Source organism: Macaca nemestrina, chromosome 9 (genome assembly GCF_043159975.1).
Source record: "Macaca nemestrina isolate mMacNem1 chromosome 9, mMacNem.hap1, whole genome shotgun sequence".
NCBI lineage: Eukaryota > Metazoa > Chordata > Mammalia > Primates > Cercopithecidae > Macaca > Macaca nemestrina.
This window is the reverse complement of record NC_092133.1, coordinates 113351524-113423067: the sequence shown is the minus strand read 5'-3', so window position 1 is coordinate 113423067 and position 71544 is coordinate 113351524. Positions and strand designations below refer to the sequence as shown.

General features: G+C 43.9%; 1 protein-coding gene and 2 long non-coding RNA genes across 7 annotated transcripts; 2 read left to right on the top strand and 1 right to left on the bottom strand.

The window, feature by feature from the left end:
• Positions 1-36539: 36539 nt before the first annotated feature.
• On the bottom strand, positions 36540-56843 carry LOC105479951 (lysozyme-like protein 1). 4 transcript variants are annotated; one of them, XR_011608163.1, is made up of 6 exons: positions 56732-56843; positions 53860-54023; positions 53191-53349; positions 39537-39629; positions 39119-39197; positions 36760-36779 (listed from the first exon to the last, which is right to left on the bottom strand). XR_011608163.1 is itself a non-coding variant. In XM_011738318.2 (5 exons), the coding sequence occupies exons 2-5, from the start codon at positions 53996-53998 to the stop codon at positions 36710-36712; spliced, it is 447 nt and encodes a 148-aa protein (XP_011736620.1). In that variant the 5' UTR covers positions 53999-54023; positions 56732-56842; the 3' UTR covers positions 36540-36709. The 4 variants fall into 4 exon arrangements, 3 of the variants coding, with proteins under 3 accessions (XP_011736620.1, XP_011736621.1, XP_070926385.1); XM_011738318.2 differs by lacking the exon at positions 39537-39629 and having other exon boundaries at positions 36540-36779; positions 56732-56842; XM_011738319.3 differs by lacking the exon at positions 39537-39629 and having other exon boundaries at positions 36540-36779; positions 56653-56805.
• Positions 50547-53282, top strand: LOC105479950 (uncharacterized). Its single transcript, XR_986186.2, has 3 exons — positions 50547-50624; positions 50714-50771; positions 53162-53282. It is a non-coding gene; the product is annotated as an uncharacterized lncRNA (long non-coding RNA).
• On the top strand, positions 53304-68777 carry LOC105479952 (uncharacterized). 2 transcript variants are annotated; one of them, XR_986188.2, is made up of 3 exons: positions 53304-53415; positions 54391-54526; positions 68257-68777. It is a non-coding gene; the product is annotated as an uncharacterized lncRNA (long non-coding RNA). The 2 variants fall into 2 exon arrangements; XR_986187.2 differs by lacking the exon at positions 68257-68777 and adding an exon at positions 63063-63424.
• The last annotated feature ends 2767 nt before the right edge of the window (positions 68778-71544 follow it).

The following is a 71544-nucleotide window of genomic DNA, read 5'->3' as shown; positions in this document are numbered from 1 at the left end:
TCCCTCCCATGAGCTCCCCTGATCTCCCCTGAGCTCTCCAGCACCAGGTTCATGACTTATGGGACAGAACCTCCTCTACCCTGTGGTTACAGGTATTGTTTGTTCTAGCCCCACCATAAGATGGTCATTTCTTAAAAAACAAAAAAACAAACAAACAAACAAAAAAAGACTATTTTTATTATAGCAACACGCACACATAAATAGTCAAGTAGCATTAAAAGACTGAGTCCTCTGGACTTATTTTCTACTATCTACTTACTGAGTCATACCTTTTAGACAATATGCCAATATGCATTGTTTTGACTTCCTATCATAATAATTGATCATTTAGTTTTTTCTACTTCATTTTATCCCCAGTATTTTTTTTTTTTTTTCCCCCAGAGAAATAGGGTCTTGCTATGTTCCCCAGGCTGGTTTTAAACTTCTGGCCTTAAGTGATCCTTCCACCTCAACCTCCCAAAGTGCTGGGATTATAGGCATGAGCCAACATGCCCAGCCCCCACTGTATTGTTATAGCACAATTTTTGTTTAATATCAATGTGCTGATGTCTTCATTAAAGTTTTTGAAAACTTAATAAGTAAATGCTGATCACTGCTAAGCTAAATAGTAATGTCCTCTGATGATACCTGGTTCAACTACTTGACATGGTCAGTATCCATCTATTTTGACATATGAAGATGGCAATTTCACATAGGTCAGCCTAAACTTTGGTGTAAGTTTTGTTTCTTGGGGTTAATAACTGATTTTTTTTTTTTTTTTTTTTTTTTTTTTTTTTGGCGTGTGTTTCTCTGAGGCTGAAAGATTTTATATCTTTTAAAGACCTTTTCTTAGTTCCTGGGAGCCCATTCTAATATGATAGTTGGAAGCCTGGAAAAAGTTCCCAGGCAGACTGTGGAGGAAGGCCCAGAAAGCTGAGCGTGCCAGTTGGATCTGCTCTACACAACCTGATTCTTGGCAGGATCTGGAGGAGACTCATGTACCAAGACACCAAAGAGTGAGTTTTCAGGAGCACCAGCACTGCTGAGAAGCTCAGAGCGGGTCGGGGGAGGCTGTTCCCTAGAGAGAGGACACTGTTACAGAACTGGGGCCTCTAACAGCAACAGGGATGAAAGGGTCCTTGAAGAGGAGAGGCCACCTGCAGTGCTGAACCATCAGAACCAAGTGACCTTAATAAACAGAAAGGTTGAAAAGGTATCCAGGGAGCGTTGAACTGCAAAGATCTATGGGGAACAGCAAAAGAAAATGATGTTAGTAGGAGCAAGAGAGATGGGTAGCCAACAAAAGTTGGAATAAATATATTATAATGTGTGTTATGTTGATCTTAAAGAAGGTCAAGTATGGATGAGCAGAAGGATGAGGTCAGCTACCCCAAATGGAAAGTCATGATCCTTTGCTTGCTTTCCAGACCTAAGCCAGTTCTTACACCTGAACGCAGCAATTGAAGGAAAGGCTGGGTCCCTGTGGGGAAACACCTGCCATCCTGTGGCAGATGTAGAAAGAGGTAATTTCCCCAGGCCTTCCCCAAAGATGTCTATAGCCATGTGCTCAGATCACCACACAGTGGGGAAAGAGGAATGCCCAGATTTCTCTAATGCTGTTAGAATATTAAGGTTGACACTCAAAGCAATATAGGTCTTTCTGTTCAGTTAAGGATATATGTGAACTATATTAGTCAGGGGTCTCTAGAGGGACAGAACTAATAGGATATACACATATATATATACATATAAAGGGGAGTTTATTAAATATTAACTTACATAATCACAAGGTCCCACAATAGGCTGTCTGAAAGCTGAGGAGCAAGGAGAACAAGTCCGAGTTCCAAAACTGAAGAACTTGGAGTCTGATGCTTGAGGGCAGGAAGCATCCAGCATGGGAGAAAGATGGAGGCTGGGAGGCTAGGCCAGTCTCTCTTTTTCTCGTTTTTCTGCCTGCTTTTTATTTGTTGGCAGCTGACTAGATTGCACCCACTTGATTAAGGGTGGATCTGCTTTCCCCAGCCCACTGACTCAAATGTTAATCTCTTTTGGCAACACCCTCACAGACAACCCGGGATCAATACTTTGCATCCTTCAATCCAATCAAGTTGACCCTCAGTATTAACCGTCACAGGAACTTGTGATAAATGAAGTCCTGGCTCAGATCCACAGATCCACCTGGGGGTCAGTTTGCCAGTTCCTGAATGTGTAACTGGAACGGACATACTTACCAGTTAGTGGAGCTGTCGCATTGGTCTCTTGATCTGTAAAGCAAGATAATAATGTTATAATAGGAAAGGCCCAGTGGGTGACACTGAAACCACCTTCTCACTTAAGCCAAGACATTAAGTCGAAACCAATATCACACTATATTGACAACATCACATTTGTCAGACCGATGAGCAAGAAGTAGCAAGAATAAGGTGCTCTGGCCAGGTGCAGTGTCTCACCACTGTAGCCACAGCTACTTGGGAGGCTGAGGCAGGAGGATCGCTTGAACCCAGGAGTTCAAGGCTGCAATGAGCTATGATCACACCACTGCCCTCCAACCTGGGTGACAGAGTGAGACCCTGTCTGTAAAAAATAAAATAAAAAGAAGATGCACTCTGATGTACCACTCCTCCAGCTGTGCAGAGGTGGCCTGTCACCAAGGAGGAAGGGAAGCTGGGATTAGAAGATGACCAGCAATCGTCGTCACACTGCATCAGTTCTGATTTATGTTGGTAACCCCTTATAACTTGAACATAATTCTAGCACTTGGCTGTTGAATTCAATTCCACAAACAGTTACAGAGAGGCCACCGCGTGCTCAGCACAGTGCTAGGCACTATGGCTGTCTGCGAGCTGTTTGAAACACTTAGCTCATGTGCTTAGAAGGATGGGTGTCTGCTTCTGAGTGCTGGGATGCAGCCTCTTTTCCCTATAAGAGGGGCTTAGGTGGTAGAGAAATAAATAAGTCAGCAAAAGAATGGGCTGTGTTTTAATTTTTTTTCTCTTTTTAGATTTTCAATTTCTTGTTTCTTAATGCCTTCACCTTCCATATTGACCTGGACACCCGCCTGGTGTCCACCTAATCACTGACTTTATGCCTTTGCTCCTCCCTTGTCCTCTCCTCACCCCTCTTGCTAGCAATTGTAGGGTCAATGACCTCGTTGGCTTGGACAGACTCAGCAATAAGTGATGAGGGATGGTTTTTTGTTTTTGTTTTTTGATAGAGACAGGGTCTCACTCCGTCACCTAGGCTAGAGTGCAGCGGTGTGATCATAGCTCACTGCAATTTCAAACTCCTGGGCTCAAGGCATTCTCTTGCCTCAGCCTCCTGAGTAGCTGGGATTGCAGCAGTGAGCCACCACGCCTGGCCTGTCATTTTTTTTTTTCCAATGTTGACTTTCCAATTTTTCAACACCTATTAAAATGATCACCCAAAAGTGTTAGAGGTTAAGATGTCACTACACTATGAGGGCACATGAACCTTTGGCTGGCCTTCAGGACACGGATGACAAACTGTGAACAAAAATACATCAGTGGAGGAGGGGAAGAGACAGTGCCCTGAGTCCCTGAAATGGGGCCTTAGGTTTGCTGATGTGTCTGTCTGTCTGCATACATGTGTAAATATGTGTGTATCTGTGTGTGTATTCATATATACGTAACTCCTTTTATAACAAGTATCCTTTGATTAAAAGTAATAAATCTCCCTTGGCTGAAGTGACAGGTATCTGGGATTATTATTTTGCTTTTGGCAACCCATAAAAGAAAAACCGAATCCACAAGATCTGCAGGGGAGGAACAGGTTAAATACTAAGTACTGGGTCTAATCCTTCAGCAGCCAGGCAGGATTAGGGGCTGAGGCTCGCACTGCTGACGACAGACAGAAGGAGGCTGCATGGTAAGTGTCACGTGTCCTAATGAGTTGAAAGCAGCATGAAGGAGCCTTTTTTATCCTCTGGATCTAAGAAGTTGTTTTATCTTCTTAAGCATCAACTTGTTAATATTTGAGGAGAAAACCAGAAACGTTTTACTGATTCCTGGTTTCTCCTGTGCTTTCTTTTTAGGACAAAGATGTCGCTTGTTTAGAAGGGCTTGGCCTGGGTGGGCATCCCTAAGAGCTGGAGGGGTCCAGGCTGCAGAGGATCCCATGAGGGTTCTGTGGCTGGAAGTGGGTTTTTGGAGCAACTTGAACCCAAAGTTGAGTTCATTCACTATCCCAGGAAAGGGCCATCAGTTGGAAAGGTAACTCATACTTCCAAGACCAGCCCGCTTTCAAGGTGTCAACTGATCATGTAGACAATTGTCTTATGAGGAAAAGCAAAGACCTCTGTGAGCAACGATAAGCAAGGGCGGGAGTGCGGGTCTTGGGCACCGGGGCCAGGCTGCCCAGCAGCTCATACCTCCGCAGCCTCGAGAAAGTGACCTAGTGCCTCTGTGCCTAAGTCTCGATCTCTAAAATGAGGATCATAATAATATATGCCCGTATGGTTATTGTGAGGATAAGATGAAGTAACAAAGCCAGGTGCAGTGTCTCATGCCCATAATCCCAGCTCTAAGAGATTGAGATGGAAGGATCACTTGAGATCAGGGGTTCAAGACCAGCCTGGGCAACATAGCAAGACCTCAAATCTAAAAAAGAAAAGAAAATTAGCAGGGCGTGGTGGCATGCATCTGTAGTCCCAACTTCTGGGGAGGCTGAGGCAGGAGGATCACTTTGAGCCCATGAGTTCATGGTTACAGTGAGCTAGGATCCTGCCACTGTGCTCCAGCCTGGGTGACAGAGTGACACCCTGTCTCCGGAAGAAAAGGAAAAAAAAATGAGGTAACAAGTATATGCACCTAGAACAGTGCCTGGCATGTGGTATTAGCTATTATCATAACTCACCTCATGGGACTTTACTTACATTGGAAACAGATAAGGTAATCAAATCCTAACCAGGATGATTTCAGAATTGCAAGGATATGTTTCGCATCTTTTCCTGCAAATAAAAATTTGAAAAGAATGGATAATAAACAATAATATATATTGTGTAAGCACACATTTTATAAATAAATTCATGTGAGAGTTGCCTTTTTTAGGGCAAGGGGATTGAACTTGGATGGAGAACAATAAATGGAACTTCATTATAATCTGTAGTGTTCTTTCACTTTGCTTTTAAATAAAAAAGAAAGATTTAAAAAAAAAAACTATCAGCAATTAAAGAGCAGTCAGGGCTAGGCACTGCAGCTCACGCCTATACTCTCAGCACTTTGGGAGGTTGAGGCGGGCAGATCACGAGGTGAGGAGATCGAGACGGATCGAGCCCGGGAGGCAGAGATTGCAGTTGAGTTGAGATCGCACCACTGCCCTCCAGCCTGGAAACAGAGAAAGACTCCATCTTTAAAAAACAAAAAGAATAGTCAGTTATGGGTGGTAATCACAGAGGTGTTTGTTGTAAGATTCTTTCAACTTTTCTGGCATTTTCTACATTTCTCAAAATTACAAATGTAAAGTGTTTAAAAGAAAATCTGACCGGGCACAGTGGCTCACACCTGTAATCCCAGCACTTTGGGAGGCTGAGGAGGGTGGATCACCTGAGGTCAGGAGTTTGCGACCAGCCTGGCCAACACGGTGAAACCCTGTCTCTACTGAAAACACACAAAAAATTAGCTGGGCCTGGTGGCACATGCCTGTAATTCCAGCTACTTGGGAGGCTGAGGCAGGAGAATTGCTTTATTCCAGTTACTTGGGAGGCTGAGGCAGGAGAATTGCTTGAATCTGGGAGACAGAGGTTGCAGTGAGCCAAGATTGCCCCACTACACTCCAGCCTGGGCGACAGAGCGAGACAATGTCAAAAAAAAAAAAGAGAAAGAAAGAGAGAAAGAAAGAAAGAAGAGAAAGAAAGAAGAGAGAGAAAGAGAGAGAAAGAAAGAAAGAAAGAAAGAAAGAAAGAAAGAAAGAAAGAAAGAAAGAAAGAAAGAAAAAAGAGAGAAAGGAAGGAAGGAAGGAAGGAAAGAAGGAAGGAAGGAAGGAAGGAAGGAAGGAAGGAAGGAAGGAAGGAAGGAAGGAAGGAAGGAAGGAAGGAAGGAAGGAAGGAAAGAAGGAAAGAAAAGAAACAAAATCAACCGTGGCATTAACTCCAAAAAGCAAGGGATTGATTTGTGATCAATATGAAAATATGAACAATGAAGACAAGCAGGAAAGTCCCCATGAGGATGATTTTTCCACCCACTCCTTCATGCCAATTGTACCACAACCAAAGAAAAGAGCAGAGAGGAACATCCCCGGGCTCCTGAGAGGAGAGACGGAGGCGTTTCTCTGCTACAGATCGTGTTTGTCTCCCCGGCTTTTCCAGAGAGAAATTCATCTGCGAAGCTTTTTACTCCTTCACAACTGGCTTCATTAGCATTTCAGAAAAGATTCTTTCTGTTCATGAGTTTTACCTTTCTTGTATTTGTTCTTTATTTTCAGGAAATTATCAAAAGGAGTAGGGTGATCCAGATTAAGTGTATGGATGGAACGGGACTAAAAAGTGATATTAACAGGTTTTTCTTATCCCCTCAAAAATATTTTTCTTTGTGATATAGGAATCACCTCACATTTTTCAGGGATGGTGCAAGTGAGCTCAAGTGATGGGTCAGTGCGGCGGGACACTGGCCATGGTGCCAGCAGCGTGGGGTCACGTCCTGGCTCTGGTGTGTGACCTTGGACAAGTCACGTAACCTCTGGGTTGAGTGTCCTCATATGTAAATCGGGAGATGGCATACACTGGAGACAGCGGCTTTGCACCACAGAATTGCTGTGAGAAATAGTATAAAGCAAGATGATAGTTGGGAATGTCCTTTGGAAATAAGTTACCCACATGCCAATTGGTTTTATTCCATGCTGCCCTGTTTCAGCTTGCTTGGGCAGCAAGATTCAATCACCTGGAGTGCCAGGGGAAGAGGCCTCTGTTTAATTTGTTTTTCTGCTATTTTCAGAGGTTTAATGAAAAGTTCTTACTGATGCAACCCTTCTTATAATTTTTCTAAGCCCCACCTGGCCTTTTGCTCACTTTATCACCTTATCAAGCCAAAAAAATCTTTCTTTTGTGTAAAGGTAGTGTTTGTTAACTTTCTTCCAAATAAAGTTACTATTTTTTTCCCTTATAATTTAAAGTAGGCCTGGCTTGGCAGCTCACGCCTGTAACCTGTTTACTTTGGGAGGCTGAGACAGGAGGATTCACTTGAGCCCAGGACGTCGAGGCTGCTGTGAGCCATATTTTCACCACTGCATTCCAGCCTGGGCAACAGAGAGAGACCCTGTCTCAAAAAAATAAAAAATAAAAAAAATAAAAAGTAACTTGTGGAGTGATACTTTGAGACTAAGTATCTTGCTCCTATCAAATCTTCACTCACCAGGTTTAGCATTTTTGTTTTGTTTTGTTTTGAGACAGAGTCTTGCTCTGTCACCAGGCTGGAGTTCAGTGGCACGATCTCGGCTCACTGCAACCTCCACCTCCTGGGTTCAAGTGATTCTCCTGCCTCAGCCTCCCACGTAGCTGGGACTACAGGCGCCCGCCACCACACCCAGTTAATTTTTGTATTTTTAGTAGAGACGGGGTTTCACCATGTTGGCCAGGATAGTCTCGATCTCTTGACCTCGTGATCTGCCCGTCTCAGCCTCTCAAAGTGCTGGGATTGCAGACATGAGTCACCACACCTAGTCCAGCATTTTTTATTAATGCATTTCTAATTCCCTCATTCTTTCCATATTTATCAGCTTGAATACTGCTATAAGGAAGGGTTTCCCTCTCCCTAATCAATTTATTATTTATTTTTCATTTATTCGTTTATATCCATATGAATTCATGGATTCTTGTTCTATGCAATGGGTTACAATCCACCACTTTGTTTGATTTTTACATTATCCCCACGTTGGCCAGTAGGGGGCCCCAGCTAGCTTCCACATCCTCCTGCCTTAGCCCTTCACTCTGTTTTCCTGACTTTCCAGCACAAGTGGTTTGCTTTTCTTTGCTGAATCTAATGATCCATGTCATCCGTCCTATGAGCTTGGAATTCTACATAGAAGTCAACAGACAGGAGAGGAATTTTGCTCAAAGATTAAAAAAAAAAAAAAAGACACAGTTTCTGAGTGAAATGATAGCCCAAGTCATCTTTCTAGACCTCCGATGAATTGATGAAGAAATATGAAAAACAGAAAAGACTCCATGACAGTGCAGGAAATTAGGGAAGAGCTCCCCCCTGCATATTAAAAATTCAATTTCCCTTCTCAAGAAACAGCAGCAACAAGGGCTGAGACCACTTACAAGTGGGAGCTAAATAATGTGTGCAGGGCTGGGCACCATGGCTACACCTGTCATCCCAGGATTTTGGGAGGCCAAGAAAGGAGGATCACTTGAGCTCAGGAGTTCAAGACCAGCCTGGGCAACATGGCAAGACCCCATCTCTATGGGGTATGGTGGTGCATACCTGTGGTCCCAGCTACTCAGAAGGCTGAGGCAGGAGGATTGATTGAGCCTGGGAAGTTAAAGCTTCAGTGAGCTGTGATCACACCACTGTGCTCCAGCCTGGGCAACAGAGAAAGACCTTGTCTCAATAATAATAATAATAATAATAAAATAATGGATACACATGGACATAGAGTGTGAAATGATAGAGATTGGAGACTTAGAGGAAGGGGATGATGAGAAATTACTTAATAGGTACAGTGTACATTCGGGCGATGGATACACTAAAAGCCCTGACTTTACCACTATGCAATATATCCCTGTAATAAGTTACACTTGTACCCTATACATTTGTACAAATAAAAAACCTTTTAAAGAAGAAAATAATTGTTTCAGGGCCTCATGGCATTTCATGCCACTCGGGCAAGACAGCGTGCGTTCTTATCGGGCACTGGCACTTTGGACTTCTGGCGAGTGACTGACTTTTGGAAGGTCCTCATCATCTGTCCTAGTTGAAATATCTTTTAATGATCAGGTTACCCAATGAAAGTATGATTCGTATGGATCAGAAAAACCCTTTGTTTCCCGCAATTAATTAAGTACACTAGCTTTGCAAAAGCATCTTCAACCTCTATCAGGCTATAGAGATTCCACCTTTCTCCCACCACCTCCAAGCTTGGCACTGCTCCCACAGCCCATCTGGGGGCTGCTGCTCCCTCCTCTCTGTGCCGTCGGCTTCCATGCTGCTAATCTCTTTCTTTTATCATTTTTAAAATTTATTCTTCTTATTTACTTTTTGTCCTTCTTTTTTGTTTTTGTTTTTGTTTTTTTGAGACCCAGTTTCACTCTGTCACCCAGGCTGGAGTGCAGTAGTGCAATGTTGGCTCACTGCAACCTCCATCTCCCGGGTTCAAGAAATTTTCATGCCTCAGTCTCCCAAGTAGCTGAGATTACAGGGGCAAACCACCATGCCCAGCTAGTTTTTGTATTATTAGTAGAGATGGGGTTTTACCATGTTGGTAAATCATGGCTGGTCTCAAACTCCTGGCCTCAGGTGATCTGCCTGCCTCAGCCTCCCAAAGTACTGGGATTACAGGCATGACCCAGCACACCCGGCCATTATTTACTTTTTGTCCTTCTAATCCTTGGAACCTGTGAACTGGTTTTCCTTATTTATTTATTTAATTATGTGTTTATTGTTATGCTGCTAATCTCAAAGGATGCTTTCCTCTAGATAGCAGAAACAATTGATTCTTCAAATGTGTGGTTTCCCACTGACACCTAAGGAAAAATGAAACTGGGAGACAGTTTACACCATATTCATCCAGGCTGTTCTCACCAATGGACTTTCCACGAAAGCTCTGCAAGTTTTCCTTTCAGTTTCACTGTGCGTTGGCCGGTACTGGTTGCTTGACTAAGCCCTGTTAGCATGGGTTACTGCTCACCCTGACTGGTCTCTGTGAAACACAAAACAACACAAACATTCTTCTAATTTCCCCTCGGTTCTTCCTCTTGGAGCTGTTCCCAGCCCTGGTTGCCCTTCTGAAGTCCAGTGGGAAGCTCAGAAGGTACCTCTGGATTTGTTCACTGGTGTCAGGAATGGAAACTGCTGGGGCACCTGTGCTGTCTTGCTGGTTTCTTAAACTCTGTCTGAATCCCACACACCCTTGCTTTTCGGGGAGCTGTGCCTGGCTGCGACAGGAGCAAGGAGTCTCTCCTTTGAGTCAAAGGAGGCACAGTAGCCAGAAGGAGGGCTTGGACATGAGAATGTTGCAGTCCAAGAAGCTAGAAAGACCATCTGGAGAGTGACCAAAATGAAAAGTGCAGTGGCAGTCGTGCAGCTGTGGTCTGCAGCAAGGTGTCCAGGGTCTTGGGCAATGGAAGACATAGAGGAGGCCAGAGATGATTGCTTCCAATGGTACCTGTAGCTCACACTTGCTTTTGTGGCCAGTGATGTGCGTGGATGGGTTTACCAGGCTATAAGCTTTTGGGGGCTGTGAGCAAAGACTTCCATTGAGATGATCTTGTCTCCTCAGGCACGTCTGGGTGTTGGTCCTGACAGCTGGAGTATTGGGGTTTGAGTTTTGCCTGAAGGACTCACTGGTGAGGCTGAACCAAGTGTGTTTCTTTAGCCCTCAGAAGGACCCAGGCAGGATGTCACACTCAGCAGTACAGCAAGAACTGGTCCAATGCTTCAGATCTGTGATTCTCAATGGGCAGAGGGCAATTAGTAATGTCTGAATACTTTTTTTTTTTAAATTAATTAGAGACAGGGACTTGGCTCACTGCAGCCTCCAACTCCTGGGCTCAAGTGATTCTCCTGCCTCAGCCTCTCAAGTAGCAAGTAGCTAGGACTCCAGAGGTGTCCCACCATGCCAGCCTTGAAGACTTTAAAAATTTATATGTTTTATTGCAATTTTTTTTGAGTTGTGGTCTCACTCTGGCACCCAGGCTGGTGTGCAGTGGCGTGATCAAGGCTCACTTCAACCTCCACCTCTCCAGGTTCAAGCAATCCTCTTGCCTCAGCCTCCTGAGCAGCTGGGATTACAGGCATGAGCCACCACACCTGGCTGATTTTTGCATTTTTGGTAGAGACAGGGTTTTGCCATGTTGACCAGGCTGGTCTTAAATTTCTGAGCTCCAGCAATCCACCCATCTACGCCTCCTAGAGTGCTGGGACTACAGGTGTGAGCCACCCCAGCTCAGCCTAAGTTTATTTTTTATTCCTGGGTATTTGAGAGGCACAAGTGCAGCTTTCTTACATGTGTATGTTGCATAGTGATCAAGTCTTAGCTTTTAGTGTACCTATCTCCTGAATAGTGAACATTGTACCCAATAGGAAATTTTTCAACACTTGCCCCCTCCCACCCTTCCATCTTTTGTAGTCTCCAATATCTATGATTCTATTTTGTGTATCCATGTGTGCCCACTGTTCAGCTCCCACTTATAAATGACAGCATTCTATATTTGACTGTTTCTGACTGATTTCACTTAGGATAATAGCCTCTAGTTCTATCCATGTTGCTGCAAAAGACATGACTTCATTCTTTTTTATGGCTGAATAGTATTTCATGATGTGTGTGTATATATTATGTATATATGCACATAATATATTATATAAATAATATATTATATTATATACATGATAATTACATATTATATATTATTGTATTACTATAATATATACATATATAATATATTATATATTATTATGTATACACTGCTTATACTATATTATATTAATATAGTATATATACAATAGTTATATATTTTATATATAATTATATATAATAATATGTGATATATATCTCATTATACTATATAATAATATATAATTATTATTATATGTTATATATTATTATATATTATATATTATATATTATATATATTATAATAATTATTGTATATATAGTATAACGAGATATATATCACATTTTCTTTGTCCAGTTCTCCATTGCTAGACACTTAGGTTGATTCCATATCTTTGCTATTGTGAATAGAGCTGTGATAAACATATTAGTGCAGATGTTTTGAAGACATTTTTGAATGTCACTGAGTGGGGATGCTACCAGCATCTAATGGGTAGAGGTCAGGGATGTTGCTAGACATTCTAAAAGACACAGAATTATCAGTGCCCTGTGAGAAAGAATTATTCAGCACTAAGGTTGAGACACCTGCCTAGATTCTAGGAAATGCAATGTCATAAGTTAGCCACTGGGAGGGTGCTAAACCCCTCCAGGGACTAGTACAAGATTGAAGAGACCCTAGCTGTTGAAAGCAGAGGGCATGTACTCCATGTCACACATTTTGTGCAAGCCTCACAAAGTTTTTGACTTCAAGAAAATCTGGAATTAAAAGATCCTTATTTATTTCCACAGCCCCTGGGTTCCACCTTCAAGGTATCAAGATTTGCTGATAACCGATTATAGCCTCATAGACAGAGTTTTCTTTGTGATCATCTGCTTATAACTTTTTTGGAGATTCAAGAGTTGCATAGGAAGTTTAGGGGCTGGTTGCCTTGCCCACTGGGACTGTAATCTAGAATCCCCTTTGTCTTTTTTCTTTTTTTTTTTTTTTTCATCTATAATCAACAGAAATTTATTGGCTTATGGTTTTGTTGGCTGAGAAATCCAAGACTGAGGGATCAGCACCTGGTGAGGGCTTTCTTGCTGTGTCAGCCACAGGTCAGGAACCCTGTACAGGGACTGTGTAGACAAGGTGTGAGGCCAGTTTTCCCAAGGAGCTTGTTTTGGCTCTATAAGTCAAGTTTGATTCCTTAAAGGAAAGTGCACCATTCCAGTCGAAGCCTTGGTAAAATAACCGGTATCTCCAATTGTGACTCTTTTGCTGGCATGTCAGTGAAGCGGCTATATTGTCTGTAGTAAATACCCGGGTTCATCATCTTGTGCCAAGAAAATTTAGGACACAGACATACACAAGGAGTTTAGGAGCAGAGATTTAACAGGCAAAAGACAGAGAAAGAAAAAGGAAAACGGCTCTCTCTCTAGTGAGAGAGGGGGCTTCCATGAAGAAAACACCACCCTTTGTCTTATTCATACAGCAGCCTAGAAAGAATACTGTTCTGGGACTCAAGAGGAAGTCACTTGGTTTTTCTGGCCTCGGTTTGCTCACCTATAAGATGGGCTGGTTCAGCGGATGATCCCTAAGATCCTGCCATAGTGCTCTGATTCTGAGACTAGCATTATCGGGGAATCCATGCAGCCTCCTACAGCCATTCTCTTGGGATCACAAAGGTTGTATGTCTCCCCGTTTCACTTTAAAATTAGAAGATCTTGGAGATCATCAGTATAAAAATCATATCATTGTTTTCCTGACCCTAAATATAATGCTCCTTACTCAAGAGAAGGGGGGACAGAGGATAACCTGAGGACACCATTTTGTTCTGAGAATGAAGAGAGCAACGATTCCCACAGGGCAGCTCTTGCCTCTTAGCCGAAGTTTGAGGCAGGTGACTTCCAGATCTCTTTTCCTGCTGGCCTCTTACCTCTCAACTCCAGAGAGGCAAGGGGAGGAGGGGTGTCAGAGAAAATACAGGATGCTGGTTAAATTTGAGTTTCAGATTGACAGCAATTTTGTGTGTGTGTGTGTGTGTGTGTGTGTGTGGTATTAGATATCCTAAACATTGCATGGCTCAGTAGAAGCATGTCTCAAATATTGCAGATGAGCAAATGAGGAAGTGGGATCCCAGCTGGGACTGCCCCAGAGCACAGGGTTTTGGCCTTGGATCCCCCAGCAATCTTCCCGTCTCAGCGACAGGCAGCAAGGAGGAAGAACATTGGCTTCTCTTAGCGCCTGTGGCTGAAGGGAAAGTCAAGTTCAGGTGAGTGGGGAATGCTAGGGGATTTCCCTGGGGATCAGCAGGGAAGCAGCCACATCCACACTCACTCAGAGCTGGCTGCTTCTATGCATCAAGGCCTGAGGCCGACGGTGATTGAGAGGGGCCCCTAGGGGCAGCTCCTGGGATCCCCCCAGTGAAGGGCTGCTCCTGCAAATGAATGAATGGAGTGGGAGGCCACGGAGAACCTTCCAAGGCTGGTTGGCTGGGAAGCCCAAGTTTTTGCAACTGCTAGGGCCGTCAGCCCTGTCACACCCAGTGACCCCGTGTGCTTATAAATACAAGATTTTTTAAAAACTCTTTTTACTATTTTGAAATTGCAACCCAAAATTTATTTTTAAATCTATGCACTGCAACAACTATGACATAAGGAATCCGTAGGTTCCATTTCTGTCTGTGTGGAATCATCAGGAACATAACTACCACAATATGTACTGACATAGGTATGGGGATGTTAACATTATTAATGTGATTTTATGAAATTGTCAACAATTCTTGGCCAAGTTACAAACAACACACAAAAAAAGTCTTCCCTTGATTGACAACAAAATGTACAAGAAAATATCATGTACTTATAACCACGTTAATAGAAAGGCCTGACTGGGCATGGTGGTTCAGACTTGTAATCTCAGTACTTTGGAAGGCTGAGGCAGAAGGATTGCTTGAGGCCAGGAGTTTGAGACCAGCCTGGGCAACAGAGCGAGAGTGCCATCTCTACATAAAATAAAATAAAACAAGAAAGGCCTACATTTGCCTGCAAAATTTGTGTTTGGGCTGAGATCATTGCCTGTGGGTTTTTCACCTGTATGAATGTTCAGCTGTATACTTGGAAATTGTCTAGGACACGGGATGATTTTTCACTTTGCAGGGCTGATGTAAGCAAAGTGGAATGTCTGACCATTAAACTTTAGTAGTGTTCCCCCAATTATTATGATATTGGGGGAGTTATTATGATAACCCAACCATTCCCTGACAGGGAGGAGGGAAGACAAGGGACCAAGTGTTTATTGATGGGCTATTCATAGTGGCCAAGCATCATGTATAGCTGGTCACATACTTTTTTATTCAAGCCTTGCAACACCTCTAATTGGTGCATATTCTGATATTCATTTTACAGATGGAGAAAGGGTGGCTCTGAGAGTTAGGAAGTGCTTACGTGTGCATAGCCTATACATAGAGAAGTATGAATTCTAATCCAGGTCTGTTTTAATCTACAGTCAGATGTTAACAACAATGTCCTAATGGCGAAGGGAAAAAAGCAGTGGTACCTGATCAAATCTCCTCTAGAAACTTGATGAGGCGGGGCGTGGTGGCTCAAGCCTGTAATCCCAGCACTTTGGGAGGCCGAGACGGGCGGATCACGAGGTCAGGAGATCGAGACCATCCTGGCTAACACGGTGAAACCCTGTCTCTACTAAAAAATACAAAAAACTAGCCAGGCGAAGTGGCGGGCGCCTGTAGTCCCAGCTACTCGGGAGGCTGAGGCAGGAGAATGGCGTAAACCCGGGAGGCGGAGCTTGCAGTGAGCTGAGATCCGGCCACTGCACTCCAGCCTGGGCGACAGAGCGAGACTCCGTCTCAAAAAAAAAAAAAAAAGAAACTTGATGAAAAGGAAGGGGCAGGTGGTTTCGTTTTGTTTTGCTTGACATGGCTTAAGAGCTGCTCCTTCTGGAGGTAAGAATTAGATATTAGACCAGGTGATTTATTGGGGTCCATTCTAACCAAATGAATTTATGTTTTTGTGAAAAATGATAACTTTAAAAAATAATTTTCAAAAGTAGACACTTTGGACTGTCAATCACCCTTTTATTTTTTTCTGAGCTGCAGATTTCTGATGTTTTTGGTGCACAAATTGCCAGCAGGAGAGTCATCCCTCTGAACATCTGTCATTTGGGTTTTGGCTTCTGCGTTTGTCAGATGCCTCCGATGCCGTCGGGTGCTGGATTGCGTCAGTGGTGACTGACCTGAGATGTGAAGTTTGCCTTATTTTTTGTTTGGGTCTCAGTCCCAAGAGCCATTTGGCCTCAGCGCTCTGTCACCAAGTTCTGCACTTGAGGTCTCTCTCTCTGGGACAGTAGCCTCCGGCGGCCTAAGCTCTGTGTTACTGGGCTGTGGGCCGGCACTCGGGAAGAAGTCCTCTGCAGTTCAGCATCCCGGGATGCATTTGGCAGATTTGCGGCCTCATTTAAGGACTCAGGACACGCAGGTTCCCCCACTGCAGTCAGCACAGCTCACCCACACCTGCTGCACACCTGTCACTCCTGCAGCACCAACACCGCGCAGAGGAGCCGCCCAGGGGAGAAGATGGAACCACCAACAGGTTCTCCTATGAAAGCACGGTTCCAGAGAATATCCCTGATCTCATTTCAAATATTAGTTCCAAAGGGCTACAACTGCAGGGCAGAGAACAATCAAAATAAAGATTGTGTTAAAATCTACCGGAAAATATTCAAACTGCAAAAGTTGAATTTTCATATTCTGCTTACCAAAAGTGTATTCAGGGAATCATGGCAGAAACTTTTTGCAATATATCCATCTAACAAAAGTCTAATATCCAGAGTCTACAAGGGACTTAAACAAATTTACAAGAAAAAAAAAAACCCCATTGAAAAGGGGGCAAAGGACATGAACAGACACTTCTCAAAAGAAGACGTACATGTGGCCGACAAATAAGTGAAAAAAATCTTAATATCACTGATCATTAGAGAAATTTAAATCAAAACCACAATGATATACCATCTCCCACTAGTCAGAATGGCTATTACTAAAATGTCAAAAAACAACAGACGCTGGTGAGGTTGCGGAGAAAAAGGAATACTTTTACACTGTTGGTGGGAATGTAAATTAGTTCAACCATTATGGAAGACAGTGTTGTGATTCCTCAAAGACCTAGGAGCAGAAATACAATTTGACCCAGCAACTCCACTACTGGGTATGTACCCACAGGAGCATAAATCATTCTGTTATAAAGATACATGCACACGTATGTTCACTGCAGCACTATTCACAATAGTAAAGACATGGGATAAACCTAAATGCTCATCAATGACAGACTGGGTAAAGAAAATGTGGTATATATACACCATGGAATACTATGCAGCCATAAAAAGGAATAAGATCATGTCCTTTGCAGGGACATGGATGGAGCTGGAAGCCATTATGCTCAGCAAACTAACACAGGAACAGAAAATCAAACACTGCATGTTCTCATTTATTAGTGGGAGCTGAATGATGAGAACACATGGACACTTGGGAGGAACAACACACACTAAGGCCTGTTGTGGGTAAGTCGTGAAGGGAGAGCATCAGGAAGAATAGCTAATGGATGCTTGGCTTAACACCTAGGTGATGGGATGGTCTGTGCAGCAAATCACCATGGCACACATTTACCTATGTAACAAATCTGCACATTCTGCACATGTGCCCCAAATTTAGAAGTTGAAAAAAAATCAAGGTATAGTTCACCCTTCCCTTGCCCCCCACTGCAAAATAAAAGAGTATATTCAGGGAATCTTTAGAACTTAGAGAGACTTTCAAAAGCTGCTTAGTTCTATAACATTTATTGAATAAAGTGAAGCATAAATTTTGGCATTGTGACTGTGAACTATTAAAAACGTACCCAAGTAAGCTGTGAATTTGGTTTCAGAATTCTAAATTAAGTAGCTTTGAATGAGAGTTATCCTAAAGCATTGGTTGTGTATTATGTGCAGGAAGCCATTGGTTAGTTTTCTTCACATTTTATCTATTTACCCTTATTCTGCTGTATTTTTAAAAAATCCTATTTGTTTTGTAGCTTTATTCCAACCTTTATTAGTTTCTGTGGGTCGGCCCCACTACAGTTTTGTTTTCCCCGACTGCCATCTAGAGGCCAGTAGGAGTAATTACAGACACTAGACTTCCTGGTAGGAAAGAGTGGTGAAGACCACAGAGCCAGCAATTCACCTTTCCCGCTCTGTTGCCTAAGGGATGGTTTGCATGCCTGACTCTTCACGAATACTTTCATTCAGAGGTTGCAAGGTCTAACTGGCCCTTCCACCCTCTCCTTTGGCTCCTTTAGAAGAGCATAACTTGCCTCTTTAGATGTCCCATCTGTCTCAGGCTTCTGCCCAACGACTTTATTTAATTAAAAAATAAAACAAAGCCATTCATTTCATTTCACGCTTCTAGGGAAGCGGCCTCACCTTGGGAGCCCACGCTGTAGTATTTCAGGTGGCTTTAGGCCCTGGAGGAGGTAGGTGTCACTTTGTGGAATCTTAAGACACTTAACAAGTGGAAGGAGCTTTGGAGACAATCTAACGAGTGATCCTCAGCCTAGAAAACTGGGTTCTCTGGCTCCAGAATTGCAATCAATTAGCAGTCCATCTTTCCCTCAAGTCTCAGGAAAAAAGTTAGTGAGAAAGATTTTCTCAATTCTGAGTTTTCTCCCATGTATTTTTTTTCTTTTTCTTTTAATATTTTATTGAGACAAGGTCTTGCTCTGTCACCCACACTGGATTGCAGTGGTGCTGTCATGGCTCACTGTAGCCTAGACCTCCCAGAGTCAAGAAATCTTCCCACATCAGCCTCCTGAGTAGCTGGGACCGCAGGCACATGCCACCATTCCTAGCTAATTTTGTTTTATTTTATTTTATTTTATTTTGCAGAAAGGAGGTCTCAAAATGTTGCCCAGGCTGGCCTTGAACTCCTGGGCTCAAGACGCCCTCCCGCCTCTGCCTCTCCAAGTGCTGGGATTACAGGTGTGACCCTCTGTGCCCAGCCCTCCCATATATTTTTCTTAAATCATTGTACCTATTACGCTTTCTAACTGAATAGGCAACAGATGACTCTTAGGTGAGAGCCTGGGATAGACGAACTGTGATCAACAGCTGCCCCTCTTCCCTTCCAATGACTCAGGTCCCTTGTTTAGTATTTGACTATAAAGATACAGCCTCTATTTCCCCTCTTTTTGCTGGAAAAATTCTTTTTGTTTCTTATCCTAAAATTAAATTTATTTAGAAACTATTCTAAATTTATTTAGAAATCCACAATGTGCTGAGTAGGTCACACTGTTATATACATAGAGTGACATAGGGGAGTTCTATCATCCAGACAGCTTGAGAATCCCCTTATTCCACAGAGGAAGCAGATAAGGCCGAGAAGGGTGAGGTGAATACAGGGACAGAGCTGGGTCTGGAGTCCTAATTAGTAAAAAGGAGTCAGGCTGGTGGGAGGAGGGGAAAGCAAAAAGAGGAAACAGATAAGCTTTAAGTCCGCCTTTCTTCATGATCCAGACACACAGCCTTCCTGTGCAAATAACTCACAATCTTCCTGTGCCCAGGTATCACCAGACACCTGCAAGTTGGCTCACTGCATCCTTAGTGTTATCAGTAGCACACACAACCCTCTCCAGCACACAGCACAAGCACCATCCTATAAAATCCCCAGCAAGCCTCTGTCTGCTGGCTGTCAGCTGCTCTGCTGCTGGCTGCCCGTTGCCTTCTTGCAACATATTTTCATGCTTTTTTAAACACATAAATCTGCCTTTCCTTATCTACAACTGTCTTGGTAAATTCTTTTCCCTCCGTGCCACCAGCCCAGATAATTGTGGCTCACCCACAACACTGGTCACTAGAAGAGCTGGGACCGGGGCCCTGCTCCCATCACACTCGGCCCAGTAATTCTCCTTCTGAGACTCCAGACCTACTCTTCAAGGTGCAGTTCCAATCACTAGGATGCTTTCCTTTGGTTGAGGAACATTGTCTCTGGAAACCACCTGGTAAAATGAGCACGCTCATTTTAAAATGCTCCCACACTCAGGTCAGCAGGGAGCGTGGCTCAGCACTCGGGCAGGCTGTCGCCTCCCTCAAGGGGCAGAAACCAGGCCCGAAGGAGAATGTAGAGCAGGCAGAGCTGCTTCAGAAGTTGCAGTCATCAGGGATCAGGGTGGTCTGGAGCCTGTGTCCCTGGGGATGAGCGTAGGGGACCCACACGTGGAAGTCGTGGCCTCTGAAAGGAAAAGCCAGGTCCAGGATTTTCCTTAACGGTCACTGACGACCTCTGCACTGCTAGATCCAATAGCCATTCCTCTGTCCTCATTGCACTGGGCTTCAGCACCTGGGGTATATTAACGGTCCCTTCTCGGCCTCCCAAAGTGCTGGGATTATAGGCATGAACCACTGCGCCCAGCCCTCATTTGGCTCTTCTGTATGTTAACCTAGCAGTTCTTTCTCAGCCTCACATTTTGAATCGGGATGCTTTGTACTGATGGGATAAATAATGATAACTTTGGTTTATTTTACTGAGCCTCTACCGAGTGCCATTTGTTTACTTCACGTGGACACGCACTCATCTCCCTAACACCCCTCAAGGGAGACGTGGTCAGCAGCATTGCGTGGGCCTCTCCCACAGTCCTTGGAGTTGGTCTGTGTGGCTGTCAGAACACAGAAGTGAAGGTTTGTCACCGCCCAGGCTGTGCTGCAAAAGCTATTGTGGCTTAACCCGTTGCTCTGTCTGGGATCACTCACTCTGGGGAAAGGAAGCCAGTTTCCACACCATGAGGACGTTCAAATGAGCTGTGGAGAAGCCTGGGAGGTGAGGATCGGGGGCTCCCTGTCTGCAGTCCTGTGAATGCACCATCGTGTAAGCAGGTCCTCCGGCCCTAGTCAGGTCTCTGAATAACTCTGGGCTCAGCCTTCCCCTTGACTGCTGCCTCATGGAGGTCTGGGGCTAGAGCTAAGCTGCTCCCGGATTCCTGCCCTGCGGAAACTGTGTGAGGCCGCACATGTCTGTTGTTTTAAACTGCTAAGTTTTGGGTCATTTGCTAGGCAGCCATAGTAACAAATACAGTAGGTATTATTCTTATTACTATTCATTTAATTTTAGAAGTAACAAATCAGAAGTTCACAGAAACTAACCTGCTTAAGGTCACGCAGGTAAGAGGAGGCAGCACAGGGTTGCACACCTCAGAGGGGCCGGAGCATGCTGGGCTCCCAAGCCACTTAAAGTCGAAGAGCAATTCCACATTCCATGTGCACCCACGGTGACAGGCCATGGGAAAGGAGGAAAAGCCTATGCTTGCTAATTTCATCAGAAAGATGAGGCTTATTTGCAGACAGCAGAGGCCGGGTCATTAGGTAACAGGACCCCCCCAGCACAGCTTAAAACCCAAACCACACACTTGGTTTAATCCGAATCCCTATCCTTGGGCTTGGACTGTCCAGCTATCCATCTCTGTAAAACAGCGTCTGGCAAAAAGAATTCAAAAGCTGCCCATCCCAATAAGCCCATACCTCTAGCTATTTGTAATAAAGCCAATCTTGCCTTTATTTCAACTTGGACAGAGTTTGGATCCAGGTTTGTGGCTGTGTTTGCTTGCAGTAACCAAGGATTTAAAATCTCAGTGATGCAATCTTTCCTGCTGCCCCTCCCATTTCTAAATATGCCTGTATATGGTAAAGCAATTAAGTCATTTTGTTTCAGCTTCTGATTTTACTCTCCTGACCCCAACATTTTCTCAGCATTTATTCAATGGAGTTAAAGAGAAACCTCACCTGAGTCACCTTTTAAATGAAAGAGTCGCTAAACCTCTGTGGTGCTTTATCTGCACATGGGGAGTGAGGGTAACGTGTAGCAGCGGGAGCTGGAGCGCCTTTTCCCTCCCTCCTCCCCAGGAGTCTGGGCTCTCAGCGGGAGGCCACTGTACCATGGCAACTTCCATTTCAATGCCATTATTTCTAATAAATGACTGCCCGAGGGTTTACGGGGTGTTTCTGGCCCCAGCTCAGTGTAACCAGCAGGAGTTGGGGGCGGGGCGATTTCCTGTCCCCTCACCCAGTGGTTTCTGCTTCACCGTGAAAGATCACAAGAGTATTTGATGTTGGTTCTTGGAACAGAAATCAGTTAATTAAAGCTGGTGAGTGTTTGAACAAATTGAATGCAAGCCGCACGTTGTTGGCAGAGCGCGGGTACAGAAAGGCAGGCAGAAGTTGGCCCCCAGAGAGCACAGATACAGGAGGCCCCTCTCTCTTTAGCCAGTTCCCTAGTTCATCAGTAATGAGAGGCAAGGGCAACAGAAGAGACGGAAACACAGCAACAAGCCACCTTTTCCTTCCAGCCAAACATCCCCGACTCTCCTGGCAGCACATCGCTCAACCTGAAAGGCTCATCGCAGAGCCCAGATGACTGGTTTGATGTTTGCTCGTTCTCTTTCTGCACCAAAAGGTAAAGAGAGATTGTGAGAGGGAGAGAGAGAACAGAAAAGGGAGCAGGGGGTCTGAATAATCTTTAGAGCAGGTAATTATCAATACTCATCAAGAAACTTTATCGTTGTCCCAAGAATGAAGGTGTTAATGATGTTTGAGTTGGAGGAACGTGGTCACCAAGTTTTGTCTTTTTGTGACCCTCTTCTTTTGGAGGCCTGGCCTCCCTAATGGACTGACCTCTGTGTGCTATCAAGCCCAGGATGCACCTGGAAGAACCGGCCCCTGGCTACTTATTAGATGGTAGGAGGGAAATGGAGTTTGCTCTCTGCTCATCCCTGTCACTCAATCCAAAGACGTTAAGCCCCTGGGACTTAAAGTAGCCATTCTTCTAGATGCAGAGCAATCTAGGTATCTTTTCATCAAGGAAACAAATGAAGTTACCACTCGTCTTCCATTGCTGGGACACAGAACAAGCGTGCCAAGTCCTTCTTGAGCTCAAGTTTATAAGATTCATGAATAAAAAAAATGTCTTTCTGTTGAGTGCTATAGTGTCTTGGGAGAATCATAGTCAAAACATTCCTTATTAGAAAGGGTCTATTAAACACAGCTGGGGCCTTCACAAAACATAACATGAACATGTTTCCTGCAATTTGCAAGATGTATTTCAACATGTGTATAGACTGTTTAATTTTCTGCATGCCTGAATATCTTCACTTGCATACAAATTGTCTATTGTAATTGACCAGGGAGGCTGATTATAAACGATTTATAAGTCCAAGTGTTAACCACGTGTTTAGCACAGAGCTATGCCAGGACCACATTACCCAGTGCTCGAGGATGGAAATACCGACAGGCTGGATCTGAAGACTCAACTGTGGTATGACATGTGGACGGTGGATCTCGAGGGCCAGCCCCTGGATTCACAAGCAGAGGGAGACATGCCATTTACACGGTCAAACCCACACCAGCCAGTGACTATTTTGAATGGGTTGCTTTGCATTTTACCACATGCATGCATTTAGTGCTGTGAGATATTGTAAGGCTGGCTTTCATTTCAAAGACAGTTATTTAAACATACTTAACCTGTATAATTCTTCCCTTTGCTATTTAGATAACTGAAAGATTGAAATTGGGAAATAGAATTTTCTTAGAGCTAGGAGAGATCTTACACATGATTCACCATTTTACTCTGTACATATTTCCAGGTGAGGTATCTGAGGATGAGAGGGGGCAGGAAACCATCCAAAGGCACACAGCTTGTTTGGGACAAGGAGAAAAGCAGTGGGATGGGGGTGTCAGCCCTTCTCATGTGTTCTAATCATCAACCTGTCCTTCCCTACTGGCTCCTTCCCTCTGCCTGTAAATGCCATCAAATCCCTTTCTCCCAATGCAACTAAGTAAATAAACAGTCAAACACCAACAGAGCCCCCCAAACCAACGCCCCCCGACCTTCAGTGCTCCTCTAGTAACTATCCTGACTCTCCTCTTCTCATCCACACTATTTATAAAAAGCAGCCGATGTCGGGCTGTCTTCACATGCACTCTGTCGTTAGGCCACTCTCAATGGACCTCTTCCTGTTCCAAATCCAATGGACTTTCTTCTGTCTTCTAGGGGACACTTCTCCTTTGTCCCTTCATAGCCCCCATTTCTTTGACGCCACCCTGCCCTGCTTCTGCCCACGGCTCTCAGAACCGTCCTTCTGTCCTCTGCAAGCCTGTCTCCTGGCTGGCCCGCCCACGTTCTGCAGGACTCTGTACCTGCTCATAGCCCCTCCCACTTTACGCGCTGTCCTGGGCCATGCTTTTCACGCTCACAATCAACTACAAACGAGGTGTGATGTCTCCCTGATTCTGAATGTCACTTCTGAGCTTCAAATCTAAATATTCAACAGCTTGCTGGATGTCTCCACCCAGAAGTACTACAGAAACTTCAAACTCAACGCATCCACAGTGGAATTCATGAGCGGGCCAGGCACTACGTTTTCTTCATCTTTGTGTATCCAGCACTTAGCAGAGAGCAGGAATTGTTGGCTGAGTAAGCATCTTACTTGGAAGGCAGAGGGGCGGAAATGTTTGAGAATTATAGGACTAGGTAAAAGTCCCAAAGCGATGCAAGGAATGCAGGTTGGAGCGTTCATCAAAACTGCGTTTCCTAGAAGTCATTGTATGAAAAGGACACCAGCACACGTAAATTTACAGCAGCACAATTCACAATTGCAAAGATGTGGAACCAACCTAAGTGCTCATCAACCAATGAGTGGGTAAGGAAAACGTGGTACATATACACCATGGAATACTACTCAGCCATTAAAAGGGAGGAAATAATGTCTTTTACAGCAACTTGGATGGAGCTGGAGGCATTATTCTAAGTGAAGTAAGGCAGGAGTGGAAGCATTATTCTAAGTGAAGTAAGGCGGGAGCTAAGCTATGAGTATGCAAAGGCATACAATGTGACATCATGGACTTCAGAAATGCAGAAGGGAGAAGGGGGAGAGGGGCTGGGATAAATCACCACTATATAATTCATCCATGTAACAAAAACCACCACTTATACCCCACAAACTATTGAAATACATTTTTTTTTTTAAAGAAAGAAACCGTATTTCCTGATGCACTCAAATAAAATAATAAAATCCTGGGTCTTTGAAAATGAATCCTTCATGGTTAGGCATCACCATCTAGTGAATATCCTGAGCCAGCCAGCTGCTTTCACCATTTTTTTTTTTTTTTTTTGTGAGACAGGGTCTCACTGTGTTGCCCAGGCTAGAGTGCAGTGGTGTGATCTCAGCTCACCTCAACCTCTGCCCCCTAGGCTAAAGCCTTCCTCCCACCTCAGCCTCTCGTGTAGCAGGAGCCACAGGCATGCGCCACCACACCTGCCTAATTTTTTTTAAAATTTTTTTATTTTTTGTAGAGACATGGCCACCTCCCTTGGCCTCCCAAAGTGCTGGGATTACAGGTGTGAGCCTTGGCTGCACCCGGCCCTTGGCTACTGTTTGAAGCTACTATTACCTTCTTGCTTATCAAGTTGCTCATTTACTTCTCAGGGCCAGCTAGGTGCCTGGAACTTCCCTTGAAGGAACTCAAGATTTTCCTTTATTGTCATGTTTGGGGGTGCTCAGCAGACGCTTAAGAGAGGTCCCTGCTCCATCTCACCAAATCAAGAAATTCTTAGAGGTTCATGAAACTAAGGGCCTGCCCAGAACACTAGAACCAAAGAAACATCTGCCGCAAATGTACACTTAGGTTTTTACGTCTTTCAAGTCGGGAGCAGGTTAGATCCTGGGTGTGCAGGGCTGGGACAGAGGGAGCAGTGCTGTGCGGGGAAGAGGGCTCTATACGTTTTACTATAAATGTGGGTAAAAATTTTGCTTTCTTATCAGCTAGCACCAAATTTTTCTTATAGGCGGGATCAAAGTTCATTTAAGAGCATTTTTTCATCAACTGCTTAAAGAGAAGATAAAACTTTGAGCATCTGAATTATTACAAGCCAAGATGATTTAAAAAAAAAAAATGCCAGGCATGATAGTACTTTCGGAGGCTGAGGTGGGTGGGTCACCAGGTCAGGAGTTTGAGACCAGCCTGGCCAATATGGTGAAACCCTCGGCTCTACTAAAAATATAAAAATTAGCCAGGAGTGGTGGTGGGCATCTATAGTCCCAGCTACATGGGAGGCTGAGGCAGGAGAATCACTTGAACAGGAGGCGGAGGTTGCAGTGAGCCAAGATACCACCACTGCACTCCAGCCTGGGTGACACAGCAAGACTATGTCTCAATAAAAATAAAAATAAAAAACAAACAACAAAAAAAAAACAGAACAAAAGAAAAATAGGCTGTTTGGTCAGACAGAAAAGAGAAAACAAGAGGAAAAACCTCAGAAGGGGAGCAGGAGGAGAAGCATCATTTAAGGAACAGGAATTGCTCGTGTCTGAGTTTTTTGCATTAGATCTTTCAGATCTTTCAGTCTTCCTAAACTTTCTAAGGAAAGTCCATATAAACGTCTCTGTGGAAGGTTTAATTTTATTTTTGTGTGGTACGAAGGAAGAAAAGAAACCTCTTTTCTGTCAGTAACAACCATGCCAAGGAAAGGATCTTTATTTTTATTTATTAGTATTATTATTGTTTTTTGAGACGGAGTCTCACTCTGTTGTCCGGGCTGGAGTGCAGTGACATGATCTCGGCTCACTGCAACCTCCACTTCCTGGGTTCAAGCGATTCTCCTGTCTCAGCCTCCCATGTAGCTGGGACTATAGGCGCTACTTTTTTTTTTTTTTTTGTATTTTTAGTGATGGAGTTTCACCATGTTGGCCAGGCTGGTCTCGAACTCCTGACCTCAGGTGATCCGCCTGCCTCGGCCTCCCAAAGTGCTGGGATTACAGGCGTGAGCCACTGCGCCTGGGCCAAGGAGAGGATTTTTAAACAAACAAACAAATTCAGCAGAAGTGGAGGCTCAGAGCCAGAAAAGACCATGAGAATGTAAGCTCTTTAGTGCTCAGAAATCTTGCAGAAGGCCTTGGGCATTCCAATGTTCCTAGAGTCTCTCGTCCCGGGATCTTGAGGGACCGGTGGCCATAGCTAATATGTGGATGATCCCTCCATACCAGTGCCCGGCATAACCAGACAGGACCCGCACTTTTTCGGTTTGTAGCTGCATCGATTCTGCCCTTTCTTGTGCTTTGTACCTTCCTATTTCTTCTCTAGGCCTGTGGTCTCACCACCTTTCTCTTTCTTTCAAGAAAAATGATCCACTGGGCATGGTGGCTCACTCCTGAATTCCCAGGATTTTGGGAGGCTGAGGCAGAAGGATCACTTGAGACCAGGAGTTTGAGATCAGCCTGGGCAACATAGTAAGACCCCATCTCTACTAAGAAAAATAATTTTAAAAAACCAGCCAGTTGTGGTGGCAGGTGACTGTAGTCCCAGCTACTCAGGAGACTGATGTGAGAGTTCGAGGCTACAGTGAGCTATGATCACGCCACCGCACTCCAGCCTGAATGACAGTGAGACCCTGTCTCTTAAAAAAAAAAAAATGAGAAAAATGGTCAAAAACTTGAAACAGGGAAATTGGTGGCAGCATGTCCTTTCAATGTCACACGGGGGCAGAAGCACTTTCTTCAACTCACTGTTAACTGTTGTTTAAAATTCCTAGACTTAGAGAATTTATGTGTTAAGTTGTAGATTTTTCCTTGGTAGAGATGAAAGTCATTTCTATCTGGCAGGAAAAAAAAAAAAAACTCCAAAGTGTATAGTTTATTTCCCTGAAAGACATTAACTAGCTTGTATCTAAGCCGGTAATCATACCCTAACATTCCTTTTGTAAATTGCCTCTACATACCTAGCTTTTCACATCTCTCAGACCTGGTATTAAGATCTTACTGATTTCCTCATTAATTGATGAGTCGGATAAAGTGTTTGACATGTGTTCATTTTATATTCGCATGAAGAGTCCCTTATTTATCTTTTTGGAAATTGTGCTTTTACTCTCTCTGCACTTGTAGACCTCAGGGTATGGCTTGTTCTCCTGCTCCTGTCTACAGGAAAACCCAGAGCTGCAGAATCAACCAATTGGTTAGGCTCATCATTTGCATAGCATAGTGCCTGGCACAGTTACTCACATATTTGGGGTTTTTTGTTCTGTTTTGGTGGGCTTTTTTTTTTTTTTTAGATAGATTCTCACTCTAGCCCAGGCTGCAGTGCAGTGGTGGGATCATGGCTCACTGCAGCCTCGAATTCCTGGGCTCAGGAGATCCTCCTGCCTCAGCCTCCCCAGTAGCTGGGACTACAGGTGTGCATCACCACACCTGGCTTATTCTTTTAATTTTTTGCTTTTTTTTTTTTTTTTTTTTTTTTTTTTTTTTTTTTAGAGAGGAAGTCTTGTTATGTTGGCCACGCTGGTCTCAAACTCCTGACCTCAAGAGATTCTGTCATCTCAGCTTCCCAAAGTGTTGGGATTACAGGCATGAGCCGCCATGCCTGACCTCAAATATTTGCTGAACGTTGTGTGTGTTCTGTCCTCTATTGTCCCCAGTCTGCTCTGATGACAAGGCTCCACTCTCGAGGTCCCTGGATTGACTCTCAGCCATCGAAGGGGAAAGGCTTCCTGAGTCTTCAGGGCATAGTCAGAAGGTGGGTGACCCTGATGCTCTTTTCCCAATGTATTAATCCATTTTCACAATGCTGGTAAAGACATAACCGAGACTGGGCAATTTACAAAAGAAAGAGGTTTAATGGATTCACAATTCCACATGGCTGGGGAGGCCTCACAATCATGGGGGAAGGTGAAAGGCACATATCACGGGGCAGCAGACAAGAGAAAAGAGCTTGTGCAGGAAAACTCCCCTTTTTAAAACCATTCGATTTCATGAAACTTACTATCAGAGAACAGCCTGGGAAAGACCCACTCCCCATGATTCAATTACCTCTCACTGGGTTCCTCCCAGGAAATTTGGGAATTGTGGGAGTTACAATTCCAGATGATATTTGGGTGGGGACACAGCCAAACCATATCACCCAGTGCAGAGATGGGGCACCGCAGCCCAAGGGAAGCTTGTCCTCAGCAGAGCCCCATTAGGTCTCTTACTCAGGGTTCATGACCTTGCCTGGGCATTAGAATCAGTGGCGGAGTTTTTAAAAATCTGCATCAGGACCCCGTCTTCAGGGAGACTGATTTAACTCAAGTGAGCCAGGTCTGGCATCTGCATTTTTTGTTTTGTTTGAGACAGAGTCTCACTCTGTTACCCAGGCTAGAGTGCAGTGGTGCAATCTCAGCTCACTGCAACCTCCATTTCCCGGGTTCAAGCAATTCTCCTCCCTCAGCCTCCTGAGTAGCTGGAATTACAAGCCCTTGCCACCACGCCTGGTTAATGTTTTTTGTTTGTTTGTTTTGAGATGGAGTCTCGCTTTGTCGCTCAGGCTGGAGTGCTGTGGCATGATCTCGGCTCACTGCAAGCTCCGCCTCCTGGGTTTACCCCATTCTCCTGCCTCTGCCTCCCAAGTAGCTGGGACTACAGGCACCCACCACCATGCCCGGCTAATTTTTTGTAATTTTAGTAGAGATGGGGTTTCACCATGTTGGTCAGGCTGGTCTCGAACTCCTGACCTCGCGATCTGCCTGCCTTGGCCTCCCAAAGTGTGGGGATTACAGGCGTGAGCCACCATGCCCGGCCAGCATTTGCATTTTTTCACGTGTCCTGACGATTGCATTGTGCAGCCAGGGTTTGGAACTAGAGTTCCAGCCCTGTCCCTCGACTGGCCCAAGGGACCGCAGGCCGTCCCTCCCGTTTTCTCTCCTGAAATGTGGTAACCTGAGCTGTGTTCAAAGGGCCTCCTAAGGGTGTTTTCCGCTGCGCCGCCGGCCCCATGTTGGTCTTCGTGGTGAGCCCCTGAGGAGCTCCGAAGTCCACAGAAAAATCCCAATTCCTCAAAGACTCTCATCAACAAGCTCCCTATCGCCCGCACAGACTGCTCCGTTGTAGATTTTTTCCTTTCCTCTTCTTTTTTCTTTTCCAAATTCTAAGTTCCTGGCAGCCACTAAAATGTCTCAGAAGCAGAAAGTAGCTTTGATCGACTGTCAGCAGAGTTGAAAACTACAATTTTATCTCCCTTCTCTAAAGTTCCTCTTGGGCCCCCCCGGGCAGGCCTTTGGGCTGCGGTGTGCACATGACCTGCTTCCCTGGCCTCTGTCCCAGCCCACCCTCTCCTGTCCTCCCCCCTCCGCCCCTGTCCTACTCTCTCCTCCCCACTTCCCTGCAAATTAATATGGTGCTGCTGAGAGAGTGGGTTCTGGAGCGGGCTTCTCTCTGGTCTCTCTGCCATCACAGGCTGGCAGCTTCAAAGCTCGAGTCATCCTGTTTCCGTCTGCCCCTGAGCCCGCGTGGCCTGGCTTCATCGCAGGGGTCAGAAGTGCAGCCTCCGCCGATGACAGCAGCCTGGCCAGTGACCAGGCGACATGTACCCGTCTGATTTTTCCCCTCCTCTGCTATTTTCTCTCCCCTTCTCCACCTCCTCCGGCCCCAGACAGTCCTTCCTCTGGAAAGACAAGGCCGTCCTCTCAGTTCCCGCATCCCTTCCCTTTTATGTCAGACAGAGGCAGCCCTTTGTGAAGGGGGGTACCGGCTTTTGCACAAATATTTAATCTCTTCCAATCTGCCCCTTTGCACTGCCTGTCAGTTCCTGGGGTTGAAACCGCTGTTTGCTTTAGCTGGCAACAGGATACTATTTTGAAAATCTATACTTGCTTTTCAAGGCAAGTATAGATTTAGTTTTTTCATCCTTACCAAGAATTAAGCTGCCAGTGGGGGTGTGGCCTTGAGCAGGCAGGGAAATCTAGCGACGAGTTTAACTTTTTCCCTGCAGCTTAGAGATCTTAGCAGCAGGGACCTGGGAAAATAAACTTATCCTCGGTTTCAGGTGGAGTTTCTTTCAGCCACCATCTGCCCCCTTGCTTTTTGAACATGCTTTATTTCACATAAAATGTAGTTTATCCTGTCGAAGTGTCTGCAGGTCCTGTTAGAAATCACCTGGTACAATAGCATAGAGAAGGTAAAATACAGAAATAGAATAATAATCACCTTTTTTCCTTAGAGATAGCGTCTTTCTGTGGTGCCCAGGCTGAGTGCAGTGGTGCCATCATAGCTCACTGTAGCCTTGAACTTCCAGGATCAATCAATCCTTCTACCTCAGTCTGCCAAGCAGCTGGGACTGGTAGGCATGCACCACCATCCCCAGCTAAATTAGTCACCAATGCTTTTTAAAGTCCTGGTGTGTGCCATGTGCTTCTAACACAGTTACTAGTCCTTACCATGGTCGTGTATGGCAAATATTGCTATTCCTATTTTACAGGATGTGAAATACAGAACTTCAGTGTCTTGTCTGTGCTCACACAGCCAGTCTCAGAGGAGGTGGGCTTAACTTAACTCTGGCAGCTTCTCAAGGGTGCCCTGTCTACTCCCCACTCTGCACAGCTATCATCTTTGCTCTGTCACCAGGGACAGAAGACCTGGAGCCACAGTAAGGGCATGTTTTGGGTTTTTCAGTACAGTACCGACTTGAAATGTTTTCCCTCAGTACCAACCAAATGGTAGATGATGGATCAAACTGTGATCAGCTTTCATACTTTTGGTCTTTTTCTTTTTTCTTTTTTTCTTTTTTTTTTTTTTGAAACAGAGTCTTGCTCTGTCGCCCAGGCTGGAGTGCAGTGGCCAGATCTCAGCTCACTGTAAGCTCTGCCTCCCGGGTTCACGCCATTCTCCTGCCTCAGCCTCCCGAGCAGCTGGGACTACAGGTGCCTGCCACCTCGCCCGGCTAGTTTTTTTGTATTTTTTTAGTAGAGATGGGGTTTCACCGGGTTAGCCAGGCTGGTCTCAAACTCCTGACCTCGTGATCTGCCCGCCTCGGCCTCCCAAAGTGCTGGGATTACAGGCTTGAGCCACCGCGCCCGGCCCTTTTTCTTTCTTCTAAGAGACGGAGTTTTGCTCTTGTTGCCCAGGCTGGAGTGCAGTGGCGCAATCTCAGCTCGCTGCCTCCACCTCCTGGGTTCAAGCGATTCTCCGGCCTCAGCCTCCTGAGTAGCTAGGATTACAGGCATCCACCACCACGCCCGGCTAATTTTTGTATTTTTAGTAGAGATGGGGTTTCACTATGCTGGCCAGGATGGTCTCTATCTCTTGACCTCGTGATCCGCCCACCGCAGCCTCCCTAAGTGCTGGGATTACAGGTGTGAGCCACCGTGCCTAGCCTATTTTCTTTTATTTTTAGAGTTTTGAAAAATATTTTCTACCCTACAAAGAATGTAGATTATTGTTATGAACAGAGCCTAACCAATAAGGTGAGTGAAACAATGTCTCTGTTCAAAACACAGCGTTTCTTTTGGGTTACGTCAGCGAGGAGGCCCAAGTGGTAGAAATTGTACAAACTGCAGCCTTGTGTAAGGAAATAGATTCTTTGCCTCTCTTCTCTCTCCTGTTCTCCAGCAAGACTCTGTTTATTAGCTTCTGACCTTGTGCTTCCTTCTTCTCTTTCTCCTGTTACTGGAGGATCAGTTTAAAGCGAGGTGCTTGCTGAATCTGTGACTCGGAACAGTTTCTGAGTGTCCCCTGTTCCGTTTCCCTGCACTTGCCGAATTGGATGAGAGAGGGGAGAAAAATGAGGAAAAGAATCACCTGTTCAAGGCAGAGTGCTGTGAAGCTGCCTTCCTGGCCCTCAAGGAGCCTCATGTTGCTCCCAAAGCTTCTATTACACCAAGGATTCCTCCCAGATCGGGATCCTAAGCTCTCCCTGGCTGTGGCTTTTTTGCAAGCCAGATGTGTGAATTTCTATCCTCAGACATCACTGCGTGTAAAGAACTGCTCTCAGCCTGAGCCCTGGCGGATGGCAATGTCCATCCTCAAGCAGTCGGACCCTTCAAGACAGAAGCACTATAGACGAAACCCGATACCCTGTAGAAACGTCGCCAGGAGGCTGAGTGGGCCTGGAGTGGGCTAATTAGCCTACATATCTTGCTGTGTTGCCCAGCCAGACTAGAGGGCAGTGGTATAATTACAGCTCATTGCAGCCTCAACCTCCCAAGCTGAAGTAATCCTCCCACTTCAGCCTCCCAAATAGTTGGGACTACAGGCGTGTACCACCACACTTGGTTAATTTCAAAAATTTTTCATAGAGATGGGATCTCGGGCCGGGCGCGGTGGCTCAAGCCTGTAATCCCAGCACTTTGGGAGGCCGAGACGGGCGGATCACGAGGTCAGGAGATCGAGACCATCCTGGCTAACACAATGAAACCCCGTCTCCACTAAAAATACAAAAAAAAATTAGCCGGGCGTGGTGGCGGCGCCTGTAGTCCCAGCTACTCGGGAGGCTGAGGCAGGAGAATGGCGGGAACCCGGGAGGCGGAGCTTGCAGTGAGCCGAGATCGCGCCACTGCACTCCAGCCTGGGCGACAGAGCGAGACTCCGCCTCAAAAAAAAAAAAAAAAAAGAGATGGGATCTCACTCTGTTGCCCAGGCTGGTCTCCACCTCCTGGGCTCAAGCAATCCTCCAGACTCAGCCTCCCCAAGTGCTGGGGTTACAGGCATGAGCCACCACGTGTGGCCCTTACACTTTTTAAATCAAAAAATGTAATTGTTTTCTCGTTGGAAAAAGTAACTGTTGTTTATTGGGAATTTCAATTTTAGGTATCTAGATCATTTTCCTTCTATTTTGGAGACACAGAGAAAATCTTTCTGGGTTTCTTGATAAAGTCTCTGTTTTTGAAATTCACCTCGAAGAGATTAAATTGTTCCTGCAAATCTTTCATGGGCTAGCTTAGGGTTTGTGCTATATTTGAGACACAATATAGCACAGTGGCTGTGTGGAACACAGGTGAAGGACTCTGGCACTTCCTGTTCGTAAAGGAACGAGGACACGTTATCACTGAGTTCTGAAGATCCCCGCACAGCAGCAGGGGCCTCTTGGATTCTCTGCTGTGGCACTGTGGCCCCTGGGCAATAGGTACCCCTTCTGTATCTCAGGGACATGTATATGGAGTGAAGGTTACATTCCCCTATATCCCAAGGTTGTTATGAGAAGCATATGAAATAATAAACATGAACCTGATTTGAAAGCAAAAATGTTCTAAATGCAAGGTCTTATTTGTATTCCGTCTGTGATTCCACATGTGTCCAGTGGTACAAAAAACCAACATCAACTTTTTTTATTAATTTTTTAAGAGACAGGGCCTTACTCTGTCATCCAGGCTGGAGTGCAGTGGCTCGATCATAGTACACTGACGCCTGAAATTCCTGGGCTCAAGTGATCCTCCCACCTCAGCCTCCTGAGTAGCTGGGACTACAGGTGTGCACCACCACATCCAGCTAATCTTTGTACTTTTTGTAGAGATGGGGTCTCACTATGCTGCCCAGGCTGGTCTCCAATTCCTGGCTCAACTGATCCTCCTGCCTTGGCCTCCTACAGTTTTAGGATTACAAGCTTGAGTCATTGTGCCTGGTCAACATCTAATATTTTTGAATGTTAACTATTATGCATTTAGCACTGCAGAAAGGACTGTGGACAATATAACAGTGAAAGACATGGTCCAGGCCTTAAGGAGCTTACAGGCTGGATGAGGATACCAATTCCCAGTGACCTAATCCTATAGCACACACCTGCCATGAGTTCAGAGGCAAGAGCTTTAGGAGGTTAGAGGAGCAGGGAGATTCATGTTGGCTGGGCCAGGCTTGAATAGGCTGCAGGGGAGTAGCACAACCTCCAAGTTTGGGAAAAACCAAGAGCAAGGACATCTACAGGGAAATGATATACTTGGTATAAAAGACATCTAGAGAAAATCGCAGGCCAGACCAGAAAGCATCGAGGAACAAACAACAGGGAGCAAGCTGGGATACAAAGAGCCAGATGCTGGGGATAGCAGGGGGTGTCCCAAGAATCAGGCAGAGCTGAGTCCCTACAGAAAACATGTCCCCACATAAGCCAGTTACTATAACCTAATACCCAACAGTCTGCTCAGCGTACCTGGTAACCAGCAGATAATGTGGCCATGAGTAGTAAATGAAAATCTATTTCCAAATATCTTGGAAACTATAAAGGGGAATATGAGTGTTGGTTTTTCTAAAATATACTTTTGTTAAATAAAGATAACTCAGGCATAGAAGTATTCATTTCCTCTTGAATTTCTGAAGGCATTATTTATGGAAAATTATCTGGGAAAATGCATTTTCACCATAAATTATTATTTAGAGAAATAAATCAAACATGGGGGAAGAGTAGGATTGCATGCTTAGAAACTTTATGAGTTTTGCAAAAAGATAGATGAGTCTAATGGTAGGGCCCCGAATGCTCTTTCATCTCGAATTTTGAAGCACTTATTTTTGGAGTCAGTTTTCCAATTAGAGGTATCCAATCTTTTGACTTCCCTGGGCCACAATGGAATAAGAATTGTCTTAGGCCACCCATAAAATACATGAACACTAACAATACCTGATGTGCTTAAAAAAAAAAAAATCACAAACAAATCTCATAATGTTTTAAGAAAGTCTACTAATTTGTGTTGGGCCACATTTAAAGCCATCCTTGGCCAGGTTTGAACAGCTTGATGTAAGTAGAAGTTGGAATAACATGGAGAACTCTCTGGATGTTGGGGATAAGAGCTGCAATTTTATCTATTTTGTCCTATTAGACTTTCCAGCAGGACTTGGGGTAAAAGCTGCAATTTAAAAATAAATTGTTGCAGTCATAAAAAAGGATGCATTCATGTCCTTTGCAGGGACATGGATGAAGCTGGAAACCATCATGCTCAGCAAACTAACGCAATAACAGAAAACCAAACACCTCTTGTTCTCACTCATAAGTGGCAGTTGAACAATGAGAACACATGGACACTGGGAGCAGAACATCACACACCGGGGCCTGTTGTGGGGGTTGGGGGAAAGGGGAGGGAGAGCATTAGGACAAATACCTAATGCATGCAGGGCTTAAAAAAATTGTTGTAGAGACAGAGTCTTGCTATTGTTGTCCAGGCTTGTCTTAAACTCCTGGCCTCAAGCAATCCTCCCACCTTGGCCTCCCAAATTGTTGGGATTAAAAGCGTGAACCACTGTGCCTCACTGGGAGTCCTATTTATTTATTTTTTCTGGAAAAAAGAGGACGGTTTTCTTTAATGGCAAGATGTCATGGAAAACTTGGAAAATGCAGAATACAAATTCAGAAAATACAACTAAAAACCTTTATGAGAATTTTAACCATCAAACCATGAATCTCAGTTGCCCTGTCTCTCCACATCTCTTGAGTGAGTGTAGGTAGACAAATGGTGTCTAGACTTGTGGGTATGCATGCATAGATGGTCCTTCTGGGGTACTCTTAAGGGGGCGCCACCCCTCAGGTCCTCCTAGCTCTTAACCTCACCCTTCTGCATGCATCCTGTTTCTGAGGATGGCCCTGAAGATGAGGGAGTGTTGTGTTTGAATGAGTCTTGTTTCGAATGGCCACAGGAACCAGGACTCCCTACAAGAAGAAGGGAAGTTTGTCCCCCAGGGCTAGAGCATTTTGCAGGCAATTTTAAAAGTCTTAACATGATGCCATTATGACATTATTGAAACTGAGTCAGGGCGGGGTGTGGTGGCTCACACCTGTAATCCCAGGACTTTGGGAGGCCAAGGTAGGCAGATCATATTGAGCTCAGGAGTTGGAAACCAGGCTGGGTAACATGGCGAAACCCTGTCTACACTAAAAAATACTAAAAATTAGCTGGATGTGGTGGCACATGCATGCAATCCCAGCTACTCGGGAGGCTGAGGCACAAGAATCACTTGAACCTGGGAGGTGGAGGTTGCAGTGGTCTCAGATCGCAGCACTGCACTCCAGCCTGGGGAACAGAGCACAAGACTCTGAAAAAAAGAAAGGAAGGAAAGAAGGAAAGAAGGAAGGAAGGAAGGAAGGAAGGAAGGAAGGAAGGAAGGAAGGAAGGAAGGAAGCGAGGGAGGGAGGGAGGGAGGAAGGAAGGAAGGAAGGAAGGAAGGAAGGAAGGAAGGAAGGAAGGAAGGAAGGAAGGAAGGAAGGAAAGGAAGGGAGGGAGGGAGAGAAAGAAGAGAGAGAGAAAGAAGAAAAGGGAACCGAGTCAGAGTGAAAACATTTAAATTAAAATATTTATTTTCTTAAAAATATAGCTTAGTTTGACCTCTCCAAGTTTGAGAAGGAATATTGGGAGGAAACAGAAGAAGATGACAAAGGCATTTGGAAATTCACTGCAAATCCTAGGGCGTTGCTGCAAAGCATCCTGGGTTCAGTTCCAGTTTAGGAAACCTCACAGCCTTTTTTCCAGTCGGACAGGTCTCTCCCCTCACAGTGTTTCTTCCAGCCTTGCCTGAGGACAACAGGGAAGCAAGAGCAGCAGAAAGCAGCATGACAATCCAAATCGTCTTAGGTTCAAAGCCTACAGAAATTAACCAAAATCGCCAGCAGAACCCTGGGTTGGGTTTCATTTGCTTCTGAGATTCAAAGACGCATTTTGCCTTGTTCAGACTTTTCTCTCCTGGTTTTCTCCTAGCCATTGTTAGCTTCAGCAACAAGCAATCGACTTTTGTAAGGAGGGGTCATTTCATTACATACCCACATCTCTGAAAATTCGGGTTCTCTGAGTGGGTGGCCGGCTGGCAAAGTTCACCAGAACACAGCAGCAGGTAATGCAAGGACCCAGGCTCAATCCTGGGGATGCTTTCTGCTGAGTTACCATGACTCACTTTCCTCTCGCTGCTGCTCATTTTCTTTCCATGCAAAATGTTGCTGTAACCCTCAAAATCTTATCCAAATCTAGAGCAAACTCAAGTTTTGTTTTTTTTTCCTCTCTCAAATCGACTCAATTGACCCTTTCCAAGTCACTTTAGAAAAATACCTTTTTCCATTGTTTGGAATACATTCGTAAGAAAAACAATTGCAAATTGTCTTAACCCAATCCCATTGAGAGGTGACAATGTGCTAGCAGCCCTCGTTCCTCCTCGACCTCGGCATCCGCTCTGGCTATGCTTGAGGAGCCCTAAAGCCCACTGCTGCAGTGTGGGAGCCCCTCTCTGGGCTGGCTGAGGCCAGAGCTGGCTCCCTCTGCTTGCAGGGAGGTGCGGAAGAAGAGGCGCGGGCGGGAACCCAGGCTGCACCTGGCGCTTGCGGGCCAGCGTGATTTCCCAGTGGGCATGGGGTTGGCAGGCCCCGCACTCGGCCGGTGGGCCCTGCACTCGGAGCGGCTGGCCAGCACTGCTGCACTGGGCAATGAGAGGCTTAGCACCCTGGCCAGCAGCTGCAGAAGGGGTGCTGTGTCCCCCAGCACTGCCTGCCCACCCGCACCACGCTCAGATTCTTGCAGGTCCTCAGCCGCCTCCCTGTGGGGCAGGGCTCAGGACCTGCAGCCCACCATGCCTGGCACCCCACCCCCACCCCCGACAGGCACCGAGCCTCCCCGACAGGCACCGCCCCCTATTCCTCAACACTCCCCATCTACCGCCCAAGGGCTGAGGAGTGCAGGCACCCTTTAGGAGGCTGGTGGGCAGCTCCACTCCTGGCCCTGCATGGGATCTACTAGGCAAAGCCAGCTGGGTTCCTGAATCAGGTGGGGATTTGGAGAACTTCTATGTCTATCTGGAGGATTGTAAATGCACCAATCAGCACTCTGTATCTAGCTAATCTGGTGGGGACTTGGAGACCTTTTATGTCTAGCTGAAGGTTTGTAAATGCACCAATCAGCACTCTGTGTCTAGCTTAAGGTTTGTAAACGCACCAATCAGTGCTCTGTGTCTAGCTAATTCTATGGGGACTTCGAGAACTTTTGTGTCTAGCTGAAGGATTGTAAATGCACCAATCAGCACTCTGTGTCTAGTTCAAGGTTTGTAAACACACCAATCAGCACCCTGTCAAAACGGACCCATCAGCCCTCTGTAAAATGGACCGATCAGCACTCTGTAAAATGGATCAATCAGCTCTCTGTAAAATGAACCAATCGGCCCTCTGTAAAATAGGCCAATCAGCAGGATGTGGGTGGGTGGGGTCAGATAAGGGAATAAAAGCAGGCTGCCAGAGCTAGCAGCAGCAACCCTCTCGGGTGCCCTTCTAGTTGTCAGTCTTGTTTCTTGGCTCTTTGCAGTAAATGTTGCTGCTGCTCACTCTTTGGGTGGTTATGAGCTGTAACACTCACCGCGAAGGTCTGCAGCTTCACTCCTGAGGCCGGGGAGACCACGAACCCACCGGGAGAAACAAACAACTCTGGACGGGAAGAACGAACAACTCCGGATGCGCTGCCTTAAGAGCTGTGACACTCACCGCAAAGGTCTGCAGCTTCACTCCTGAAGCCAGCGAGACCACAAACCCACCAGAAGGAAGAAACTCCGAACACATCCGAACATCAGAAGAAACAAACTTCGGACACCATCTTTTAAGAACTGTAACACTCAACGCGAGGGTCCGAAGCTTCATTCTTGAAGTCAGTGAGAACTAGAACCCACCAATTCCGGACACACCATCTCTCCTCTCCGCTTTTATGTACTACTGTGTTCACTGCACACCCGCACACCGATGGAGGAGAATAGAAACAAGATCTCGTTCCATTGGTTGCACCACTCTGCAGAGGTGACGTTGTCAGTTCTACCACAGCTGTGATGAGTACACACACTAGGTTTTGCCCATGATGGCCAAAGTCTCCCAAGGAAAGACCCTTACCAATAGTTCATTCCTCGTGTCTCTTTAACAATTTTCCTGGCACAGATAATCGCGTCTGTGAGGTCATCAGTGATCAAGGCTGTAAGAGAGAGAAGACATCAGGGTTTGGTGAGACTTTGTTGTTGGAGAGGGACCCCAACTGAAGTTTACTTCACTTTTCTCAGTCTTTTTGGAATGGGAAGGTTGGAAGAACTATAATTTTCCCTGCAAAGCCACAGTCTCATTATTGTTAAGCTGCTTCATAATGAAAAGAACTGTGTTTTTGTTTTAAGACCATCTTCATCTTACACTACCTGACGTTTCAGAGGAAGAGCCCAATCCTGAAGGGTTTTTGGAAATGTGTTTAGAGAAGTTGCCATGTGAAAATGTTCTTTATGTCCTAAAGAAATAGGTGCAAGCCAGGCGTGGTGGCTCAGACCTGCAATCCCAGCATTTTAGAAGGCTGAGGTAGGAGGATCCCTTGAGGCCAAGAGTTTGAGTCCAGTCTGGGCAACATAGCAAGATCCCATCTCTACAAAACATAAAAAAAAAAAATTAGCCTAGTGTGATGGGACACACCTGTGGTCCCAGCTACTCGGGAGTCTGAGGTGGGAGAATCACTTGAACCCAGGAGGTCAAAACTGAAATGAGCTGTGTTCACATCACTGCACTCCAGCCTGGGGAACAGAGTGAGACTCTGTCTTAAGAAAAAAAAAAGACACATAAGACAGGATAGTACAGTGTTTTTTTGTATTTGAGTCAGTTTGACATGTAAGGTGTCTTTACAGGTAAACGTTAAACTTTTGTCTATTGTCATTTTTCAGTTTGTGTCTTAAAAAATTTTTATCCAGAGTGTTTTTCGTGTGCAGAAAGTTTTAAGTTTTAAATCAAATACGTGAGTTTTTGTCTTTATTACTTTCCCTTTTCTGTTTTCTTTTTGAGACAGAATCTCATTCTGTCACCCGAGTTGGAGTGCAGTGGTATAACCCAAGCTGTTATGCTCACTGCAGCCTCAACCTCCTGGCCTCAAGCAATCCTTCCACCTCAGCCTTCAAAGTAGCTGGGAATACAGGTGTGCACCACCGTGCCTGACCATTTTTTATTTTTATTTTTGTAGAGACAAGGTTTCACCATGATGCCCAGGCTAGTCTCAAACCCTTGGGCTCAAGCAATCCTCTGGCTTTGGCCTCCCAAAGTGCTGGGATTACAGGCATGAGCCACCACACCCCGCCATCTTTTATTTTTTCTATTGCTTCAGACATAACAAATCTTTGAATTGAAATGTATTAGTTGATATCCACACTCTTTCCTGCTTGCTTAGAAGCGGCCTCAAGATCCTCAACACAAACATGACAGAAAAAGGCAAATAAGTAAAACATAGTTCAACATTACTTCTTCTGCAAGTTGAGTCCTCCAGGAGCTGATGCTGAGATGGGTTTGAGATGCCAGAAATTTTCAGCAATCCACACCTATGAAAGGAATGGGATGGGGGGGAAGCAGGATGGGCAGACAGATGTCCATATGTGATGCAGACCCAGCAATTCCTCGGGCAGCCCAGCCATGAGCTCCCGAGTGAGCACTGCCCATCTGCCAGGTTCGCATGCCTCTGCCTCTGCTCACTTGAAATTTGCTGAGAGTAAATCTTAAGTGTTCTGTCTCTCTCGCTCTCATACACACACACATGCACGCACAGTAACTGTGGGAGGTGATGTTAAACTCGACTGTAGTGATCATTTCACAATTTATGAATATATCAAATTATGTTATTTACTTTAAATTTCAAGTGAGCCCACTGGGCGTGGGCCACCCCGGAAGGGAACAACCTGCACCTGAGGCTGATCCTGAAGCAGGTGGCAGGTACTGTCTGCTCATCACACAACTGCAGCAGGGGCGGCATGTCTTCCCTTAGCAGGGGATCTGGGAGGCCCATCTCCATGACCACCACAACCACCAACCAAGGACAAAAATACTCAAACCAGTTGATCTCATTTCTGCTTGTCAATTACACAAAGTATTTTTTTTGTTAAGAGAATTGGGTAATGCTTGATGTTGACAAGGGCACAGAGAGGCAAGTTCTCTGGATACTTGCTGGTGGGAGTATAATGAATTCAACCTCTCGGAAAACCAACATAGCAGCATGCGTTCAGAGCCTTAAAGAGGTTTTTATCCTTTTACCTAATAATTTCTCTCTCCAGATCTATCCTAAAGAAATAGTCTTGAGGCTAGACAAATATTTCTTTACAAAGTGGTTTATTATAGCTTTATTTATGAGTTATAATGAAAAAATCTAATTGCTTCATAATCAGTGATATTCAAATTAATCATAATACCTTCATTTAATAAAATAAAGGGCCACTTGAATTGTTTTCCCAGGATATTTAATAATATGGAGAAATGCTCCCAATGCAATGTTAAGTTCCCAATATCATAAAAATATCCATCAAGAGCTGTACTGTCCAATATGGCAGGCATTAGCAACGTGTGATAATTTAAATTAAAATTATAGTTATTGACAGATGAATGGATAAAAATATGTCTGTATAGAGACTGGAGTAGTATTCAGTCTTGGAAAAGAAGGAAATGCTGACATTTGCAATAACATGGATGAACGGAAGGACATCATGCTAAGTGAAGGAAGTGAGACATAGAAAGACAAATACCTGTAATCCCAGCACTTTGGGAGGCCGAGACAGGTGGATCACGAGGTCAGGAGATCGAGACCATCCTGGCTAACACAGTGAAACCCCGTCTCTACTAAAAAATACAAAAAACTAGGCGGGTGAGGTGGCGGGTGCCTGTAGTCCCAGCTACTTGGGAGGCTGAGGCAGGAGAATGGTGTGAACCCGGGAGGCGGAGCTTGCAGTGAGCTGAGATTCGGCCACTGCCCTCCAGCCTGGGCAACAGAGCGAGACTCTGTCTCAAAAAAAAAAAAAAAAAAAGAAAGACAAATACCACATGATTTCATGCATATGCAAAATCTACAAAAGTTGAACTCATAAAAGCAGACAGTAGAACAGTGGCTGGTGAGGAAAATGGGGAGATACTGATGGAAGGGTCCAAACTTTCAGTTATAAGGTGAGGAAAGTCTGCGCATCTAATGTATGCTATGGTTATCATAGTTAATTATACTGTACTGCTCACTTGAAATTTGCTGAGAGTAAATCTTAAGTGTTCTCTCTCTCTCTCTCTCTCATACACACACACATGCACACACAGTAACTATGTGAGGTGATGTTAAACTCGACTGTAGTGATCATTTCACAATTTATAAATATATCAAATTATGTTATTTACTTTAAATGTATACAATTTTGATTTGTCAGTTATACCTCAATAAATCTGAAAAAAATGTTAAAAAAAAGAATTGTAATTAACATTAAACACAATTAAAACTGTAGTTCCTTATTTGTTCTAGCTACGTATCGGATACTTTATAACCATTCATGGCTAGTGGTTCTCATGTTTGACAGCACAGATGGAAGACATTTTCATCATCATGGAAAGTTCTGTTAGACAGCACTCATTTAGAAAAAAAAGATAGTCATTAGTTCACCAGTAGTTTAAGAAAGATTGACTCTTAACTGTGGGTTCACCAATACTTTTAAATCTTTACTGTGTATCTTCTAAAAGTTTTTACAATAGAAATGTACTACTTTTATTACCAGAAAAATAACCAAAAATAATGTTAGCATAAAATGTTGCTTTCAATAGAGCATTGTAATTCCAAATTATTCTATTAACTCAGTTGAAGGTGAAATTTTTCCTTGAGCCTGCTATTTCCTTGAGTTGCTAATTTTTGGCTTTCTCAGTTAGGCTTCACTAGAAGATAAATGTAGTGATAGATTTCTTTTAAGCAAATTTATTCTAAATGTGGCTTAATTTTTATTTAAAACAAAATTCTATTAACCAGGAGAAAAACTAACAAAATACATCATCTATAAGAGCAATTGAAACAACATATGCAAATTCACTAGCATTTGGTTTATAGTTCTACAGTGAAAACTAAAGCCATATCAGCTTATAAAAGCCTTTTGCCAGCCGGGCGCCGTGGCTCACGCCTGTAATCCCAGCACTTTGGGAGGCCGAGGAGGGCGGATCATGAGGTCAGGAGATGGAGACCATCCTGGCTAACACAGTGAAACCCCATCTCTACTAAAAATATGAAAAATTAGCTGGGCGTGGTGGTACGTGCCTGTAGTCCCAGCTACTAGGGAGGCTGAGGCAGGAGAATCACTTGAACCCGGGAGGCCTAGGTTGCAGTGAGCCGAGATCGAGTCACTGCACTCCAGCCTGGGCAACAGAGTGAGACTCCATCTCAAAAAAACAAACAAACAACAAAAAAAGTCTTTTGCCTATCTTCTTGAGATATAAATATTTAGAATAATAATAGCTATTACCACTAGCTAATACTTTATTGAAATCCTACTCTATGTCAGGCACATGTCAAATCTCTTCACGCAAAATCTCCATCAGTCCTCAGAACAACCATTTCTGTGGGTACCATTTGATCCCTATAAACTGGGGTCGCACACCCAGTTAATGAGCCTGTATTCCCATAGAGGGCTTAAATTCTGTTTTCCTCTGATTCCTTCTTCCAACAGAGGCCACTTAAGTAAGATTCCTGCTCATAAAACACTATATAGTAATGAAGTTGATGATAAAAGTATACTTTTATTTTTTCTAGTAATTATTTACCTATGAGGTTATCCAAACTTAAGCATTTGGTACCTTGATATATGTTCAAATTATTTAGAGATGCTTTATCTCGGGTGCGTAAGCGCTTGATAAGTGCTGAGACACTGGTTTGTGTTTGGAAGTGGTCTAGCATATTTCCTGGGAGACGTGGGTTTGGGGCTATCTCTAGGGGTTGGAGGGATGCAGTGAGGAGGAAGCAGATCACATTCTATTATTCTAGGATTGGAGGTCATCCTAGGCATGTACAGAAAGAGCACATTTGTACTGGGGGCAGGGCAGTTGGCTTGGCTGGCAATGCCCTGTAAGGATTCCTGAAAGGGTCAGGCCATGCAGGACCAGGAAGCGCACACCGCGTACAGTTGCTTGTCCCCCCCTACGTTGTTAGAGCGTTTTGTTGCACAATTGGGATGTTTTGAAAGTACTCGTTGGACATGACTGAATTTGTTTAGGAAAGTACGTTGACCGGGTGCGGTGGCTCACACCTGTAATCCCAGCACTTTGGGAGGCCGAGGCAGGCAGATCACTTGAGTCAGGAGTTTAAGAACAGCCTGGCCAACATGGCAAAACCCTGTCTCTACTAAAAATACAAAAATTAGCTGGCTGTGGTGGTACATGCCTGTAATTCCAGCTACTCGGGAGGCTGAGGCAGAAGAATTGCTTGAACCTGGGAGACGGAGGTTGCAGTGAGCTGAGATTGTGCCACCGCACTCCAGCCTGGGTGACAGAACGAGACTGTGTCAAAAAAAAAAAAATGAAAAACTGAAAACATATTAGAGAAGGTGGGTGGTGGGAAATCAAGAACGCTACATAGCTCTGAGCCACTTTTACAAGAAATAGCCGCAGAGGGGCAGACATGAGTTAAGATGGCACTTTTCAAATGAAGATTCCTGCCAAGAATTGTTTTGCTCAATTTACTTTAAATAGACAATTCTGTCCAGTCAAACATGAGTAAGGAAAGGGTTACATTGAACAGCAAAGAATCGTTTATTCTTCCACATCCAACAGAAAACAGCAACAATCAACACAAAAAGAGCTTCAGTCCTATTTTCAGTTATGTTAGTTCTACTTCTAAGTATCTCTGTCGCTCCTCAGCATCCTCCTGCCTCCCAAGTGAAATCCAGCAGCCACCACGCCCTCGATGTTCATCTCTTTCCCCCGTGAGGTGACGAAGGCCAATTCAGATACCAGGGCGATGAGAAATACGATTAATATAAGTGCACTAGACTAGATGGAGAGTCAGTAATCATTTTTTTCCTGAAATGCTCTTATTTTAATGACATCTGTGCTGTCAGGGGAAAATACTGTCATTACATCAGGAATTTTGTACACTATGTGTGCGTATATGTGTAGGTATATGAATGTGTGTGTTTATATATGCTTTATATATACGAATATATCATCGACTTTCTCTCCAAATAGTTTAGGGAAAGTAGGCAGGAATTTTAGGAATACAATTTGGAATGAGAGTGAGGAGATTGTCTAGCTTCAGAAAATGGGCACGGGCTGGGTGCAGTGGCTCACGCTTGTAATCCCAGCACTTTGGGAGGTCGCGGTGGGAGGATCACTTGAGCCCAGGAGTTCAAGACCAGCCTGGGCAATATGGCGAAACCCCCGTCTCTATTAAAAAAAAAAAAAAAGAAAATGAGCATGAAGTGTATCTATACTGTACGTGCATATAACATCACATACCTTGTATACACATCCTGATGCTCTTTTTTTTCAGGTTCCCATGACAAAATGTTGCTAATTCTATAATATGTGGGACACAATGACATTGTTCTAATAAAAGCCTCTCTGGCCTGAGGCTAAGGGAAGCCTGCCACAGAGGAGTGGTTAGTACATAGAACAAATATCTTGTTTTCTATTTTAAAGCTATCCCTGAAAATCCCATGCTCTTTATGATAAGAAAACAGATATGAGTGTCATTTTACCTCTGACCATGAACCTTCTGACACTTTAATTTCTTAGAATCTAAGATTGTCTTGCAGCTAGACCCTTGCCCCAGACTTCCTTAATTGGAATGAAACTGAACAATATTAAATTAGTAATCTGCATTTAAAGTCAAACATGACCATGATGGAGTCAGAGATTTCTCTTCCCACTGTAAACAACTAGAAAACTAGACAAAATAAAAGAAAAATTGTTTTCAGACATTGGACAACTGGCAATGCAGGATCATGGTCTTTGAGAGAGAGAAAAACACAGTGAACCCTGTGATTGCCATGACTTTCTGCCCAGAGGAGCTCTGCAGACCAGGGAGGTAGAACCAGGCAGGGGATGGCCATCTCAGAGGAGGAGACAGACATCAGACGCCAAGGCAGCTCAGATTTTGTGAAGAATACCTGGGAGGCAGGAGCTACCCAGAAGAAGAGCAGCAGAAATCTGCAAAGGGATTCCACCCAGTCGTTGACTGAAGGCCAAACTGAGTATGCATAGGCAAAATTCCACAGGGCGAGACCGACAACTACTGCCAGGAGCAGGGCAGTTACGAACCTCATGCAGGGCTGGAAGACATTTGATTTTTGATGAGCCCGAGGTAATGGACCTTGCTGAATCCTCAGCACATTCAAAAGAGAAACTAGGCCGGCCAAGTGGCTCACACCTGTAATCCCAACACTTTGGGAACCTGAGGCAGGCAGATCACCTGAGGTTGGGAGTTTTGAGACCAGCCTGACCAACATGGAGAAACCCCATCTCTACTAAAAATAAAAAATAAGCCAGGCGTGGGGGCGCACGCCTGTAATCCCAGCTACTCAGGAGGCTGAGGCAGGAAAATCACTTGAACCTGGGAGGCAGAGGTTTCAGTGAGCCGAGATCACACCATTGCACTCCAGCCTGGGCAACAAGACCAAAACTGCATCAAAAAACAAAAAAAAGAAAAAAGGAAAAAGAAAAAAAAAAAACCCAAAAAAACAAAAGAGATACTGGATGCATAGTCATGCATTGGTAGTGGGACTAAACTAGCCCTACCATAAAGACTAATCCAGAACTTCATTAACAAAGTTTAAGAGCAAGTCTTAAAAGCGTTAAACTGATCAGAATAAACTTAACTGGTTGGCAAAAGAAATTCAACCCTCCTTAAAGGAAGACAACATAATCTAAACACTCAACAATGTCACATATGAGGTGCCATAAGTAGGCAAGGAAGCAACTACACCCTCGGGATGTGGCAACTGTGGTGATCCGTCCAGTCAACACCATGAGTCTCAGCATTCACACTGCATGTAGGCCAGCTCATTCAAACAAAGCTGTCTCCAGAAGGGAATTTCCCCTGTAGGGAACATGCACATTTTGACTTTACTGTCCTCAGACTAACCCCTTGCTCATTATAATAATAAAAAACACATCCCTGGGTGGAGATTTAAGGTGCTAATGACACATGAGATGTATGAACAAGCATGTACAGCTACTACACAAATGTACCAAGAGGACCGCCCAGAACATGCGTACTAGCAACACCTCTTGCTACCCGCTTATGAATAACCATGGGAGACTCTCATAAAGGGAGCATCCCTTGCTCCGGTCTTTGCTGTCCCATCTTCACGAGCCGCCAGACCTGAAATCTCCCTCTCTCAGAGTGTACTGTCCATTCTGCGCCTAACTTTCAAAAGAGTCTTTCTCTTTCTCAATAAATTACTTTATGCTACATCTCCTTTGCTGTGTGTCTCTTGTTTAAATTCTTTTCAACTAAGAAGACAAGACTTGAAGACTCACAACAGCCATCAACACATACACTGTGTGCGTATTCAATAAAAAGTGATTCCTTGTGCAGAGGCAGGGAAACGTGACACATACCAGGAGAAAGATCAGTCAAGGGCAAGACCCAGAAATGACAGTTGATTGCATTAGCAGATAAGAAATTTAAAACACTGCTTATAAATATAATTATTTATATCCAGGGCTTAAAGAGAAACATGAATAAAATGAAATAAAAGATACAAAAAATAATGATGCCAAATAAAAAACACGGTATCTGAAAAGAAACATCCAATCAATAAGTTTAATAGATTAGCACTAAAAAAAAAAGTAACAGCAGACTTGAAGACGTAACAATGGAGGCTATTGAAAATAAAACACAGAGAGGGAAAAAGGCTAAAAAAATAAGGAACCTCAATGATGAATGGGACAGCATCAGTGATCAAATATACATGCCGTTAGAATTCTTGAAGGAGAAAAGAAAAGCATTAGAAGAAAGAATGGCTGAAATGTTTTCACATTTAATGAAAATTATAAACTCAGGGATACAAAATGTTAATGAATACCAAGTAAGATAAACACAAATATCACACATCATCGAATTGCTGAAAATGAGTGACAAAGAGAAAATCTTAAAAACAACTAGAGAAAAACAAGACGTATTACATACCGGGGACAAACAGAAGGAAATCACTGGTTTCCCATCATACACAAGGCAAGCCAGAAGGCAACAGAATATCTTTAAAAACTTGAAGCCAAGTGTGGTGGCTCAACTGTAATCCCAGCTCTTTGGGAGGCTGAGGAGAGAGGATTGCCCAGGAGTTTGAGACCAGCCTGGGCAACATGACGAGACCCCATCGCTACAATTTTTTTTTTTTTTAAATCAGCCAGGCACGGTGGCACGTGCCTGTGGTCCCGGATGCTCAGGAGGCTGAGGCATGAGAATTGCTTGAGTTCAGGAAGTCAAGGCTGCAGCGAGCTGTGATCATGCCACTACACTCACATGTTGTTTTGGGACAGAGCACGACCCTGTCTCAAAACAACAACTTGAGGTGGAAAAGAACTGTCAGCCCAGAATTTTATAGGTAAAGAAAATATTCCTCAAAATCAAAATAAACAGAGATGTTTTCAGACAGAGAGAATGCTTGCTAATGGGCCTCTACTCTAAAACAAAACAAAGTTAAAGAAAGTTCTTTAGGCTGAAGGAAAATGATACCAATTAACTGTCTGCTCAAATAAATCCACCAAAGGAATGAAGAGTATTGGAAATAGTAAGTATGTAATATAAATACTATAAAACTTTTTTTCTCATTTAGAAATTTATTTAAAAGACAATTGTTTAAAGAAAAAATTATAAAAATGCATTGTGAGATATACAATATAGAAGAAAAATGCATGACAACACAGCACAAAGGATGGAACAGGAAAAACTGAAGTATACTGTTAAGAAACTCGTATGTTACATGTGAAGTGGTGTGTTATTTGAAGGTAGGATGTAAGAAGATAATGATGCCTATTGGAAACCCTAAAGCAACTACTAAAAACTAAAACAAAATTGAAGTATAGCTAAAAAACCAGTGGAAGAAATAAAAGAGAATACTAAAAAATATTCAATACATTCAAAAGAAGGCAGAAAAAATGGAACCAAGAATAGATGGCACAAACAGAAAACAAAATAGCAAGATGTAATTTAAAGCTACCCATATTAGCTGGGCGCAGTGACTCGTGCCTGTAATCCCAGCACTTTGGGAGGCCAAGGTGGGCAGATCGCAAGATCAGGAGATCGAGACCATCCTGGTTAATGCGGTGAAACCCCATCTCTACTAAAAAAAATACAAAAAATTAGCCGGGCGTGGTGGCATGTGCCTGTAGTCTCAGCTACTCAGGAGGCTGAGGCAGGAGAATCACTTGAACCCAGGAGGCAGAGGTTGCAGTGAGCCGAGATTATGCCACTGTACTCCAGCTTGGGTGACAGAGCAAGACTCCCTCAAAAAAAAAAAAAAGAAAAAAAAAAGAAAGAAAGAGAGAGAGAGAGAGAGGAAGAAAGAAAGAAAGAAAGAAAGAAAGAAAGAAAGAAAGAAAGAAAGAAAGAAAGAAAGAAAGAAAGAAAGAAAGAAAGAAAGAAAGAAAGAAAGAAAACTAGCCAGATCAGTAATCACATTAAATGCAAATGGCCTAATCATGGCATAACCCACAGGCCAACTCCCCATTTCTGTAAATAAAGCCTTATTGGCACACAACCAGGCCTATTCATTTACATACTTTCTATGGCTGCTTTCACACTACGTCATAGTTGGGTAGTAGCAATCTAAACCATATGGCCTGAAAAGCCTAAAATATTTACCATTTGGCCCTTTAGGCAAACAGTTGCTGACCTATGGTTTAATCACTCCTACTGAAAACAGTAATTATCAGAATGGATATAAAAGCAACACATACCTATATGTTACCTATAAGAAATTCACCTTAAATATAAAGACACAGATGGATTAAAAGTAGAGGATGGAAAGAAACATACTATGCAAATATTTCCTCAACGAAAGTGAGAGTGGGCTATACTGCTATCAAACAAAGTAGATTTCTGGATGAGAAATAGCACCAGAGTTAAGGAGAAACATTGACTCCAGTGATAAAAGAGTCAATTCACCACAAGGACATAACAATCCTCAAAGAATATCTGCCTAAGAACAAAGCTTCAAAAATGGACAAGACTGAAAGGTGAAATAGGCAAAACTAAAATGATAGTTGCAAATTTCAATATCTATTTCTCACTGTGTAATAGAACAAGTGAGAAAATCAGAAGGGATGTAACAATCATTTATAGAACATCCACACCAAATATAAAATACACATTTTTTCCAAATGCACAATCACCGTAAGACACATTTGCTGTGCTGTAAAACAAGGTTAAAGAAATAGTAAAAGTTTCAAATCATATAGACCTGGAATCTCCAACCCCTGAATCACAGACCTATGTGGGTCTGTGACCTCACAATGGGAAGTGAGCAGCAGGCAAGTGAGTTAATCTTCATCTGTATTTACTGACACTCCACATCTCCCACATTACTGCCTGGGCTCCACCTTCTGCCAGATCAACCGCTAAGCATTAGATTCTTATATGAGTGCAAACCCTACTGTGAGTTTCACTTGTGAGGGATCTAGGTTGAGTGCTCCTTATGAGAATCTAATGCCTGATGATCTGTCACTGTCTCCCATCACCCCCAGATGCGACTATCTAGTTGCAGCAAAATAAGCTCAGGGCTCCCACTGATTCTACATTATGGTGAGTTGCATTATTATTCCTTATATATTGCAATGTAATAATAATAGAAATAAAGTGGACAATAAGGGTAATACATTTGAATCATCCTGAAACCATCCTCCTTCCCCTGGTCCACGGAAAATTTGTCTTCCACAAACTGTTCCCTGGTGCCAAAAAGGTTGGGGGCCGCTGTTATAGACCATATTCTCTGATCTTAATGAGATGTAACTAGAAATCTATAATAAAAGCTCATCCTGGGATCATCCTTCACTCTCAGGCTGGGCATTCCTCTTGCCTTTCTCCCTTATCGAGTCCCTTGTTTCCTGAACTGTGTTTCCTCTTCATTGTTTTAGTTTATCCTTTTGGTGGAGCACATTTTCCTATAGTTTTGTGAGAGAGGGTGCATGGGAGCTGAGCTGAATATCTCATCTTTGCCCTGACGGATCCACTCTCTACCTTTCTCCACCATGCTCTGTGCACTCGGAGGCCGACACACACAGTTGGCGTCAATGGATTCCCATGTCCTCTGACTTCTGGAGGAGTTTAAATAAGAGTAGGCATCAGCAGGGAAGGAATAGAGAAAGGACACTGAGGTTGGGATATACATATAGTATCTTCCAGCTTTTTTTCTGTCAGGTCACTCAGCACAAGTCACGTCCCTTGAGGGAAGATCTCAGATCCTACTTGAGGGAAGATCTCAGATCCTAGAAGGCAGACCTCTCCCTGCAGACCTTTTGTCCCTCAGTGCTGGTCACAGCTCTCTTTCCACTCCTCTTTGGGCAAGGGGTTCCTAATCCCTCACTTCACTATTGCCATGGTTTTTCTATGATTTGATAAGATCTTTGTAAGTACAGTCTTTATTAACATTCTCTTCCAATATCCCAGTTTGCATTTTTTCTGTCTTCCAGTTAGGATTCTTTATGATATAGGAGGTAAATAATTTAACAACTTGGTTCTCAGAAAATGTACTCTGGGTGGCTAGAACTACAGGCATATGCCCGGCTATTTTTAATTTTTTTGTGGAGACAGAGTCTGGCTGTAGGGTCTTGCCGTGGGGTCTCACCCAGGCTGATCTTGAACTCCTGGCCTAAGGTTACCCTCTGACTTCACTCTTGTACCTTACATGGCAAAAGGGGCTTTGCATGAGTTGTTAGAAGCAGAGAATCTTGCCCAGCTGTGGTCACGGAGGGATCCAATGACAGAAGAAGGAGGAGAGATTCAAAGTGTGAGAGCGACTTGACCCCTCATTGCTGGCTGTGAAGATGGAGTAAGGGGCCATGAGTCAAGTGTGAGTGGTCCCTAGAAGCCTGGAATGGCCCTTGGGTGACAACCTGCAAGCAACAGGGATCTCAGTTCGACACTCACAAGGAACTGAACTCTGCCAAATCCCAAATGAGCAAGGACATGGATCTTCCTGCAGAACCTCCAGAAAGGAAAACAGACCTGCCAGCACCTTGACGTCAGCTCTGTGAATCCCTTGGCACTCTTCCAGCCTAGAGAACTAAGGAAATTTTGTGGTGTTTAAGCCACTAAGTTTGGGGTCATTTGTTAGGGCAGCAATAGAAACCTAACTTCCTTTCTGAGTGAATTCAATGCTGTTTTAATGACTCGGTATGCTGGGCAAGATTCTCTCCTTCTAGGGTTCATGAGATTAGACTGGCTTCACTTACATTGCCCAGGATAATCTCTCTTGCTCAAGCTCAGATCCTTGTTCACATCCGCAAAGTCCCTTTTGCCATGTAAGGTACAAGAGTGAAGTCGACACCTTAGGCCAGGAGTTCAAGACCAGCCTGGGTGAGACCCCATAGCGAGACCCCACAGACTGACTCTGTCTGTACCAAAAAAAATAGTAAAAATAGTTGGGCATATGCCTGTTATTCTAGCCACCCAGAGGAGGGAACGTTGCTTGAGTCCTGGAGGTCAAGACTGCAATGAGCTATGAATGTACCACCTGGGCAAGAGAGTGAGACCCTGTCTCAAAAAAAAAAAAAAAAAAAAAAAAAAAAAAAAAGAGAGAGAGAAGAAAAGAAAAGAGAAAGAAATATAAAGAGTATTCTTCTCATTCTGTTCAGAGAGGTACATACTGCATCGTTGGAGTGAATTGTTTATGGAAAGCAGCTGTCAGGCAGCTTCTTTTTTCTTACTGAAGACATCAAATATCTCTATACATGAAAGGGCAGTAAGGTCATCTGTCCATCCCCCTGCTATAGTGGAAGGCTTCATGAAACTGTCCTACAAGGAATAAGTCATCTTTGGACAAGTCAGCTGCAGGATCCTGAGTGTCACCTTGGAAACTGTTGCATAATTTACCAATCTGGAACGGACCTATTTTGCAAGTCTGAACTTGAAATTTTAGTTAAAGCAAAACGTGGTTGGTGATCCCACTGTCGGCTTTCTCACCTGGTCCCCAGGATGGCATCGCTGAAAGTCAGAGCCTCACCTGAGCAAGCGACGTGGCAGTGGTTGTTCTCCTGCAGCTTTCCATGTCTGCACCACGTGAAGCTGTTGATCTGGAAGATGCCGTAGTCGATGCTGCCGTCATCCAGGACCCTCTGGGCGGTGGTGTTGTAGCCGCTCTCGTAATATGCCATGCAGATCCCTGGAGGGGCAAAGCCAGAAATGTCAGCAAAGAAAGTGCATTGTTTGCTCTAAGCCTGGTCTGAGGGTGAGTTTCCTTATCCCTGTTACCTGACTGCTTCCTCCCAATACTCCTTGGGGCTGAGTGGAGCAGGTATGCATCCAGGGGGCACACCGGGGGCACATTGGGGGCTGGGATGGCACACCTGAAGCTGCACACCCAGTCAGCTGCTGAGCCTAATCTAGAACAAAAGTCAGGTCCCCCCACTCCCCACAATGCCAGCAGAGGTGGCGTTATTTTCCCCTTCCCTGGCTGGTGTCGTAAGGGCAGGACTCCAGGAATAAGGAAATGAGGGGCAGGGGAGGAAGGAGAGGAGACCCAGGGAGCCACAGTTAGGCCGGCAGCCACCCTGGGTGCGGTGAGGGCAGAGCATGGTTAGCTGAGAAGACACAGCAGGGAGTGTGGCCAGGACCTTCAACATCTCAGGGGGAGGTCAAGGACAGAAAGAGAGGAGGAAAGAAAGAATCTCACAGTTTCCAAGGCTGAAGCCCCAGTAGTTGTCCAGGCCAGCCCTCGAGAATATTTTTGCCAGTTTGCAGCGCGTGTAGATTTTGGACTCCACGCCTGTGACCAGGCAGCCAATGAGGGTCAGAATACCCGCAGCCTTCATCCTCAAAGCCTGCTGGAGACAGAACCTGCCAACGAGCAGGAGACCGAGTCAGACGATCTTCATTCGGGATCTTTGAAATCCAGCGGCGGTGACTGTGCACAGCCCTGCCTAGATGCTGCCTGTCACTTTGGTCATTCAGAGCCACCATCAGGCAAAACCGGCCACTCTACAGTCCAGGGAAGGAATGTGACTGAAGGCTGTTTCCTTAGTGCTTTTCCATACAGTAACTTTCAAGTCAATGCTGTGTTCTCAGGGTTAAGCAAACAAAAAAAATAACCTTCCAGGTAAAAACCACAGGGGGCATTTTCAGGATTTCTATTTGAATTCTATGAATAAAGAATAGAATACAAGGGTGAAACATTCCCTAGACTGCTGACCCTTGAACAACATAGGTTTGAACTGCGTGGGTCCATTTATACCTGAATTTTCTTCTGCCTCTGCCACCCCTGAGACAGCAAGACCAACCCCTCCTCCTCCTCCTCCTCCGCCTCAGCCTGCTCAGTGTGAAGACAACCAGGATGAAGGCCTGTATGATGATCCACTTCCACTTAACAAATAGTGAATATAATATAATAGTAAATATTTACTGTTAACAAATAGTTAATATTTACAAATAGTAAATATATCTTCTCTTCCTTACGATTTTCTTCATAACATTTTCTTTTCTCTAGCTTACTTTGTTGTAAGAACCCAGTATAGACATAGAACATACAAAATATGTGTGGATTGGCTGTTCATGTTATCGATAAAGCTTCCCGTCAGCAGTATGTTATTAGTTGTTAAGCTTCTGGGGAGTCAAAAGTTAAGTGCAAGATTTTCAACTGAGCAGGGGTTGGCACCCCTGGCCCCTGCATTTGTTCAAGGATCAACTGGATGTGTAGAAACAGACATCCCATTTCAGCCAGAGATGAAAGACTCGTGGGCCTGTAGGGACAACTTTAAGATTCATTGTTTGGGGGTTTACTGAAGGGTGAAGATTAAGCACCTAATCTTTCATTTTATTTTCTTGATGCAATTCAAAATGTGGGAGCGTTGCTACCAAAGTATCAGTGTTTTATCTTAGATGGCAAATGCATTGCTTTGCTAGGCTTCACCACCAGTGCTCTGGGGGGCCTCCTAAAAGTCTGGCGCCTGACTGGGGAGCAAGAGGGATGGAGGACGATGGCTCACGAAAGGAGGAAAGCACCTGGGGGAGCAGAGGGGCAATAAAGAGGCCCCCAGGGAAGCATTTGAAATGGGAGTAGGATCAAGAGTGCCATCTCCTGCTGCCTACTGATTTTCCACAATATCCTCCTCTCTTAAAAGAATGTCTTCCCCAAATACAGCAGCCTTGCTGGGATGGGGTGAAGTGAAATTTCTGACACCTGCTCGGGATCCTGAACTTGATGTTCATACATATGTTCATCCCGTGTCATTTTCTGCACTTGCCTAGAAACTTCTCCAGTCATTAGTTTCTCTCCCTGGGGCTGGATTGAAAGGCTAGGCCCAAAACAGGGATGAGTAGTCAACAGCAAGGCCACCGCACCAAGTAACAAGCGGGGCTTTAAGGCGACTAAGCAATAAGGTAAGAACTGTGTTTCATGAGGAGCACACACATTACAAACGTGAATAGCAAGGGTCAGCAAATTAGGTCTGCTTTTGTATGTAAAGTTTTATTGAAACATAGCTACACCCATTTGGTAATATATTGTTGGTGGCTGATTTCCTGCTGCAGTGGCAGAGTTGAGTAGCTGTGTTAGAGGTTGTACAGACCACAAAGCCTAACATATTATTATCTGGTCCTTTTCAGAGAAAGCATGCCAGGCTGTGGCGTACAGCATGGTGTTAAGCTGTGAGGGACAGACAAACAAGGTTTAAGATGCAGAGCTTAGGCCAGGCACGGTAATCCCAGCACTTTGTGAGGGTGAAGAGGGCAAATTGCTTGAAGCCAGGAATTTGAGACCAGCCTGGGCAACAAAGGTAGACTTCTGTCACTACAAAATACACAAAAATTAGCCAGGCATGGTGGTATTTGACTGTGGTGCCAGCTATTTGGGAGGCTGAGGTGGGAGGATCTTTTTTTTTTTTTTTTTTTTTTGAGACGGAGTCTCGCTCTGTCACCCAGGCTGGAGTGCAGTGGCTGGATCTCAGCTCACTGCAAGCTCTGCCTCCCGGGTTCACGCCATTCTCCTGCCTCAGCCTCCCGAGTAGCTGGGACTACAGGCGCCTGCCGCCTCGCCCGGCTAAGTTTTTTTGTATTTTTAGTAGAGACGGGGTTTCACTGTGTTACCCAGGATGGTCTCGATCTCCTGACCTCGTGATCCGCCCGTCTCGGCCTCCCAAAGTGCTGGGATTACAGGCTTGAGCCACCGCGCCTGGCCGGTGGGAGGATCTTTTAAGGCTCAGAGGTTGAGGCTGTTGTGAGTTGTGATTATGCCTCTTCACTCCAGCCTGGGCAACACAGTGAGACTCTGTCTCAAAAAAAAATAAAAGATGCAGAACTTACAAATAAAGTGGGTTTCCATCCCCTGCCTTGGAATTTTACTGATCTCAAACAAGTCAAAACAAAACCCACAGCAATGATAACCCCAAGCATCATGTCCTGCATCCTTCAAGAACCTGCCATTGCTGGTTCTCAGGGACAGGTGGCTTCATAAGAGTAATTCAGGTCTTACTGAAAAGGCAGATTCCCAGTGCCTGCCCCAGAGGCCGATTTCTCAGGTGAGTCTGCGGAAGAAACACTGTTCCACTTACTCAGTCGGTGACTGGCAGCTCAGGTGAGCATCCTGTATCCCCTGAAGCCATGTCTGATTCTAACAAGGCGCAAGTTTCCTTCGAGAACCTTTCTTTAGAGTGTTAGAGAAAGAAAAATTCTTAGTCCTTTGTTTCTCACCACCTAGAGATGCGAGAATTCTACTTCTTGGGACTAAAAGCTGTATCATCCTGCATGCTTGTGTTCTGAGGCAGGTGATAACTGTCTTCTGGGCCTTAATATCTCTCATTTTTTCTCTTTTCCTCTCAACAACCCTCCGCCCTACACAACTTGGCCAGGGCCTCCTGTACAAGTGAGAGCTGTTCTCTAAGGCAACAGTCTGCAAACTTTATCACAAATTCCATTAATAAAGTTAAGCATGTATCCTCTTTAGATGTATATTAAATTATAAATCACACTTCTGTATCTCTGTACTAATATGCTACATAAATTATCAACATACACAAAACTAAAATCTGAAAATGAATGAGAGGTGAAATTAACGTTAAAAATTTATTAACAGCACATTTCTTTGCTATAGTTATATTGTTCATTAATAAAATATTTTCAAAAGAGGGCCACAAAAGAAATTAAAAATTTTTAATGTATAATCAACAGGATTTCATTATTTTTTAAAAAATTGGCTTGACACTCCGTCTCAAAAAAATAAAATAAAATAAAAAATTGGCTTGACATTTTGTGAATCAATAACTAAAGACCTGGTTTCAAGGCCCATTTATTTCTGTGTTCAGATTTAATGACACATTTGAAATGAATTCTCATTGGAATATGTAGATCTAAGTATAAGTTTATTGTTAGTTGCACTAATGAATCATTATATTTTATTAAATTCTATCTACAAATAATGCAAAGGTTTTATTGAAATCTAGTTTTAAGCTTATATAGTATTACACTGTGTAGATATAACATATTTAGCCAATTCCATATTGATTCACACTTAACGGTATTTTTTTCTTCTATGATAAACATACTACAATTAGTAATCTTGTACATTTGTCATTTGTACATTTGCAAGAATATCTGTTGGATACATTCCTGAACATTGAATTGCTGGGTTAAGGACTGTAATTTTGTAATTTTGCTAGATGTTGCCAAATTGCCTTCCACATGGGCTTGTATAAGGAAGATGGCTAGCATACTGTGTTACCAAAGGTTAAGATATTTGCCAATATTAGAGATGAAACATAATTTTGTCAGCATAGTTTCAATTTTAGTTTCCCTTATTTCAAGCTGTCTGAGCATCTTTTCTTGTCTTTAGAAGCCATTTGTGGACTTTTCTCTCTCTCTCTCTCTTTTTGAGACAGAGTCTCCCTCTGTTGCCCAGGCTGGAGCTCAGTAGTGTGATCTCGGCTCACTGCAACCTCCACCTCATGGGTTGAAGCGACTCTCATGCCTCAGCCTCCCGGGTAGCTGGGATTACAGGCATGTGCCCCCACGCCCAGATAATTTTTGTATTTTTAGTAGAGACGGGGTTTCACCATGTTTGCCAGGCTGGTCTCAAACTCCTCATCTCAAGCAATCTGCCCACCTCAGTCTCCCAAAGTGCTGAAATTACAGGCATGAGCCATGGCACCTGACCTGCATGCTTTTTCTTGTGAATTGTCTATAATATGAGAAAATATATAGGTTTTTCTTCAAACATCTTTTTCAAAATGCTTTGAAATAGGGATTTTACAATCAATGAGAAAATAGAGACAGATGGTCTTTTTTTTTTTTCAAAAATGCTTGTTTAGCAAGTTTTCAGATACATAGTAAATATACAAAAGCCATTTATATTCTTATATACTAGGAATAGAAAATGGAATCTGAAATAACAAAATATCATTTACAGTAGCACACACAAGAATATGACGTACTTAAATGTAAACCTAACAAAATCTGTGTAGGATATATGTGCTGACAACTATAAGACAGATGAAAAGTTAAAGAAGACGTAAGTGGAAAAGATATACCATGTTCCTGAATTCAAAAATTCAGTGTTGTTAAGATTTAATCTATAGATTTAATGGAATTCCAATTAAAATCCCAGAAAATTGTTTTGAAAATATCAATAAGATGATCTTGAAACTTAAATGGAAGGGCAAATGGACTAGAATAAACAAAACTATTCAGAAAAAGAAAGAAATTGAAGGACTCATTCTACATGATTTTAAGACAATATAAAGCTGTAGTAATCAAGACAGAATGATATTGGTGGGAAGATAGACCCGTAGACCAGTGGAACAGAAGAGAGAGCCCAGAAATAGATCTACAAATATTTAGTCAACAAAATTTTTATAAAGATGCTGATTAAATTCAATGGAAAAATGGTGTTCTTTTCACCAAATGGTACTAAAATAAGGCTGTCTATGTCCAAAACACGTGTTCAAAACCAACAAAATAAAAGAAGGCATACTGAAGAATACATACCTTATATCTCATATAAAAATTAATTCAAAATGGATCAAAGACATAAATGTAAAAAGTGAAACTATGAAATTCTATAAGGAAATATAGGAAATCTGCAGGACTTGGGTTTGGCAATAAAATTTTAGATATAACAACAAAAGCACAATCCATGAAAGGAAAAAAAAAACCGTTTAGTTGAACTTGATCAAAATTAAAAACTTTTGCTCTTTGAAAGACACTGTTAAGAGAATGAAAAGACTAGCTACAGACTGGAAGAAATATTTATAAATCACATGTCTGATGAAAGCTTTATATTCAGGATATATAAAGAACTCTTAAAATCTAACCATAAGCAAACATATGACCCAATTAAAAATGGGCAACTGATTTAAGCAGACACTTCATCAAATAAGAAGTCCAAATGACAAATAAGCATATGAAAAAATGATCAATATCATTGTCACCAGGGAAGTATAAATTAAAACCACAATTATATATCACTTCCCACTAATTAGAATTGCTAAAATCAATCAGACGACACCAAATGATGATGAAGACAGAGAACCGTAAGAACTCCCATTTATCACTGGTGGGAATGCAAAGTGTTACAGTCACTTTGGAAAACAGTTTGGCAGTTTCTTATAAAGTTAAACACAGACTTATCATATAAACCAACAATCACACTTCTAGGTATTTAATCAAGTGAATCAGAAACTTACATTCACACAAAACCAAGTTAATCTATGTTTATAGCAACTTTATTCATAATCACTAAAAAATGGAAGCAACAAAGATGACCTTCAACAGGCAAATATATTTAAAAACCGTGATCTATTCATACAATGGAATACTACTCAGCAATGAAAAGAATGAGCTATTTGATTCCCGCAGCAATGTGGATGAATCTTAAACGCATTTTGCTAAATGAAAGAAGCCAGACCCAAAAGACTACATGTTAGATAATTGCAGGCATATGACATTATAGAAAAGGCAAAACTATGGGGATGGAAAACAGTTCAGTGATTGTCAAAGATTAGAGGAGAAATCGGCGATAAAGGGACCACACATGTTCTATTTTAGGTCATTGGAACTGTTCTCTATGGTACTGGGGTAGTGAATACATGGCTTCATAAATTTGTCAAGACCCGTAGGCCCATACACCACAAAGCGGGAACTTCATTGTATGCTATTTTTAAAAATCATCCAAGATGTTGAGGAATCCCAGGATAGAACTGAGTCTGTGACGAAAAGACCTAACTGTATTACAAATGTATGACATGCATTTGCTGAAGGAGTATGAAAAGAGCCACTGATCTAGGTAACTTTGAGAACAGTGTTTTGACTGGATATTTAAAGTCTAAAGGCAAAACAATCTGTACATAAACACTGTACTCCAGTTGGTGAATTTCTGTCTCATAGGGGTAAATGTTAGCAATTTTTTTTTTTTTTTTTTGTGACAGAGTCTCCGTCTGTCACCCAAGCTGGAGTTCAGTGGTGTGATCTCAGCTCTGCCTCCCAGGTTCAAGCAATTCTCCTGTCTCAGCCTCCCGAGTAGCTAAGATTACAGGCATAGGCTGCCACATCCAGCTAATTTTTGTATTTTTAGTAGAGACGGGGTTTTGTCATGTTGCCCAGGCTGGTCTTGAACTCCTGACCTCAGGTGATCTACCCTTCTTGGCCTCCCAAAGTGCTGAGATTACAGGCATGAAACACCGTGCCCGGCCAGTATCAGCAATTCTTAAAATACTTCACGTGTAAACAAATGAAGAAAAACATTGCAGATGATGGGAGCCAGATTTCACACTGTCAGAGAGAGAAGTTAAAAATAAGCAAAAGAGAAAGACTAGAGTTGAACTCTGTGATACTGGATTAGAGTCGGAGACATGAATATAAATCTGCCCATCTACCTAGAAACAGTGGCACTCCAGTAGCTACGAGCATTCTCAACACACAGACTTGCTTCTAATACCATTTCATTCGCCAGTAAAGGAAACCAGGACTCCTTAGAAAATAGGCTGATTGGCCGGGTGCGGTGGCTCACGCCTCTAATCTCAGCACTTTGGGTGACCGAGGCGGGTGGATCACAAGGTCAGGAGATCGAGACCATCCTGGCCAACATGTGAAACCCCGTCTCTACTAAAAATACAAAAAATTAGGTGGGCGTGGTGGCACACACCTGTAGTCTCAGCTACTCAGGAGCCTGAGGCAGGAGAATGGCTTGAACTCAGGAGGCGGAGGCTGCAGTGAGCCAAGATTGTGCCGCTGCATACCAGCCTGGGCAATAGAGCGAGACTCTGTCTCAAAAGAAAAAGAAAATAGGCTGATTTCAGGACTGGGTCAGGGAAAATGCAAAATGAGTCTGCAGTATCTTGTTAGTCCCAGAGAATAAGGAAATGCTGTGGTTAAGGGAGGCGCATACCAAAGAAACACAGGAACCAAACTGAGAAAATTCCCAGTCACCAAAACTGGGACAATCACAAAACAAAATAAATAACGATAGCAGTGGATTCTAACTCAGAGAATAAAATAATACATATGAGGACATACGATATGAATAAATGATCGAATAAATAAATATCTGAGGACAAGAAACAAGTCTGTCTCACAGAAGAATTCTAAGTAATCTATGTAGATAATCCCCCTCCAGGAAATGGAGCTTAATTCTCCTCCCTTTGAGTAGGGCTGGACTGACTGACTTGCTTCCCATGGATAGAACACAGAAAGGGGAAAATGGGGACTTTCTGGTGAAGAAACCCAGGGGACTCTGTCTTAGCCAAGTGATCCAGGTTAATTAACCTCACCAGGGATGAGTCATGGTAGGTCCCCCTGATAGGATGTGATGAGAAGGGCACTTCACCTCTGTGGTTTTCTTTCCCCAAAATCCATAACCCCACTTGAATCATGAGAAAACATTAATAAAACCCCAAAGGATGGACATCCACAAAATACCTGACCACTGCTCCTCAAGTATGTCAAAGTCAAGAAAAGCAAGGCTGAGAAAACGCTAGACTGGAAGAGACTAAGGAAGTATGAGAACCAAAAGCAATGTGGTGTCCTGGATTGGATCCTGGGATAGAAAAAGGACAATATTAGAAAAACAAGTGAAAGCTGAATAAAGCCTGTAATTAATGCATTGCACCAATGTTAATGTCTTGGTTTTGACAGACGTGCTGTGGACGTGTAAGATGTTCATGTCAGGGAAGCTGGGAAAAGGGTATGTGCGGACTCTGGACTCTACACGACCTTTCTATAAATCTATTTTTATTTATTTATTTATTTATTTATTTATTTATTTATTTATTTTTGAGACGGAGTCTGGCTCTGTTGCCCAGGCTGGAGTGCAGTGACCGGATCTCAGCTCACTGCAAGCCCCGCCTCCCGGGTTCACGCCATTCTCCTGCCTCAGCCTCCCAAGTAGCTGGGACTACAGGTGCCCGCCACCTCGCCCGGCTAATTTTTTTTGTATTTTTAGTAGAGACGGGGTTTCACCGTGTTAGCCAGGATGGTCTCGATCTCCTGAACTCGTGATCCGCCCGTCTCGGCCTCCCAAAGTGCTGGGATTACAGGCTTGAGCCACCGCGCCTGGCCTTCTATAAATCTAAAATGATTCCAAAATAAGTTTAAAAATTTGTGAGCTAGCGTACTGTTGATAACCACTTATCACAGAGAAGGTGAGTGGATTTGAATTGCTTGATTATTGAAAAATAAAAGTGACTAATCTCTACAGTGGCCAATGATTGTAACTGCGTTGCCAGTGAGAAACCCAGCACACATGTGCCACAAAAGGTTTTCAAAGTCGCTGCTCTTCTCATGATCAATTATTAAGAAGGTTCTATTATTTAAAGGTCTCATTTTAATCAAATTAACTGTATTAATTTCACTCTATAGATACAGTCTCATCCTACTTATTTTTATATAAAATAGGACCGCACTGGTGATATCCTGTGCCGTCTAAACGACCACATATTGCAGTAAACTAAAAGGAGCAAACAGATACATTATTCTCCATCCTCTCATCTGGGGCCACAGAAAGTAAGATGAAGACGCAAGAGCCAAACAACACAGGGGTAAAGACTCAAGCTCCTCAGCTGACTTACGCATTTACCTACATGGAGTCAGCAGCCACAAAGCTGAGACCACGCAGAAACACGAAGCAAATCAAACGTAGACTTGGTCAGCTCAGCGGTGATGATGGCAGCAGAGGTTTTAAATGTGTGCAGTGTTTTTGTTTATTTGTTTATTTTAAAAATTGTGGTAAAATAGACATTACATAAAATGTACTGTTTTAACCATTTTAAAGTATACAATGAGAGTCATTAAGTACATTCATAGCACGCATCCATCGGTTCTCTCTAATTCCATAACTTTTTCATCTCCCCAAAGGGAAACTCTGTTCCCATTAATTCACTTCCCATTTCCCCTTTTCCCAGCCCTGGTACCCACAGATCTGTGTTCTGTCTCTGTGGATTTACCTGTTCTGGATATCTCCTGTAACTGGGTCTACAACGTTTTTACCAGTGTTTTTCAAAGTGTAGTTCTCACCACCAGCCTGGGAACCTCACCTGAAAAATATGTTAAAATAAAATTTCCTTTATCTCAGTCTAGGTCTGCAGAATCAGAATTAGGGGTGTGGTGGCCTCTAGGAAACAGAGATTTGACATACTCCTCAGGTGATCCTAATGCCCACTAAAGTGTGAAAAAATCTGAAATAGCTAGTCCTCTCCATCTTCTATTAACCTTGACACTGTGGATGGCTACTTTCCTGTGGGCTCAGCTGGCCAACTTGACAGATGAATTTACGATTGGGAATTAATCACTGAGGTTGACTCAATATGTAACTTTTCCCAAGCGAATGGAAGTATGAATTGAGACATCTTCAAATACAGTTTCAGACTGAAAGCTTCAGTTCTTCAGAGGTTAAAGGCCCCATGATGTCACCTTAGGACTGACCCCCCTGTTCCCCAAACCCTGCACCAGGAGATCTGAGCCACCTTCGGGAATGGACAGACCCACTCCTATCCCCAGGGCAATCTGACTTGCTCTCCAGCTCTACGTTTTGTGAGTGTAGGAGCAGTGGGGGGAGCTTGAATATTTGGGCTCTGAATAATAATGGGTTTCAAATTTGTTTGAAAACAAAAAGTCACTGCCTTAACCCAAATCAATGAACTCCTATTAGTCAGATTTCTGGCACTGTTATAGACCAGTGCGGGAGTCATTATACCATTGGGGTGACAGATAGGGCTGAGTCTAAGACTACTCTAGGGAACTTTGGGGACTGTAGCACATGCCGTAAGTTTCAGGGGGTACCCACAGGTAATGCATCTCTAAGTCAAGTCCATTCGGTAAGTCTGGTCCCTAACTCCTGAGCTCAAGTGATCCTCCTGCCTCAGCCTCCCAAGTAACTGAGACTGCAGTCACACACCACCACACTTAATTTAAAAAAAAATTTTTTTTAGAGACATGGTTTCACTATGTTGGTGGTCTCAAACTCCCAGGCTCAAGCAATACCCCTGCCTCAGCCTTGAATTACTGGAATTACAGGCATGTACCACTGTGCCCAGTTCCTCTTGCCCATTTCTGATTTTTTTTCTGTGATCCCCTTGCTCATTTAAAAAACATTTTTGGCTTTAGGTTTTTAGCCTGGTTTTATCTTCTTGCTCTACCTACCCTGTCCCTCTACCTACCCTGTTATCTTCTTGGTTTATTTATCCCCAAATTTATCTCTGGCTGAGATTTCTCTCCTGAGGTTCAGGCCAACATACACAACTGCCAAGACATCCCCACATGGGGGCTGACAATAAACAGATGTATGTAAAAGACACAAGGAATAATTGTCCCACGCTTAGTGAAGGAGAGGGGAAAAAAGGGAAAGAAAAACATCAAACATTTCTCTCATGTTTCAAGCCCCAGCACCACCAATTCTAGAGAAAACCCAAGACAGAAACAAGAAGGAATACAAATTTCGTTTCAGCCATAGTGAATTTTATGTGAAGGTGAGCCTCGAAGGCAAAATTTTTCAGAACTCTTTCAGAGCGTGTTTCCAAGATTCAGGACAGATAGCAAGACACTAAAGAAAGAACCAAAAAGATGGCATTCCTAACCAACGATTTGCCCTAGGTGTTCTGTTCTATATACTATTATCCTTACATCCCTGGAAAAACACAGCCAAATTCTTTCTTAGGTTTCAGACATACCTGACTGCCCTTTTCCCTGTGGGTCCATCTTCTAGTATTAATTATTTTTACCATATTCCAAAGATATGATCAGCTAGCTGATAAAAGGAATATCTATAGCAATATTCTTAAGACCTAAGGTTTGGGATGACCTGCAAGCAAGCCCAGTATGTAGGAAGGAATTGAAATGAAGAAATTCCCTGGAGGCATGATGGAGAAGCCGCCACGTGTTGCTGTCAGTAACATGCCTACAGCAGGCAGCCCCAGGGACAGACAACAGGTAAGCTCAAACACCAGATTCAGACCATTGACTTTTCTCCATCCTGTTGATGCTCTTTCACCATCCGTAGTGAAGAGAAGAGAAATGCTGCTTGCAGAACTCACATTCTCTGAACAGGTGACTCACGAGCACTGTGACTCACAGCGTATGTAGGACTGCTTGGGTCCAAGTGTAACAGGCGTCCATGGCTGCTAGTAGAGACAGAAGTCACACAGCATTGCCACTTCCGCCCCCAGCTCCATTGCCCCTGGCTGAGCTGAGGTTCCAAAATAACCCCCACCCTCTCCAGGTACTGCTTCTCCTTGCCTCCGTTGATATGCACAGGAGCTTTGGTACGCAGTCAAGGGAGAATTTATTTGTATTTTATTTTTTGTTAGAGATAGGGAATCACTATGCTGCCCAGGCTGGACTCAAACTCCTGGGCCTAAGGGATCCCCCTGGCTCAGCCTCCCAAGTGGCTAGGACTACAGGCACATGTTCACACAGTTGCAGTGTTTATATACAAAAATTTTCTAAGATGCGTCATTGCATCAGTTTTATAAAGACCTATTAGTTTTTTGTAAGACTCCCTCATTTTTATAACTGTCAATGTTTTAGCTTCTAATATGGGCAATTGAAACTGTAAAAGCCCTTTTATTTAGCTGACCATAAACCATAAAGCCTCTTAGTTTGGATTCCCTGGGTTTTGATTCCATGGTCCATAGTCATTTTATTCAACAGGTTCTTCTTGAGGCCGTGGGGTGGAAAGTTCTGCATCTGCCTGGGGAGGTCAAGATGAGAATGACAGATAAGGAGCTGAAGAGAGAAAGCAGCAATGCAAAATCACGGGCATTCCCAGACATTTCATGCACGTAAATACATTTCCCTTCACATACATTAAAAGAAAAGGCCAGGCCGGGCACAGTGGCTCACGGCTGTAATACCAGCACTTTGAAAGGCCAAGTCAGGTGGATCAGGAGTTTGAGACCAGCCTGGCCAACATGGTGAAACCTCGTCTCTACTAAAAATACAAAAAATTAGCCTGGTGTGGTGGCATGCGCCTTTAATCCCAGCTACTTGGAAAGCTGAGGTAGGAGAATTGCTTGAACCTGGGAGGCACAGGTTGCAGTGAGCTGAGATCACGTCACTGCACTCCAGCCTAGGTGACAGAGCAAGACTCCATCTCCAAAAAGAAAAGAAAAGAAAAGAAAAGGCCAATGGGCATGTGAAACATTTTATTTGTTTATTGCTAGAACCTAAGTCCACGTGAGCAGGGAGTTTGTCTCACTGTAGTCACAGCCCCAGAACCAGGCTTGGCGTATTAGATGTTTATAAATATATGTTGAGTGAATAAATGAAATAATTTGCTAACATTTAACTTCTTGCGTATCTTGGAGATATTAAAGCTACCTTAAACAGAAATTCCTTGCTTCACAATTTGCAATCGAAAAAATGTGGAAGCAACATGAATATCCATCAATCAACGAACGGATAAAGTAACTATGGTGTATATATATGATGGAATAGTACTCAGCCATAAAAAGGAATGAATTAATGGCATTCACAGCAACCTGGATGGGGTTGGAGACTATTATTCTAAGTGAAGTAACTCAGGAATGGAAAACCAAACATCGTATGTTCTCACTTAAAGGGGAAGCTAAGCTATGAGGGTGCAAAGGCCTAAGAATGACACAATGGACTTTGGGAGTTCAGGGGGAAAGGGTGGGAAGGGGGTGAGGGATAAAATACTACAAATCAGGTTCAGTGTATATTGTTCGGGTGATGGGTGCACCGAAATCTCACAAATCACCACTGAAGAACTTACTAATGTAACCAAATACCACCTGTTCCCCAAAAACCTACGCGGAAAAAAAATGTCCTAGCTTCAGGTTTTCCATTTGCAAGAGTGTTTTGTAAAATTGGCTTTGGGAAGTGCATCAATTCTTTTTTGACACCAGGGGGCGACAGAGTGCATCCAGGAATCAAGTTTTTAAGGCGTTATTTTTCAGAGTGGTTAGTACTTCAGCTGATACTCTTAGATGTGAATAACTGTGACTAAGTCAAATCAGCACTGCAGGATGAGGTTTAAAACTGTTCAGCATATTTTAAGCTTAACACAAGGTAAGCATGTATCCAAGTTAAAAATAACATCCATAAATACAGCCTGACAATGTGTTTAAAAATAATTATATAAATGGGTTGCAAATGACGTTTGAGTCTTTCCTCATCTTACGATCACTTTTTGATGCCCAACCAGACGCCATATGTGATCCAATAGCCAAAGGCTATTAGCACAGGAAAAGATCTGATAAAAGTCTATGATTTTGTCCGTGTAGTTGACACTGCCGTTTTAACATCAAGGGGGAAATGCAAAGCTTCTAGTTCTGATGAATAGACAGTGACTAAATATATTCCATCATGGCTGAGTGTCAGGGGCTGGCTCGGTACAATCAAGCATGTGAGTAGCTCTTTTGTGCTGGGAACCTATTGGGCAGCCTTACTTAACATGGGAGTGCCTATGGGATGGGAGGTCTGGTGATATATGATTAAGGAGGGCATCCTAGGGGCTGGAAGGGAGGAATTTCCCTCTACAACATTATATTTAATGAGAACAAACTTAATATTAGTCTGGTAGACATTGCCAATTATGTGGGAAATTAATGTATTCTTTTATTCCTATTTTCAGTTTGCAGTTCCTGAGGTCCTGAGGTTTGGCCATATAAGAACATCCAGGTAGATCCAGGTCTCTCGGCAACTCCAGACCCCCTGTTCCAGGAGTCCTGATCGAAAGAGCTTGCTGCAAGAGTCAGTAGCCAGCAGCTAAACTGTTTCACCTCCTTTTCTTTTCTTGCCTGGTCTCTGGGTGGAAGTTCCAATTAGGACTCAAACAGCCCCCAAAGCCGGCAGCTGAAGAGGAAAGGGGGAATATGGTGGTGCATCAGTGCCATCTAACTTGGTCTTAAACAGTAGGAAATTAGCTGCTTGTCATTAAAATAAACTAATGCCAGCCTGTTCCGTGGCTGCACGCTGCAGGGGACATGAAAGGGGACTGGTGAAGTCCCCACAGTTTCTGGGGGTTAGAATGGGCCGCTCTTCTCCCCTCCAGATTCCGGCCACACTGTTAGTCAGCTGTGGATCCTCTCCTCCCTTGCCTAAGTTAGAGGAGACAAAGGTGAGTGTGAGCTGAGTGCTTCAGTGTCGAGGCTGTGCGGGCGGCCATGTAATAGGGCAGCACAGGGTTGGTGTTACTTTTTAAAACTGTTTCCAGGCCAGGCGCGGTGGCTCACACCTATAATCCCAGCACTTTGGGAGGTCAAGGCAGGCAGATCACCTGAGGTCAGGAGTTCGAGACCATCCTGGCCAACATGGCGAAACCCCGTCTCTACTAAAAATGCAAAAATTAGCTGGGCATGTTGACTGGCACCTGTAATCTCAGCTACTAGGGAGGCCGAGGCAGGAGAATCACCTGAATCCAGGAGGAGGAGGTTGCAGTAAGCCAAGATCATGCCACTGCACTCCAGCCTGGGTGACAGAGCAAGACTCTGTCTCAAAATAAATAAAGAAATAAAACTCCGTTTCCCAATGCTGCTTTCCACAGAGCTGGAGGATAGGCTTTTGGTGTCGAGTGTCTCACATCCTTGTTTTTTTGTTTGTTTGTTTGTTTTTCCCTTTGCCATGAATATCCAGACAGGAATTTCTGATAACCTTTTGTGAGCTGAAAAGTGACTGAGGCATCTCAATCAACATAAAGGTTTATTTTGCCAAGGTTGAGGATGCTCCTGGGAAAGAGACCTAAGTCCCAGTGGGACCATCAGATCTCATGACAACTCACTCCCTATCATGAGAACAGCATGGGGGCAACCGCCCCACGACCCAACCACCTCCTACCAGGTCCCTCCCTTGACATGTGGAGATTACAATTCCAGATGAGATTCAGGTGGGGACACAGAGCGAAGCCCTATCAGTAGAGAATGAGGCAAGTGGTCACATTCTTGTGAGACTCTGATAAGCACTTAGTGAATCTACATTTTACTTGTGAAAACAAAGGAGGGGGAAGTCAATTACACATTTGTCTCTTGCATGGTAAATCTACGTTTTACATAAGGTAAAGTAAGCCTGTGAAGTCACAATTATCTCTTTGGGAACAAAAGAAAGGCAGTTTTTCTAAGTTTCACTTTCACTTTGGCATAGTGGGTTTGGGGGTCCCAAGGTTTTATTTTCCTTTCCCACTCTATTATAGAGAATTCCTTAGGGACTATTTTGGGTTTTGGGAGTTTTGTTTTGTTTGGAGACAGTCTTGCTCTGTCACCCAGGCTGGAGTACAGTGGTGCGATCCAGCTCACTGAAACCTCCATCTACTGAGTTCAAGCGATTCTTCTGCCTCAGTCTCCCAAGTAGCTGAGAGTACAGACATGTGCCACCCCCAGCTAATTTTTGTATTTGTAGTAGAGACAGAGTTTCACCATGTTGGCCAGGCTGGTCTCCAACTCCTGACCTCAGGTGATCTGCCCGCCTCAGCCTCCCAAGGTGCTGGGATTACAGGCGTGAGCCACTGTGCCCAGCCCCATAGAACGTAATTTGAATTGATAAATGCTGGATTAGTGCAAACTAAAAATCGACCTGCTATTTATGTCCCTAACATAACAGCTCTTAATAGGCAACCATTTTTCATAAGTCTTGTTTCAGACATCCCAGACTTCATTCCCCAGAGAAGCAGAGAATGAATGGGTACTGTCTGTTCACTGCGGGTGTCCGAGAAGCTGCACAGGAATTGTCTTAACGTGAAGAGAGTCCACACTGGACACCGGCACAAAGGGCAGAGTGAAGGGATGAGCATCAAATGCGTCTCTGTTTGCCACCAGCACACGTTTCAGCTGTGCTAGATTTGACTAGGCGCAGGACTCGGAACTAGTGGTTTGGTGACTATTACCCTCCACGGTATTGCTATCACATGCTCCCTGACCCCCTTCCTAATATTGCTGTGGTTCAGCAGCTCCAGTCTGCTGTTGAAATGCTGGTAGTATTCAAAACTCCGTTGGGACATATTAAATTCTGGTGAGCCAGTGGGTGGGATACCTTCTGAATGACAAAGGGGCCCCGTGGCTAAAAGCTGAAGGAAATCTGTGCAATGATGAATGTGCTGCAATTAATCACCAGAGATCTGTTCTTTTCTTTATATGCATAGTACAGCGCAGGGGCCAGGGCTGGGAGAGTCTCTGAGCCCAGACCTTCATAGAATTAAAAATAATGAACGTTTGTTATCAGGCATGACTTGACCAACAACTCCGCCTCCATAGTTGGAAATACAGACGTCCACTTTTCGCTGGCGTGTAATGATTTTCTGGAATGCTGAGAATTGTTCCCTGACCTATGGCTCCTTTTTAAGCATCTGGGATATGCAGTCTCTTTGCAGGTTGCTATTTTGAAGTGAGGGAGTCTCAGGGAATTGAATATATGCCGCATAAGTTCCTGCAAGATGGACTTTCCGGGAGTCCTCTGATGAGGTTGGGAGAAGGCAAAGAGAAGTTTCCGTGTAAAGGCTGAGCAAGCTCCAGGCCACTGCCGAAGTTCAGCTTTCTTCAGCTCTGTAAGCTGGACCCTGTGGCTGGAGTCCGGCCAGCTGCAGTGACAAGTTTCTATTATTATGTAAATGGAGTCCCAGTGCAGCCTTGGAAGAGTTTTTGGCACAGGGTAACCCTTTGACTGCCAAAAGGTAGCCTCTCCCTTTGCTTCAAGCCCAGAGTGTGCATTTTGCCGTGGTGACCTGTAAGCCACCAGTCAACCTGCAGATTGCCTTATTAGGCAGACTGTGGAGAATGGCGGCTGGGGACTGGCTGGCAGAGGCGGTGGCAGTGAGCTTGTGTCCTGTACGAAGCCGGAGAACCCAAGCCCTTGGGACATGGCCTAGTACTGTTCTATTAATGACAATGCTCCCCGATGACAGGAATATGCCCTCTCCTTGGCAGGCATACTT

What these genes read in the sequence shown, in the direction of transcription:
- LOC105479951 (XM_011738318.2), bottom strand. Translation starts at nt 53,998, where the DNA reads ATGAAGGCTGCGGGTATTCTGACCCTCATTGGCTGCCTGGTCACAGGC. An exon ending in GGGCTTCAGCCTTGGAAACT is followed by an intron (nt 53,350 to 53,859) that starts GTGAGATTCTTT and finishes TTGCCCCTCCAG; the next exon opens with GGATCTGCATGGCATATTAC. An exon ending in CTGCCACGTCGCTTGCTCAG is followed by an intron (nt 39,198 to 53,190) that starts GTGAGGCTCTGA and finishes TCTCTCTTACAG; the next exon opens with CCTTGATCACTGATGACCTC.